The sequence below is a fragment of the Rasamsonia emersonii genome, assembly GCF_000968595.1.
Source record: "Rasamsonia emersonii CBS 393.64 chromosome Unknown ctg1118621762332, whole genome shotgun sequence".
Lineage (NCBI taxonomy): Eukaryota > Fungi > Ascomycota > Eurotiomycetes > Eurotiales > Trichocomaceae > Rasamsonia > Rasamsonia emersonii.
In genome coordinates this window covers 1-62,577 of record NW_013562580.1, presented here as the reverse complement: position 1 = coordinate 62,577, position 62,577 = coordinate 1, and the positions used below count along the sequence as shown (strand labels likewise).

Here is a 62,577-nt window from a genome sequence, read left to right as displayed (position 1 = left end):
TCAAGCGGTGGAGCAGGGAGAAGAATGTGATGGCATATAAAGAGGAATAATATTCTTCTCTGTGCAGAATTTATCAAATCCTGCAGTAGCATGGCTGCTATGCCCATCTAGAATCAATAGGCGATATCTCCCAACTGTGTATGAAGCTGTATAGGTCTCGAAGGTCTTCTGAAGCCATTCAAGGCCTATCTCATCATTTGTCCAGCCATTCTTGCTGACACTGATTCGGTAGTCCTTTGGGATAGCTTGATACCATTGAGATTGGTAATTCTCTGCCGCAAGAATAATATGTGGAGGTAAGGCCCATCCAGCTGCATTTACTGCAACAATTGCAGTAACCCATTCACGATTCCCAGGCCGTATAGCTTTTGCATGACTCTCTTGTGTTTCTGATCCACAGATAACTTTGGCAGTTGAAATCACACCCATTTGGAAGCCAGTCTCGTCCATGTTGTAGATATCTTGCTCAAGGATCCCATACTTTTGAATAGTGTCATGAAACCGCTTGAACCACCCCTTAATGAGCTCTGGATCTTCACATTTTGCTCGTTGATAATCATACTTTCGGGTATATTTAGAGCAAAGCTCATTATGGCGCTTAATGAATCGGTCCACCCATTTCTCACCAATGGTGGCAGTAGCATCTGAGGATAATCAGAGCAATAGCTGTGCCAGATAGCGTATGGTTGAAATTCGCGGAGGTAGGCCACGTCGGTCCATATCAAGAATCCATTTTGAAAGTGTAGTTTCTTCAGTATCTGTCAATTTTCGACAATTTGCCATTGAATCTTTGCGAGAAGTGGTCCCATTAAGGCGTGTCCCAAGGGTCCTTCGAGGCACGTCAAACGCATCTGCAGCTGCCTTTTTTGATGAGAAAAGACCTTTCTTATAGGCCTCAATTGCCAATTGCTACGCCCTTCCTTTTATATATCAGCCATGGCATGGTGCGTTGAAAACAAATCGCATCGAATTTGATTAGGGGGTGGTGGTGGATGACATGGCAGCTCGGTGTCCGTGGCAGCTCGGTGTCCGATTACGTTAACTAGTCAGTTAACAGGTAGTTAGTTACACATACGGAGTACATACAAGCCGAGTCGACTCCCCTCTCCTTATCTTCCTCTTTATTGATCCTTCCATGGTCCGTCAAGATGGTCAATACTACAATGCGTCCATTTGCTGCAAACTATAATGCAGCAGGAGCATTCAATGCCCACTGACTAGCTGACTAACTACAACAGCAGTCGGAGTCTAAGCAGATGAATATTTTGTTTATGGACCTCCATTTTTTTTATCTATCCAAGAAGCTTGCTCGGGAGATGGCGACTGGACTGGTCAAAGGGGTCATCCGACAGCCTCTCGAAACTGTACTGTATGTACATGTTGCTGCATCAAACAATCAAAATATTCATCATCGTCGTGACGAGCGTCGAGATCTATCCGTCCGTGTTGGGCCCCATCAGGAACAGACATCATTAGGTCTGTTTCTTCCTTTACCTTATTAGTTAGTCTCTTCACCCTGTATTTGAGGACTATGTCATGGTCATCCTCCAAACCGGAAATGAAACGCGTTTGGACGATGTGCATTTCTGTAAGGACAAGTCTCTTTCCTTGGTGATTAAATGTTGAAACCCTTCTCTGCATCATTGACTCTGCGAGCACTGCTCCATTCTGCTCTTCTCTGGCTCGACGAATGTTGACAAAAACTATGTGATTATTTAGCTTTCTATCGTCATCGACATGCGGTCCAGGGACGCCATTTAGAGAATAGTCTGCTGGTCCTTTCTCCGGGCCACTTTTGAGCAGGGTTTGCATCAATAAGGGCAGAGTACCAGCGGAGGGTGAAGAGCATGAAGAGAAAAATTTCCCCAGGCAAGAGGCCTTTGAAGCTACCTTCGAATTTCTGACAATCGAAAAGGAAAAAGGAAGACCGAAAGAACAAAAACAAAGCTGGGCCACTTCTGCTCCCCTGGCACTACTCATTAATTGTTTCCCCGCCACTTTCAAGGGGCTCGAGTAGCCTGGTTGGGATGTAAATCGACGACTGAATGGGCTGGATCAGCCTTGGTATGTAGCTAAGGCGCATTTGCAGGCATTCTAGTCGTCATTCGAGCTGAGCCTGCGACTTGGGTGATACAGAATCAACAATGTGAGTGTCGTCTCTTTATAGACAGATACAAATTCATGGTGGACAGTTCGAAGTAGTACATTTCCACAAACACATGACAGATACTAGGAACGCCAAATAATATGAATAACAGACTTTTGCGGCGTGGAGTGTCGAGCGATGTCTGAGCACGAAGAGTTTTCTGATAATTTTTTCAGACTTGAAGGCGGGTTTATGGCAATAGCGAGTTCAAATACGCTGTGCAGTTTGGATTCCTGCTGTCTTGAATCTATTATGATCCCAAAAGCAACACACGCAACCTAGCTACCTAGTCAGGTAGGTAGGTAGGTACCTGGATACCTAAGGTTGCTATGTTTGATCAAAACCAGCTATTCGTAATTAGAAAACTAGATGCTAATTTTTGAAAAGACTGCAGAGACGAGCAAACTCATCCATTTTGCAACGAGTCAGGATATAATTACTATTTATGTTAGGTAGATATAGAATAGGGTGTCGGCGTAGGTAGGTTCTAGGTACCTAGGCACGTTGTAGATGCCTAAGGCAGGCACATTGCTCTATACATCACGCGACTGACCAACACGTGCTCTCACACGTGCCAATTCAAGTGGCCATGTGGCCCAAGCAACAACACTAAACCGGATGGATGTCAAAGGCGTTCAATTTGGGGGAAGAGTACATGTATGGCTGGTAGGTAGGTAGGTAGATATGCATGGATGTCCATATATAGGTGTATCATCGTCGATTTTCCTGTCAAGTACAATAATTGTGCTGTGCTCAGGCCGCCTCTCTAAAGCTAAAACTAAAATGCACAAGGTGCATTCGTCCCGGCCTCTAACAGTTGGGGGCTCTAGCGGAGAGGGGCCGGCGAGGGGAAGTGGACGGGGAGAGGGGAGTGTCGGCAGGGCTTGCCATATTATTGCCAACAGCTGAGCATTGGGACATTAATGCATGATTCGTGATTTAGTAGTCCTCCACCAGGAACTCCCTAACAATACCTAAAATTCAGAAAAAAAAATCGAAAATTAATATTCCTTCAAGATCCCAGCCAGTCAGATCATGAGATGGGGTCATCCATGTCTTTTTTTTTGTCTCCTGCATGATAATGGGTAGAGTTTTCAATTCCTGCATATATATATATATATATTGTTGCAAGCCATATAGACGAATAGATATCTCCCCATGTATTTGCACTCAAGGTAGCAAAAAAAAGGCATGCCTTCTCATCTATAGATACCGAACAAAAATCTTCAAATTTCGAGCGGTATCAAGAAGACTTCCTGTCTTTCTAACGAAACAACGCTCCTTTCTGATATACACAAACTTGAACCATGTGGTTCCAATGTCCAAACTCAAGTCTCGCTTCCAGAGCTAGCTAGCTAGCTCTCATAGTCATATATTCGTCGGTCGCTGTGTGTCAAGACAACAGCAAGGGGGTATCAAAAATGAGTGCGTGAAATGAATAATAAATGCGAAGCTCTTTATCGTGTATCGTCGTCAGAGGGCAAAAAGAGAGGTCGTAAATAGAATGTGTATATCCAGATCCATCATCAACATCATCAATATCATCATCATCCTGAGTAATCGTCCATCCATCAGTCCACCAGGGCACTCTTGTCTCAGTCTAATTCCTGCGTCGTAAGATCCAAGCAATCAGGCTCAAATTTCGTGAGTCGCGGACTCTGGTTCTGTTCGGTAGGTCTTGTTTTGCAGCAACAGCAATAGTTTCTTTCTTGTATTCATCGTCCAGGGAACGTGAATATACGCAACCTCCTTAGTCGGAGAGACGCCGGTGAAGTTTGTTGAGCTTGATCATCACGATCAGAACGTTCCTTATCCAAACTGCTCTTGCTGGAGGATTGTGTCGACGAGCGCGATCGGTTGACGGTGGCTTCGTGGTCGGCCAGCACGTCCTCGAGCTTGACGTCCGAGTCGGAGATTTTGGGATAGGCCCCGTCGGCGTCGGCGTCGAGGATCTCAATGAACTTGGACGACGCCATGGTGAGAGGGCGTCAAGTCCAGTTAACAGGAGGTGGGGATAGACGCAGATATTATTTTTAAGCGTGCTTCGTTCTTTTGTGGAATCGAGCGCCACGAGTTTGGCGTTGGCGTAGTCATAGAAGTAGGTAGGTAGGTAGGTAGTACGGAGTTGTACTGTAGTGAGGACTAGTCGTAGAAAGACAGGATAAAGAGGCCACGACCACGACCACGACAAAGATCGCTAGCGACAGTAAGGTAGTTTGAAGGTGTTATAGCGAGAGGCCTCGCAAGGCAGTTGGAAAAGAGAGGCTAGGGTCACGGAACCCGCATTTCCAGATCGCGGCTTGATGGATGAGGATGAAAATGGAGATGAACACGAGGAGAACTTTTTTGCCTGCTATACGGAGTACGAGGCAGCTGGCCAGCTAGTTAAACTACATTTAGTCGCCGAGCCACCCTGGGAGAAAAAGGCTGAGTTCTGAGTGGTAAGATAACTTACTTAGTAAGTACTACCTGCTTCTCTCTTCGCGCGTCGCCTCGGGCGTATAGTTCATAACTTCACTGGTTGGACGCGATCATCCCCCACATTTGGATTATCAAAGTTTGCCTGCGAGCATCACGGGCCCGTTGGAAAAAAGCGCTCGGATACGGCTACATCCTACCGGTCATGCTGCAAACCAGTCAGGATCGGGACACGGCGGCGATCCTCGGGTATCTCAGGAGCCAGCCAGCCAGCCAGAGAGGCAAAACCGGCTTGCGTAGACGAGCCCCTCCAGGTGACTCGGAGTGAGACCTTTGTGGCTTTTGGGGCGATGGAGATTGGACAACGGAGGGCGTTTTTTCTTCGAGGCATGCAATGCAGCAAAGCATCCAAGGGGGCCGATCAATGGAGACAGCCTGTTCCTGGGCCAATCGCATCCCGGCGCAACCTGGCTCCACAGGCTGCCTCCAGGATCGAGATTCGAGATCAAAGAGCTGTGCTGCCCACCAGGATGGGTCTTGAGACTCGTGCTAGTCGTTGATTTCTCTGTCCTCTATGCGGATTGCTCCGTATGGTCTTTTTGATTTTGCCATCGTGGATTCGACTGGTGAGCAGATCATGTGCGAGATGACATCAGGGATATGCCTCTGTGTGGGGGGCGCTCAGCAGGCGGACAGAGTATACGAACTGGTAAGTCAAAAAAAAAAACCTCGTAAAGCGAAGGGAATAGCAGTCAAAAACTGTACTGTACTCCATGCAGTACGGAAGATGGCTACTTACTCTGTCAACTCCGTACCGATGGCCTACCCACCTAGGTAGGCAGATAAGGCGGGACAATGTGGGTATGCTTGGCTCGCTATTCTTAGAAGCGGTCCGTCAACCGGCCAGGACTTAACCTAGGTTCGTCCTCCAGCGCACGGTTCAGTTGCCGGCCTTTGTATCGGTACGCCGATATACGGAATACGGAGTACAAGCTCTAGATATCACAGGGAATCAGACACTTTCAGCCTACTTTTGACCTGGAGAAAAACAAGTAAAGAAGAAAGGAAAGAAAGGAAGCAAAAAAAAAAAATTAATGCAACGTGTTCAACGCATGGAAGATAACTCGTGGAACGTATTGCTTCACATTTAATTTGAGGATTCTGTCCTTTTCTTACGACTATTGCGTTGCGAATCACAAACAAACGTGATCAAAAATAAATGTATGGAGGTCCAGGCTGCAGGAAATAATCAGTACATCGGCATATCCATAAGTAGTCATCGGTAGGATGCGTATTAGCGACTATGTAACCAGCTAGTATTATTCTTGCATTTTAGCTATTATTACCTAGCTAACATCACACGTGCGGGTATGCAACCAGCCAAGTCGCTCAACAGGAACCTTCTTCTATCGAGGACCATATCCACACCACCTATCTACTTCCCATTGATGGTTCCAGCATGCTTTTTTCGCGAATTTGCAGCGGAATCTCTCGATATTCCTTCGAGGTCACTGCGAGGCAGAAAAAAAGAGGACGTATGTGTATTCCGCTGCTGCATCCATTTTTAACTCGAAGTCATCAATCGTAAAACACCGGTGGCCTGAAAGTGACTCTTGGGATTCGCGTTTCCCATTCCTTTTCTTTCTCTTTTTTTTTTTTCGCGGTATAAATCATGCCTTTGTGTGAAGAATTCAGCGGGTATATGTGCCCACAGCACGTCATTTCCATCAACCAGGAAAAAAAAAAGAATTTCTTTCTGAAAAAAATGGCTCTATTTCAACCCTAGGTCGGTCATCTCCACGCCATCGGCACTAGCCATCCAGAGAATATTGTTGCATCTACATACTCATAAGTCAGCATCCATTCCTGGATCATCTCATATTTGCAGCCTTGCCGTAAGATTCAGAGGCAAGCTATACTCAAAAGCATGTTGTTCAGGCTGGCAGCAGCCCACACAGAACGCACCTTATCAGAACCAAACCCAGGGTTCCCGTGTTCTTCCCGTCAATGAACTCCTCCGTATCCCTCAGGAGCACGTTCATGTAGGAATCGATACTTTCGAGCTTGCCTCGGTATTCCGTCTGGCCCCATTTGAGCCGGATGATCATCTCCGTGCCGACTCTGCAAAAATCGCATTAGCATCAACACCAATTCGGGTTGTACACATGTAGCTGGGCAGGAAGAAGAATAGGATGGTATCCTCGAATTCTTCAACTGCTGGAAGGCAAAGAGAGGGAAGGATAGCAACGGCATACCTGGCCTGGAGAAAAGGCCGTGGGTTCACGGGTTGGAACTGTAGTCACAAATGAACGAGTCAGCACACAACATCAGCAACAAGAATATCCCATCTTGACTAAGAGAAGGAGGTCATGGCCAGAAAAGAAAAGGAGAAAACGAACACTCATCGTTGCGCAAGACTTTGGTCACTGCCAAATAATAAAATCCTCTCTTCGATCGAAGGGCAAGCTATGATGTAGGCAGCTAGGTTCCACGGGAGCGCCCTTTGGAGAAGAAAGAAAAAGGAGAAAGAGATAATCCCCAGTTCAAAAAGAAGGATAAATCTCTTCTCACAGCCTCAAATCCCCGGGTACGCTGGCTGGAAAAGGAACTCTTCTCGTCTTGTACCGTCGCGCGTGGACTGGGATCGAAGCGAATACCTTTGCGCGCAGGATGAGTTCCGCTGAGGAGTTGTCCAATCAGAAGTGAGATTCCCTCACCGCCCGGAGGTCATACAAAATGGCAAGGATATTATTGCAGGCACAACGTCGTCGTTTAATAACAGTGAGAATCATCTGTCATATTGCACTTGATCTGCTTTTTTCTGCAATTTATTTGATTCATGATATGAGTTTCACAAACAGTTCCTGGTAAAACAAATCCGCAGCTCGAATTCAACGCCTCAAATGCCTGGAGTTTTTCCCCTTCCGAATCCTCGCCCCATCATCATAATACTTCCATTTACCCACTAAAGTACAGGAACACCAGCATCTTCCTCACAAAGTCGTTAATAGCACCAATGAATTCCGATGACTGGGAGTTTTAATGGATAGGCCGCGTAGGCATTGAGAGATGCCCTTAAGCCCTCTTGATCTCCCAGGTCACGTCCTTGATGCTCACCTCCTCGCCTGCCTTCTCGTCGTAATCGTACCACTCGCCCTCGGAGAGATCGATGCTGGAGAATGTTGTAGTAGTCTCCAGTCCTTTGGCTTCCCACTCGCCCTATATTCACGGATGTCACTACGGTCAGAGTCTGTAACACGCAAATCTTGGACTTCTTTTCGTTTTTCAGGAACACTTCGAGACTGCACTCACATCAGGCTTGAACTCGATAAACTCGAGACCGCGACAGTCAAATTCGATGATCTTCTGTCCCTTGGATTTGTTGTCCTCCGATTGTTGAAGCGCGTTGGGTCCTGCCGTTATGACGGCAGAGTGTGTTTGCTATTCCCATCATGTATGGTCAGCACTAGTTTAAATGCATTGAGTCACAAAGTTTGTAGATCTCAACGAGATTAGCAGCGAGCTTCCAAAGCTATGGGATTCAATCGTGGCAGTTTGCCTGGCCACTCAATCGCCATTTTGTTTTTGGAAAATAGCAAGGAGAAGGAAAGGAAAGATCGTCAGAAACCATGCAGACATACCTGGCAGAGCCTGCATTTCCACACAAAGTTGGCCTCTCCACGACTTCCTGGAATCTCATGCTGCTCCTGTTTTCTCGCGCCATCAAATTAGTCGATCCTGAAACCCATCAATTGACGTTTCTTCCTTCCCCCTCCCCTTGCTAGCTGCTTGTATCAGGGACATCAAGGACAGAAGGGAAAAGAGAAAAGAAACGACTTGTCTATTTCCGAAGGAAGAGTGAACAGTCTCTCTGGGAAATGGGAAAGACACTCACATAGCGAGTGAAGCTCACCCAGTTGGGGTGGGTTTCATGACAAGAGTTGCATTGGACCTTGAAGGTGTAGTAGTACGGGTCTTCAGCGGTATCTTTAGGACGGAGGTTGGTGACTCTGTATTATTTATTCCCCCAGTAGTTGTTCAAAGTCAGCCAAAAGAATGTAAGGATGATGATAATAAAAAAACGTATCAAATGGATTTTATTTCTGCCTGCATCGCGACAGAGTATCATGAATGGATGTGATAGGATGCAGGAATCTGAAATCCAATCCATCTTGGTACGGTACATATTAATCAGGTGCAATCTCCAGAAAATCGGTACTCACCCGTTAAGCTCTGCAGAGAGCACAAGCGCGAACATTCTTGGCAGCTAGGTGCAATGCAGTACAGCTGATTCTGTATGGATGTCGTATTTCGTGTTGGCGATCACTGCTGGGACGCGTGGTTCTTTGTTGCGGGGTTGCTTGGCTGGAATCGTCTGGACTTTTGGGCCTGGCGATGTCACTGCCGCGGGGTTGAAAAACTCATAGAACGATACTGCCCATTCTCAGCACCAAATGTTTCCCACACCAGCCACCACACAAATACCTCCATAAGTGCCTACATTGAAGTCAGAAAAGAAAAATAATATTACAAGCTAACTTAGTAACAACTTATTACTAATGATATTACGGAAAAGAAACAGTCATCAGCTCTACATATTCATTACAAACACACTCATAAAAAAATCTAAAGATGACTCGACTGTGAGCTTTGTCCAAGCGGCTTCGTTGAAAACGAGCCGAAATATTCGTTCAGCGCGTCGACCGTGCCATTTCCTTCCACCAGCTGGATCGTGCAGGCGACATGGCTGTCTGGCCGGGTCACCACAACGCCACCCTTCTCAGGATCGAAACCCAGCTTCTCATGCGCAGCGTATTTGGCTTGCGGTACCCGAATATCAGGGATATCATCTGCGTAAATATGGTGATGGTAGTCTCTGATGATCCTCGGTAGGGTCTGCAAGTCGACGGCATTCTTCTCAGAAGCATATATCACGCAGATCGTGAACAGCTTTGAATGAGGGTTATGGCGTTCAAAATACGAGACGTTCGCAATGTCTGGTCTTCGGTACACGGAGAGGAAGGATCGTTCCTTCTCAAGGTTGGCGGCAAAGTCCTCGATCGCTTTCTTGGTCTTCGATGGAGAGCCAGCAAAGACAAAGATCCGGAAAGCACCGTTAGCTGGGACCTCTTGTTCGAGATGGACGATATTGGCGTCGGAAAGTCGAGTCACTGAAGTCGGAGTGAACGCCCGTCCAGGGGTCAATTTGACCCCAGGAATGTTAAATAACGGTGATTTGGCCGGGTGATCGGGACTCCAGTTGAAGATATTCGGCTCGTACGCGACTCCATATCCACTGGTGAATTCGCAGGCAGACTTGAAGGTCTCCACGAATTCATTTTGCACAGAACTGGCATTGTATGAGCTCGCAGAATCCACCTCGTCTGCCGATGGAGGACGTTTCGAGAAGAGGGTAGCATATTTGTTGTCAAAATCCAACAGGTTCTCCGCAATCTTCTTGCGTTCGCTCTCGTACGAGGCCAGGATGGATCGCTGAGCAAAGCCGGACTCCACGGCATGGATTTTCCATGCAAGATTAAGGGCGTCGTGGAAAGCAGTGTTCATACCCTGGCCTGCCTTGGGCTTCAATTCAGTTAGCACCGACCGTGAATCGCTCGAGAGGATATACTTACGCTGTGAGTGTGACAGGCATCGCCTCCCATGAATATCCGGTGATCCAACGTGTATTTCTCAGCAATTCCCTGCCCGATCGGGTACACCGAGTACCATTCGACGCGATCCCATTCGATGCTGTACGGCCGGAGGATCTTCTTCGCCGCCGCTTGGACTTCCTCGACTGTAGCGGTTTTTCTCGGGTTCCAGTCCGGATCGGTCGAGGAAGCGATTTGAACATAGAGTCGGACCATGTTTTCCTCACGCGGTATGACCATGATCGAGCCGCTATCCGAGTGAATCGTGCATTTGGTCTGATCTTCTTGTTAGCAGACTTTGGCGACCTGTGGTGACCATAGATCTCACCTTAATGTCCGGGAAATCCGTCCGCACGACTCCATCCATGACACCCCACACGAACGCGATAGGATCTTTGTAGTGGATTTTGATCCCCAGCTGCTCCCTCACGAAGCTCCTTGCGCCCTCACCGCTGAACAAGTATTTGGCTCGGACAGTCTCAATGACGTTCGTGTCGAGGCATTTCAAATTCACCTCCACCGGGTAGGTTTCATCCTTGCCATCATTTTTGAACCCTACGATCGTCCAAGGACGCTGTACTGTGGTGCCGGCCTTTGCTATTTCATCTAGAAAGACCCTTTCAATCTTTCCCTGGTGCACGAGAGTGGTGAAAGGGTATCTGGTGTCAATAAACCGAGGGCAACTGGGCCAGTTTCCAGTCCGATGAATACCCTTGCCGCCTGGCAGGGGGTCCCAGAACGCTACGTCGAAGACTTTCGCAGGCTCGTATGCCATCAATGCGCGCTTCAGCCCCAGGTTACGGAGGATCTCCATAGAACGCGGCTGGATGCCATCGGCGCGACCCGTCGCAGTGGGCACTGGTCTGTTATCAATGTGCTTGACCTTATAACCCCACCGGGACAGACAGAGGGACAGAAGAAGTCCCACGGGGCCTGCGCCCACAATAACTATGTCGTACTTGTCGGAGCTTGCCATCGAGGAGGTACGTGTAGCAGGAGGAATGGGCAGAGGGTCCGGTGAATCGGACACAGAGAAATTAGACAATCCCAGTAGACGCAGAACAAGAAAATGAAGGACAAGGAGGACGCTCGAGGAAGGTAGCCAAAGGGTTTCACAACCCATTTAATAGGGACGTGTCCCCGGAGCCGGTGAGTTCAGCCATGAAGAAGGCTGAGAAAACGGAGAGAAACAACGGCAATCGTATCATGAGAAAACGACAAACTGAATGCTCCAATTGGCGGGAGTGACACGGGCGAGCCACGTTGGGAGGCCATGGCGAGAGGCTGCGTGTGCAGTGCTATTGCTCAAACTGGGGTACGTGCGGGGATTGTGAATGCCGTAACTCATCCCGAGACCTTATTAGATTCCGGGGACGGCGTTGCGAAATGAAGCTCCTCCACTGCGGTTAGAAACTCGGCAAGTGGAGAGCCCCAAACCACGCTCGGGCTGACTCAGCCCGAATGCGTCTTCTCATTGCTTCGATCGAATAGCCTCATTAACCATATAGAACTCCACGAGATGCACTGGACGAGCAGGAGATTCCTCAACCAGTGGGTTTGGCTGGATTTATACAACCAAATCTTGTGCTCCAGTTTATCGATCCCTCTGTCACCGGCCCTTCTACAGTGCCCAAGGGATTCTTTGATTCTCTGCCTCGACAGTGCTATCACAGCGAGATCTAGTCTCATACTGCATGTATGTACACAAATACGGAGTAGAATGGGCTTTAGCAGACTGCAGGAATCCCGTTAATCAGATAGGTTATACGTATGGACCTACTTCCAGGCCTAGAACAAGCTGCATGCGCGAGGACCGTCCAGTTGGAGCGCACTTGACGGGTTTCGGAGTAGATGACGGCAGATGCAGATTTCGAACGGCAATCTTTGCAGTTAGGCAGTATTAGGTATAGCAGGAGTGACTAGCCACAGGATTTTTGATCCTCTATTACTGGATTTGGACATATACCTTCTTGAGAGAGCTTTGTCTATTTTGGAATCCTCTCTATAAGCTGTAAGGCTAAGGATATATAGTTATCTATTGCCACTATTTTCTCTGTAATATATAGCAATTATCATTGTGTTTATTTGCTGCTTCCTATTGTCGGTACCTATAAGGATTTGTCTGATATTAGGCTTGTGGCGGCATCTCTCTGCCACAGTCGACGATTCACTGCTTCGATTCTTCCATGATACGCTGCTTATAAAGGCGATTGTTCTCACGAATGTGGCCAATGGTTTATTCGGTGGCTGGGGAAAAGCAGGGAAGCAGTGAATGAAATAAAACATGGCAAGACAGCACGATACCATATTGTATTATAAAAACAATGCCAAGCTATTGATCGCAATGGCATGCTGGCTCTCCAAGGACGAGCTGCAGTGAATAATGACTGGATCCTTGTATCACTATCGTATTGTTAGTATGCGTATTGAAGCCCTGCCACCAATATTTGCACACAGAGACGCTAGTTCGACCTTTCTTTTTTTTCATCTTATATCGATATCTTGCACAACCTCACCTCAGACGATTCCTACAAAGATCATCCATCACGACTCTACTCAAACCAGGACGAATGCTTCCTGCTTCCATGGGAGAGCGTTGATATCCTCGAGGAGCAACACACAACCAAGTCAGCTCGTGAAGCTCCATCTCCCTAGCGACGCGCCAGAAACAAAAACACTGGCCAAATCTCACCATCTGCAATTTTCTTTACTGTGCTTTCCACTTTGATCTTCATCCATATCAATTTGACAGAATGACGGTTCTATCGACTCCTTTGAAAACTTACCATCACTGTCAGTACAAAAGGCCGGTTCCCGACGTCAACCGTGAGCTGCCTCCTCTGCCAGCCTACGCCAGATACGACGTGCAAGCTTCGAACAGCATCGCAATGTCTTCGATGTGGCCAGAAAACCATCCGCAGACTCGGCCGTTCTATCCTCATCTCCTGCAAAGAGTCAATCGTCTTCATCGTCCGATTCGAAGGATAGTTTCCGCCTTATTGCTCGACAGCTGCTTGATTCGCTGCAACCCGAACCTCTCAACGTCCCACTCCGTTCTACGGAGAACAGAAACCCGGATTTTGTTGATCCATCCGACATTATCAGCAATGCCTCTCAGGAAGTTCCTATCATGCTAAGCGATGAGTAAGTATTCAGGCTTGTTAACATCGTTCGCTCTTGTACTGACGTGAGATGATAGACCGTCCCCCTACGAGAACACTCTCCATGGGAACCAGTATCACCACGAGCAACAGGCTCTCTTGGACACGTCTCTTTCTACAGGCATGGGGAGCAGCTCGTCATACGATTCTTCCCCGAGATTCTTCCCCCGTTCGGAGAGTGAACCACGTTTCGTTCGAAAGCACATTCCACACTCCAAATCAGAATCTCACATCAAGAATGAAGAAGCTTATGAAGTCTGTGCTTACCAGCGTGAACATCGTCATGTTCACTTCGATTTCTCAGAGCAGAAAAACACGGTTGATTCTCAGCCTTCAACTCCTGTTCGAGGACGTCCTCTGGTGAGACCTTCAGTCTCCAGAAATCACCTGAATTACGATGACGACGATGACATCGATATCTTCCACGGAAGCCCTAAAAAGGGGTCCAGATCTCCCCATAAGAAGCTCTTTGGAGAAAACGGATGGCTTGGTCGCACTACGAGCATGAAGGAGCAACCCGATGAGAGGTACCGGAAAACGGCGCTCCAGAAAGTGGGCGAGAAGATCAAGCAGCAGGTGGAAGATTGGGTGGTAAGTACTCCCTGCAAACGTTCCGTGCAAAACGATCTTCTGACATATATATTCCAGACGGGTGATATGGCCAAAGCCTTTCCGAAAGACTCTCGTCAGGACAACTCACCACCCAGGATCGTTTCGAGACCGACACTCCCCATCTCTTTGGATCCCCCGACGCAGGCAAAGATGTACAGCGAGATCGAAGTCATGATCTGCATGACTGCCAACAAATTCCTCCTTGACCAGTTCCATAAACGCCGCATGTCCGCGGAATCTATCAAGAAGATAACCAACTTCTGGATGTCCAAGAACAGGGCTCAAGTTAGCGAATTCCAGTTCGATCAGGCTACCCAGCGAGAACTCATTCTGTACAACCTTCGTACGTTCGAATTCCACGGCGAGTATGCTATCAACCCCGTTGCTCTGAAGTCGGCTCTGGACAACTGGAAGGCGGTTGCAAAGGAGATGAGCGTGAGAACCTTTTGTTACCCCGACAGCGTTATTCGCAAGCATATGCACGACACCCACAAGATTCTCGAGATGCTTGGTGCATCTGACGCGACTCTGCGCGACTTTGAGTTCCTTCAGATGAAGGTTATCGTGAAGATGTCAGAACATCGCCGGAAGAACTCCGAAGGAAGCGATGGGAAAGGCAGCCCTCGCGCACACACCGGCCGTGCCCGTTGAACGGCAGAATCGCAGCCTTGGAAGAAGATAAGTGTCGAGTTTGCCGTGTCTTCTCGACCCTTTCAGCATATCAGTTGACGTTATGTCTCTACTAATCTGCCACTCTTATTTATGTTCTGGAGCATGCCATGATCAAGATGAAATGATTGTCACGATCTGGGCCTCGAGCCCCCTAATGATAATGATATACCCATTCCTACAGTCATGAACATGCCTCACGATTACGATTTTCTTGCATTGTCGGCTTTCATGAATGATGACGAGTTTTGGCAATTTTAAACAAAAAAATGTTCCTTTCCCTTCCTTTGCCAGCATCCCTCTTTGGCTGTACTGTATTAATATTTTGCTCGTCAAATGTGAAATAGCTGAGAAGCTTATCAAATAGAAGGCAGATGGTTTAGATGGTTTATGAGTATCTTTCGTTGCAACAAGTATGCAGGTGTTGATATTCTCACCTTAGTTTCGGGAATGAGTAATTAGAGCCAGTGGTCCCGGCACGTGGTGCGACGTCATCGCTTCTCCTGCGCGCTTCATAGCAACGGAACTCCTTGTTTGCCCGGAGCTGGAGAGCTGGTATGCGGCAATCCATGCTATCCTGCTAGGTATCAATTTTATGTCGCCTCTTGAGGCGGATAGACGTCTTTGGAAGTGGGTTTCCACTTGCAGCTTGGTGACTCGAGGCTTTCTGCCTTCGCCGTATACAGCTAGCTGCTTGTCTGTCTCCGACGGCTGCCTTACTAGCTAACAGTACACCAGCGCCCTTTGAGATCATGAACACCTCCATGCGGTCCGTATATCGGGCACTTACTGCAGAACTGATGTGATCACAGTTGCTTGACCATTCTGAACCCAAAATGGCGGGCCCCGTCCACACCTACGGCTCGACCTGCCTTCTTGCCCCCCGGAAGGAAGACCTGGCCGCCCTGCGATCATCGCCCACACCGCCGAAAGTCAACGCGCAATTCTTCTACACGTCCTCTCTTCCTATTGATGATCCTTTGACTCCGCTCCCAGCTCTCTCCACAAGCTCGTCCTCCGCGCAGACCAAATCTTCGCCGCAACCTTTCTCTGCTAGGGATAATATTGCTCTGGAGGAAGCATGGAGCGCTCTGCGAGAAGCCCGGAAAGCAAAGCTTGCGCAGAGCACAAACAAACGGGCTGAGGCGTCGGAGGCATCAGGAAAGGCCACCGGAATACCTCTCCGTGAACGCGCATCCTCCGGCCGCGTACGGTCATCCGGAACGCGGTCTAGTCTCCAAAGCCACGAAGAAGCCAGCAGCTCTGCGGATGTCTCTACCAAGGACCATGAGCATGGGCCAACAGGGTCTAAGAGAAGAGAAGGTTCACCTCTTGGACGACTGTTCAAGTCTGCGAAGCGGAAGAGTAGCTCATCTCCAGGCGCAGGGGAAGCATTTTCGGAAGAAGTGGAAGCCCCAAGCTCTCAAGGAGAATCGTTTGCAACTGCTCCCACCGGTAGCTCTCCATTTGTTCGCGCTCCCGTACGGAGATCATGGACCCCCTCTGAACCTCGGTCTGAGGAAGATACAATAAGAAATAGTGGTCAATTTCGTGAATGGGAAGCCAGCCAAGAAGCTGATGTCGAGACGCAAAATCCCGATCTCAGTCAGGCTGCTGCAGAAACTTCAAGGAAGGCTGAAGCTAGTCAATCTTCAGAAACGCTAGATGTCAGGTCACAAGAATCCGATGGAGAGTCTGAACAGTACAAAGTCCCTGTTGGTGTCTCGCGTCTTCATTTGGTAGAACTACCAAATCTCAAGGTAAAACTTCATATTTTTCTCTTATTTTTAGCCCATGACAAGAAATCTGATAGAAGTATAGATGAAACCCATATATTGGAGCCCGCTTCATGACATATCAGATGTGCTTAGGGCCACGTGGTTTTACAAAAATACAATGTTACCTGTTGAGCCAGTTCTTGCTAATAAACTTGAGGAAGGGTATCTGTACATGCGCCCGTGGACCGAGGCCTGGCAGGATGAACTAAATAGCTGCGTTGAAAATGGCGCCGAGGCGGAGATGAAGATTGTCTACAAGCTGTGGGAGGAGGATCGGAAGCCTGTGAGCAGACCTGGGACGGCGCACGATCTGAAGACGAAACCCCATGAAGCAGATGACAGGGCAAAGGAAGACAAGAAGGACTTGACCTTTGAAGACAATCTCGCAGCTAGCGGCTCTGATGAGAAGACAGAAACAAAGCCCTTTAGAAACTCCAGCGTCATCTATGTGGACGCGACAGACGCACAGATACTCCGTCCAAGTCTTCTTCCGTCTGTCTCCAGGGGACGTCGACCTCTCAGCTCCATTCGGAAAGGGAGGCAGATTGGCATCCCCGTCGTCCGTGGCTTTAACCGGCAGGTTTGGGATAAACTCCATCCATCCAAGCAGACCAAGTTTGACATGAGACATTACTTGATGCGACCTCAAACAAGGAATGCAAATCTCGCCCGTGGAGAGCAGATATGCTATGCTTGTGCTATTGAGGAGTCGCGTCCCAGTCCATCGGATTTGGTGCTGGTTATCCATGGCATTGGTCAGAAACTTTCAGAACGGGTAGAAAGCTTCCATTTCACTCATGCTATCAATGGGTTTCGGAGGTCCGTCAATATGGAACTGAACAACGAGGAAATATGGCCCCATATCCGGCCTGATCATGGAGGCATCATGGTCCTTCCAGTCAATTGGCGATCCACTCTCTCCCTTGCCGACGCAGAAATAGATTCGCGGGATTCCGATGACCCGATGGCGAACCACTTTACTCTCAAAGATATCACCCCTGATACTATTCCGGCTATACGGACGCTCATCAGCGATGTCATGTTGGATATCCCATATTATCTCTCGCATCACAAGCCCAAAATGATCCAGGCAGTTGTTAAGGAGGCGAACAGAATATATCGGCTATGGTGCAAGAACAACCCTGGGTTCCACGAGAATGGCAGGGTCCATCTTGTCGCCCACTCTCTTGGGAGTGCGATGGCGTTGGATATCCTCAGCCATCAGCCAACGAAATTGCCTCATATTGACTTTTCCAGCGATAAATTGCACGACGATATCTTCGAATTCGACCCCAAGAATGTGTTCTTTTGCGGAAGTCCAGCTGGGTTCTTCTTGCTGTTGAACAAAGGTCTGACTTTGCTATCACCTATGTATCTTCCGTTTCAGGAGCATCGGAGCTGATTCTCATACAGCAAATCTACTTCCGCGACGAGGAAGGGACAAGCCAGGTCGAGAGGGCGAAGATCGACAACCAGGCGTCGCTGGAGAGGCTGACACGTACGGTTGTTTAGCTCTTGACAACCTCTACAATATCATGCACACTACAGACCGTGAGATACTTCCCTTTGTCTTGTTTGAAGCTCCAGTCAGAATTCTAACAGTGGTTTCCGCATATAGCAATTGCCTACCGAATGAATGCAGCAGTCGACAGCGACCTAGCTGAATCCCTCAAGCCAGCCGCTATCCCGACGTCGACTACATCTTTTTTCCAGTCATTCAGTAGCGTCTTCCGATGGAGTTCCTCGCACAAGTCAGTGTCGACCGCGCCGGCCGCCATCTCCAAGCTTCCATCCAATGTGGAGATGGAAACCCATGACTTCACACGCGAAGAGATCGCCGAAAAGCGCATGCTGCTCCTCAACGACAATGGCCAGATAGACTACTACCTTTCCGGTGGCGGTGGGCCCCTGAACATCCAATATCTCAACATGCTCAGCGCTCATAGCAGCTACTGGGTCCTCCCGGAATTTGTGCGCTTCGTAGTCTTGGAGATCGCGCGACGGCCAGGTAGGGATGGAACGCTATTAGCGCTGCGGGCAGAGAAGAAAAAGGGCTGGAAGGCCGAAAGGTGAAGAGTATCCGACTCGCCATTCTGACTGAGCTTGCCTATCTTAACGCAATTTTGGGCTTTTTTTTAAAGAAAAAGTTCTTATATACCTGTTGTCTTCTACATAACGGCATATTGGGTGCATCATTTTTTTTCTCCCTTGCATTCGGGCTTTGGAGTGATTGATGGATGAAAGGAGTACAGAGTCGCGTACGGAGTACAATACAGATGGCATGGTCGATATATCTACTGCAAATTTCAGGTTCACATTGCGATAACCTGGCGGGCATGGCGTTTTTTTGTCTAAGGCTTTTTTGTCTGATATACATCATGTATTTATGTCCTCCAGTCTGGGATCAATTATATTAGATTCCATGTGTAATCTACTACTCCCCAGACACAACTGGCGCCATTAACAACGCTTCTACCAACTGGCCCTTTTCGATTTTCCCCTCTCCAGGTGGCAGCACCAGCAGGGCATTGGCCTTTGCCAGACTGCCTACTCTGGAACTGCGCTGTCCCGAGCTGGCACCAGGGTCACCGCTCAGTCCCGTGCTCGTTGCGGAGAGTCGTCCATCGGAGCGGGACGCCGTTACGATTGCGCGGTGGTATTCGGTCCGTTTCGGGTCGAGTGGGATTGCATGCGTCAAGACGGCAGAGACGAGTGGGAGGCCTAGATTGTTGGCACGGGCATGGGCATTTGCTGCGCTATGGCTACGGCTGCTGCCCAGGCCCATTAACTTGTGCAGAGATGGGAGCACGAAGAGATGCAGAGTGACCAGTGCCGAGGCGGGGTTCCCTGGGAGAGCGAAGATGAGCCTCTTCTCGCGTTCTTGCTGCGCAGAGTCGTCCGAGGAGGGCTTGAAAGGCACCGTGGCAAACGTGGTCGGTTTGCCTGGTTTCATCGACACCCGCCCGAAGTGGATTGTCCCGCCAAGGGAGCGCTCGATCGTGGGCTTCAGCAGGTCCAGCTCGCCCATGGAAACGCCCCCGGTGGTGATTATCACGTCCACGCCACCGATGTTTCCGCCAGCACCAGCAGCAGTGCTGATACCGCGCAGTGCGCCTCGGAGAGCTTGCTCCAGTTCGCTTGCCGGGGTGTCACGGGCGATTCCGAGATCGACCGTCTCGAAACCCCAGGATCTCAGGCACGAGATTAGAGATGGGCGGTTAGAGTCTCGTATTTGTCCTCCGGTGAGAGTCCTTGGATCGTCATGCGGAACAAGCTCGTCGCCAGTGCTCAAGACACCGACACGGGGCTTATTAAAGATCTTGACGGTCTTTGTCCCGGTTGATGCCAGAAGACCTATCTCACCACCGACGGCGGAGATGAGGTCCCCTTTCTGGAGGATCTTGGAGCCCAATGCGACATCGCTTCCTGGCTCCCGTACATTCTCGCCGGGCTTGATATCTCCGGTTAGGATCTCCACTGTCGCTTCCTCAGTCCCATCCGGTGTGGTCGAAACCAGGACAGTATCTTCGACCATGACCACGGCATTGGCGTTAGGAGGGAGAGGTGCTCCTGTAGTAATCCTGGCGATTGTGCCCGGTTCGAGAGGTGGTGGCATGGACGAGGCTTGTGCGTGGGAGACAGAAGCCACCGGAAATATGCCCTTTGTGCTTGCTCCGGACGATGGGGACTCGGGAGCAATAACAGCATATCCATCAACGATGCTGGCCCGATAGGCGGGAACAGCCTCGCCAGCGTAGACATCTTCTGCGATCACTGATCCAACGAGATCGGTGGTGACCGGGACTTCGATGATAGATGGATTTGGTGTCTCCTCGACTATGATCTTTAGCGCTTCGTCCACTGACAACATCGGATAGGGAGACGAGCGATGTCGTCTTGTAGGTCCGGCATTCGGGTCATTGGACCGTGGTCTGTCTTCTGGGGAAGTATGTGGTTTGGGGATAGCGTGTCCGTGGGCATGATTATGGGCATGGCTGTGATGATGATGGTGGTGGTGATGATGGTTTGCATTTGAGGGCTGTACAGGAGATACTCCTGCTTCCGCTTCAAGCTTCTTTACCCCGCCAGCATGAATTGCTCGGGAGTTCGCTCCTGCAGCTTGAATACAAGCATGCGGTATGAGATTGATAATCGATTCGAGGTTTTCTTTAGCACCTTTAGGTGACCCTGGCAGAGTAACAATCAACGATTTGTTTCGAACTCCTGCGACGGGGCGGGACATCATCGCAACTGAAAACGTTAGTGAGACTTTCCTAAACAGAAAATGAAGCCAGAATAGCTTTCTCCATACATGGAGTAATATTCAGGGAGGCAGCAAGCATGCCATGTCTGTTGATTAATCAGCTCGTGTTCGTAGCTGAGAAAGCCAAGGATGTCTTACACAAGACCTGGTGCATGGCGATGAATGAGAGGCGACACTGCCTGATAAAAGAATTGTGTTGTCAGACGAGGATATAGAACACTGAGAAAGCATAAACACAAAAAAAAGAAAGATAGAGAATCGAATAAAATGTGTTGAGAGCAGGTTATCGCGCGGATGGTGGACAGGGCCTCAACGAACCTCAGGCGTGTTGTCTTTGATTGCAAATCCTGTTCCACCGCTAGTAATGATCAGGTTGAAATACTCTTCGCCATCTGCCCATTGACAGATCGCGCGCTGGATGTCCAGCACATTGTCTGGCACGACCTTGACAACCGGGGCTTCCCATGTGTTTGATCGCTCCTCTGCAGTAAAGACGGCAGTCAGAGCGGGGCCAGCCTTATCAGATGCGGCATCGCGGGATGCCGTATCGGAAACGATCAGAACTGCAGCCCTGAGCTTGGACCCTGACATTGTGTATCATTAATGGGCCTGAAGGTTATCGTTTGTTGGGAACGAGGTACTTGACCGGCAGGGACCTGTGACGCTGCCCGGGTTCGTCATGTCTTAATAGACTCGGAATGACCGTCGTTGGTCCCGCCTTGGACACTTCCGCAGAAGCCAAGCCGAACTACGATCTCGACATCGTTTCTGCTTAATACTAGAATACGGATAGGCTCTCTATCTGTAACCCAAAAAGTGCATTCTAATATTTAGTTGGAACCTCCCCTTCCCAGAGTCATACTGTACATCCGCTGCGTCATCCGTCGACGCAAAATCATTTCATCGTTCGTGCTAATCCCGCGGATTCTAACCATCACATAAAAGACCATGCGCCTCGTGCTATATATGCTCATAGGAAAGGGGTTCGATGAACACCGCAGTCGGTACATCACGCTCACTAGGAGCTTCTCTCGATAACCCAGATCGACATTTACTCGAATTCGGCCGCCTTTCCAGCCACCAGAAGTCCGACAATCAGACCGAACAGGCCAAGGACAGAGCTGAAGATCTCGATAACCAGAATCCTGACGAATCTATTGTGCCTCTGTCAGCGAGGAGCCTGGAAAAGGGCATAGTGTGGGAAACATACAGGCTAGGGTCTGCAGCGTCAGCTAACGCAGCACCACTTCCGTTGATGCCGACTGAGATTCCGCAGATCAAGTTGCAAAATCCCACCGTGACGCCTCCCCAAAAGAGAGCATAGCCGGTGTAGTAGTTGCTGCCCGAATAGATGGTGTCGCCCTCCACAAGGTTGAGTTTCGACGAGAACACGATGGCCATAATCACACCGTAGATAGCGACAACTTCACAGAAAATGATCGAGATCAGGTTCTTCGTTCGTATCCTGGGGGCCTTGACACCTCCACCGACGATGGATGAACCGGTCAGGAAGATACCCCTACGAACATCAGGACAGGGAATGTTAGCCGCTGCAGCCATGTATTCTGGTGGAAATCGGTCCCGTTCATCGCGTACCAAGCCGCTCCAACGACAGAAAGCCCTATGCACAGAGCAATACCAATGTTCGCCCAAGTATATGGAGAAACGGCCTCAAGAAATTCTCCGACCTAGAATCTACTCTTAGAAAGACGTTCGCAACCATACGGAACCGGGATCCATACATTGAACGCTTCTCCATCGCCATGGAAGAGCATGTCTAGCAGAACAAGTCAGTGGCCTAGCTCATGTGGCCGGGAAGGAGGCTGTTCTTACAAGCACCCACGACAGAGAGCGCCACGGTCGCAGCGCCGGCGGGATACGCGAGCCCCATGGCTACGTCAGATCCCGCATCAATGGGATTCAGCAGACAGACGATGGATGTGCAGGCCCTCCAGAACCAGGGAGCGCAGGGAGCAGGCGGGAGCTCTGGCAGGACAACAGAGCAGTGCTGGCTTCGGCACGGAACAACGAGAGGCCAGGCACATGCCGGGCGGTGAGGGGCGGCGAAAACCGACCAGTGACAAGGACCCGCTCCCCGTGCAGCCGCTAAACCCCGGCGGGATCCATGGATGTGTTAGCAGCTGCTTGCCCATCTTGACCCCAAACACCCCCCAGCATCGCCCGTCCTCGGGGTCCCGGCGCGCTTCTGCATTCACGACGGATACGACTCTTCCTTGCATGACCTCTGGCTCGTTGCCTTCTCTTATAGTTTTCCTGTCTGCGGATTTCTGTTTGGCGCTCATTTCTTTCCCCCCTGAGTCTTTACCGTACCAGCATTCGTGGCCATGGCTTCCCAGTCCGCTGTGGGGTCGTATTCGAACCCTTTGAAGAAGTTCAAGTACGATCCAGACTGCTCATTTCCTTCTGGTCCGTCTGGGAGACAAATGGCACTAACGCGCGCGCAGATTGGTCTTCCTTGGAGAACAGAGTGGTATGTATCGTCGTCGCCTGTTACCTTCACCAGACACAACCACGTCGACCGTTCTGACCTCGCCACAGTTGGAAAGACGTCCCTAATTACGCGTTTTATGTATGACTCGTTCGACAACACGTATCAGGCGACAATTGGAATCGACTTTCTGTCAAAAGTATGCGAACAATGCATTCCCTTTGCGCCGGGGAATCTTCCCCTCATTCTTCCTCTCCGTCGCAAACGACCAGAGTGAACACGTTATTCTAACCGCTTCTGTCATGATTGCAGACCATGTACCTTGAAGATAGAACGGTCCGGCTGCAGTTGTGGGACACCGCTGGTCAGGAACGATTCCGATCGCTTATCCCTTCATACATCCGTGACTCCAGTGTAGCCGTCGTTGTCTACGACATCTCGAACGCGAAATCATTCCAGAACACGCGTAAATGGGTGGACGATGTTCGAGGGGAACGGGGCAACGATGTGATAATCGTCCTCGTGGGCAATAAGACGGATTTGAACGACAAGCGAGAGGTCACAACGGCACAGGGTGAGGAGGAGGCCAAGAGAAATGGCCTGATGTTCATTGAAACCAGTGCGAAAGTTGGGCACAATGTGAAACAGCTGTTTAGGCGGATAGCGCAAGCACTCCCAGGCATGGAGGGTGAGGCCAACAAAGGGGAGAGTCAAAGTACGTTTTCCTTTTGTATATATTTTTCTTGTTTTTGGGTGGGTGCAGGTCAACTAACTTCCGATTCTCATCTGAATAGTGATCGATGTCAATATCACTCCTAGAGAGACGACCAGCAATGACGGATGTGCCTGCTGAACGCACACGATTATACCAGACGCTTGTCTTCATATTTTCTGCTGTCTATAATCTACGCTGTCTTTCATTCTGGACATGTACATGATTTTTTAACGCCTTTTTCGTCTTGTTTTTTTTTGAATCCGGTATACCTAGAAAGTTGCCTTTTGAACCCTAATGTTGTCTGTATCCGGGTTCTCAGTTCGATTCTTCATGCTTTCCTGCTCAATATCGACGACAATCGTATTGCCACTCCGAGAAAAAGGGCACTGGGGCGTTCGTATGCTTTGTGTTGTCGTTTTCTTATAGCAACGTTGGATATGTTTTGTCGAGGCGTCACCAAACTTCTTCCATGATCCCGTTCGACAAGCAGACCGTTTGTGACTGAATATCAAGTCAGCAGGCTTCACGTGGCAGAGAAGCATGGTTTGTTGATGTTGTTGTTTCCCTAGCGTATTCTTGCCCTGCGTGATGGGTTGCTAAGATGTCTGCTTGCGCCACTTGAGAGAATTGACCAACGTCAAGCTATTGTTTGGCAAATATCCACCTTAGGATTCAAGCAAGCTTAGAGGGCCCCTTTTCGTGGGTGGTTCTTTTATAGAGTGCGTAGTTAATATTTGATTCAATTCTGCAGTCGCTTGAGCAGAGCGATATGTCACACCCAAAGCACTCCGTACGGAGTAAGCGTTGGGGAAATTCAACAAACCAATTTCGGACAACCAATAATATCACGGAGACAGGGGGTAGATCAACTTGCGAAGCGATAATCCCTACCTAACAGGGGGTTTTTGTTAGAATTGCAGCTAGTTTATTGTGCTTCTTTGAGTATTCGCCAGATTCATTTAGTGCTATTCTCTAAAAAAGTCCCCCCTAGGTTTGATTTCAGGCAAAAACATAAGAATAATATCAGCTGGGAAGCGTTAAGATCACGGGATCCTCGTATCTGATGTGGCTGAAATAATGCAGATTATCTTAGGCTTAGTGTCAAAGTTATCCTTGATGCATAAAGTTTAAACTAGATGCCTTAAATCCTCGCAACACAGAGTACGGGTCGCACTGCCAAACCCGATTCTACCAAAATTGACAATGTCGTAGTACCTGGGACAATACAGCACTCGCATTCTTTATAATTGGGCTATAGTATCATCTTGGCCAGAGTTCGCGTGGAACGTGAGATGCTGCCAATTCGGTTGGTGCACGACGTCATCCGAGCCCCTAGTGGCCGGCAGCCCCGGCTAGGGATAGGCAGAAGGGTTTTAGGGCGCCTCAAAAGTTAACATAAGCGCCCGCCTCTTCGACTCTGGTCAGTCGTCTGCCGAACCACGACCACCCATTTCCTTTTTCGCTGACCTTTTCCTCTTCACGCCAACACCTGGATGCCCAGATCTTTCGCTTCTTCGCTCCCTGTATTTTCTCAGCACCTCATATTTCCGTCCCCCGCGGCAACAAGATGGGTTGCCGCTTTTTCCGCATCCCGCGGCCACAGGTGCGTTGAGTCCAGCTCGTCCTTCACCGCGAAGGATTCGCCTGCTTTCGCTCTATTCATCTGCTGACAAGAATCATGATGGCACAGAGTTTTCTCTGTGTGATGAGTCTGCAGACAGGGGCCTCTCTCATAACGCTGTCGTTGCTCCTCAACAAGATTAGCGGACTGTACGGTTTGCTTGCTTTGTTGACTGGCTACCATCTGTCCCCGGTTCAGCTGTCTATGTACATCTACTCGCTTGCTGCCCTCGGCCTCACGGTGTTTCTCTTTCCACATATCCGAAAGCAGTCGCCATTGCAGTGTTTGGGTCTCGCTTGGTTCTATCTCCTAGATACGGTCATCAATGCCGCCTACACCGCTGCGTTTGGGGTATCATGGTTCCTTGTCGTCTCACAGCACTATCACAATGCGCCTACCTCTGGATTCGGCACCGATACCATCGGCGAGACTGCAGGATTCACCAGTCCGAAGTACAATGTATCTTCTGTGCAGTTCTCTGGAAACGTCCTCTCTGATGGGGAAGACACCGTCGTTGCTGCTTACCCGGCCAGTGCCCCCGCCGGAAGCTCTGGCGGAAGGGCTGATGGAACACCCACCTTAGGCAATGGTGTGATGCAACCAGAGAGCTTTGAGAGCATTGTCATGATTGCGGCTCTGTGGCTTGTGCGGGTATATTTCGTTCTCGTCATGTTTGCATTTGCCAGGCAGGCTCTACGCCAGCAATTGTTGAATGCTTCACAACCGCGTTATAATAAACTGCCCACCCACAGCCGAAACACATCCATTGCTAGTGCTGCTGATATCGACCGTGACCCATTCCTCCCCCACACCCCTGAGGGCCAGGGCTGGCAGGGGGTGCTTGGTCGAGCCATGACCAGCGTCTTCCGTGATTACTGGCTTGGTCCAGATTCAGCGGAGGAGGAAGATTTCAGTTGGATGAACGGATTCGGTCGGAGATTCCGCAAGCGCAGCAATCTATCCCTCTCTGGGCCAGCTGAGAGGGAAAGACGACGCCGGTCCGGCACCGGTCCTCCACAGCCTTCCCAGGCGGCTCTTCAAGCCGCTTCATTGCAGCAACCAGCCTACAGTCAAGAGCCCGGGATGAATGTGAAACTCCAGGACTTGAGTGAGAGCAGATAATTCGGCTGCGGCTAGCCGGCCAAGTCCCAGTCACCGCCGCGTTTTTTTTATGCCGTTACCTGACAATACTCCCTGAACCATCTTCTCCCCCGACCAAAGTGCGCTATCTATCTCTCCCACGTTTCCTTGCTAGTCGAGGATTCGGGAGCATGTGCGTTGAACGCATGATACATAGCTATTTCCGGATGGGCTGTGTGGTCATAGATCATTCTACTCCAGCTATGTTCTTTCTGTCTCTTTCTCTCTCTTTCTTTCCAGCGTGATTCTTTATAGGGCTTGTATCGTTGCTGGCCTGGGTGTTGTGAAACGGATCGGTTACAGGCGCTTATATGCTATCTCATCTCTTTCTTATGATTAAACAGCCACTTAATGCCGCATTAAGCTCTTGGGATGACTCTTGCTGGTCGTCTTTCAGGGCAGTAACTCGACCAATTGAGGTCGCGAACAGCGTGTGCCGTATTTATAGCGCGCTGGGCTCTTGCCGAAACTGGTTGGCGTCACAGGTGATCGTTATTGGATAGGTATTCTGTGATATATCTATATCGGAAATAAATACTATGCCATTGGATAGGCAAATATCATCAGCGGATAAGCGATAGTATCTTGGTATTATTTTTCTTCGCAGGGGTTGTCTTATTTCAGTAAGAGTTGCAATGCTAGCCTCTAAGGTCTTGACATTATTCAATTGCCGTTGGGGGAAATTCTTACCCCCGCATGCTGCCTGACAGATCCGGCCCTACTAGTGGCGCGATTATTCATTTCTCGACCGAGAGTAGGGCATTAATGGCCAACGCCAGTAGTAGCCCTCTACAGCCCAATGGTTTTCTCGACCGAGGGGCACTCTCTCGTGCGGAGAAAACAATCACGTAGTTATTGGGTGTGGATGATGCAAAACACTTGTCAGAAATCATCTATATCATCTATGCCTCTGGCGCGTTTTGCAAACATAGTCATACAGGCATTTCCAATTGAATTACTTCTTTCAATTTGGACAATCTTACTCTTCTAGCGACGAGATCACCAGCAAAAGAACAAGTAAGAAAAAAAAATAGCCCGGTGATGGACAGCAACGCCGGTCGCCCTCCGATCTCGTCGTCACGGGACCCCGCATGGTATCCCGGAAGGGCATGTTTGCATGCCCCGGGATTTGCTGTTTGCATCGATGTCGTGATCAACAGCCAATCAAAATCGAGATGATCTAACCCGGGGACAGGCCGGAAGAGCGCGCTGACTGCATCGCAAGGATATTTTTTCGCTGTCCCCTCAACCCCGTGATGGACTGGCTAATTAAGCGTCGCTGAGAGGAGTATTATTTCTGTCAAAAAGTTCTTTTCTTTCCTTTTCCCTTTGCTCACCGTCGGTGTTGTGTCGCTGCCCTTCCTTGTCACAACGCATTCGATTTGAATACATGCCGTCACCGCGGCCCTTGATTCGCTAGATATAGTTCCACCCCTTCTACGCTGCAGTTTGAGAAGCGCTGCCTGCGTCCGTCAGTATGGGGTCCATTAAAACTGCGGGCCAAGCTGGTAAGTCTTGCGTCTCTTTTAAATGTCCTTTTTTTTTTGTTGATAATCAATTATTTGTTTGTGTTCGACTATGCGCGTTGGTCGCATGGGTTAGGGCCCTGGCGGTTCATGTGGGCTGACAGCTGCGATCAAAATGAATAGTGGCGAGAATCGCATATCTTGCCAGCGATGTTGTTCTTTCTGTTCAGCCGTCTCTGCAGACGGACTCTCAGTTCTCCAAGACTCTTAGGGATCTGAAGGAGCGCAATGCCAGCAGCATTGTGTCGAAGGGCTCGCCAGAGGTAAGGATCCCCTTGAATTCTGTTCGGCTCTACTTCAGTCGCTAATAACCACACCAGGTGCGAGCAGTTCGATACAATGAAGATCCTCTTCTGTCTGCTTTTCATCCTCTGCAGTCGGGCAAGACCGTGTCGATTACGACCACTTCTTCCGTGCTCCTCAATGCCATTACACACCTTTACCGTCTGGCAAACTACCCCATCGTGATCCACGTCGCCATTGAGTCGTCGCCCTTCCCAGACTTCTCCGTTATCAGCTCGATACGCCAGTGTGGCTTTGCGTTCCTTCACTCCGAGACGCTGCAAGAAGCGCAAGATATTGCCCTGACCGCCCATGCTCTGGCGCTCAAATCGGGAAAGGGTGTCATTCACTTCTTCGACCCGGCGAATTCGGCGGATGATGATGCGATTTCCGTGGAGGATGTCGAGGTCGTCAAGAAGGTGCTCGATCTGGACGGTGCCAGAGCTTCTCATACTTCTGGTGCCGAGGAGCCGACTCTCTATGCTGATTCTGGGCGGGTTGCGGTGGTCCCTGAAGTCGGGCTAGAGAAGTCTCCAGCTGTGGAGGCTGCTGCCTCTGCTGCCGCGATTTCTTCCCCGTCCAAGACGCCTTCGGCCACCAGCCAGGATAACTCGTCTGTTGGCTCCTCCAGGAGGGACAGCAGTACTGACAGCCATGCTGTCAGCTCTTCGGCCACAAGTGTTGACGGTTCTGGTGTCCGTCCTGTCAACGCGGCGGACATATTCAACTTGACCTCACAGATCTGGACCGTCCTCTTCGAAACCGTTGGAAGGCATTACCGGACCATTGAGTATACTGGACCTGAGAATGCGAAGTTCGCGATCTTCATCTTCGGCTCCACTGGAGTTTTTGTTGATGCCCTCGAGCAAGACAAAGCTAAGACCGATATTGGGAACGTGGGTATTATCACCGCACGTCTGTACCGTCCGTGGGTCGGAAGCCAGATCTCGAACCTAATCCCGAGATCTATTGAGAGAATTGCGGTGTTGGAGCAAGCTCGCAAGACTACGAAGTGGGGTCCCTCCTTTTTGGATCTCCTGTCGAGTTTGACGACGTCGCCTAGTCAAACTAAGCCGCCGCGTCTTGTTGCATACCGACTTGGATACGTTGAGCCATCTACGGCTGTTCAAGCGTTGCGGGGCATTCTCTACAACCTCGAGTCTGAGTCTCCCATCCAGAACCTGGAGATTGGCAAGCACAAGGAGTCTGCTCCTCAGCCAAGCATCGAGCAGCCCCACCTCGAAAACGCCTACATTAAGATTCTCGAGCAGCTGTTCGGCAACCGATTGTACGTGGCCAATCAACTTGGTTCGAACAATGCTGGTATTTCTGCGACGGTTGCTGCCAGCCCTGAGTACGGGTTTGGTTCATTGATTGCCCGAATGGAGCACCGTGAACGGTTCATCACCGAAGTTGAGGAGGCGGCCAAATCTAACAGCTTTGCCACCGATACACCAAAGAAATGGTTGTCTCGGTGGGCTTTGAGCGCTCGAGACCCGGCCAAAGCCAACAGCCTTGCTCCTGATGTCATTGCTCGTCTGACCACTGATGGATCGAAAGTGGCCAAACAACTCCTGGAATCGAAGCAGCTCTTCTACAAGGAATCACAGTGGCTCATCGGCTCTGATGCATGGGCCTACGACCTTGGCAACTCTGGTGTTCATCACGTCCTCGCGTCGGGAGCGAATGTCAACATGCTCATCATTGATTCGCAGCCCTACTCAGAGCACGCCGCTGCCGATGCTTCGCGGAGGAAGAAGGACATTGGCCTGTACGCCATGAACTTTGGTAACGCCTATGTGGCTTCCGTGGCTGTTTATGGTTCCTACTCGCAGGTCCTGCAGGCTATGGCTGAGGCTGATCAATTCGAGGGTCCCTCAGTTATTGTGGCCTACCTGCCCTACTACAAGGAGAACGACTCCCCGTTGACCGTCCTTCAGGAGACGAAGAAGGCTGTGGATCTCGGCTACTGGCCATTGTACCGATGGAACCCAGGCAAAGACGAGAACAGCGAGCCGAAATTCTCTCTTGATTCGGAACGCATCAGACGGGAGCTTGAGGAGTTCCTCCGCAGAGACAACCAGCTGACGCAGCTCATGAAGCGTCATCCGAAATTCGCTTCTAACCTTTCAGGGTCCTATGGCACTGAAGTCCGAGCTCTTCAGAAGCGCAAAGCCAAGGACTCATATGAGAAGCTGCTGGAAGGGCTTTATGGGGCTCCTCTGACCATTCTCTTTGCGTCTGACAACGGCAACGCCCAGAGCCTCGCCAAGCGTTTGGGCAACCGCGGTCGTGCGAGAGGTCTGAAGACCATGGTCATGGCCATGGATGACTACCCAATTGAAGATCTCCCCACGGAGGAAAATGTGGTTTTCATTACTAGCACTGCGGGTCAGGGAGAATTCCCTCAGAATGGCCGTGCATTCTGGGAGGTCGTGAGAACCTCCGGTGATCTCGACCTGTCCACCATTAAGTACTCCGTTTTCGGTCTGGGTGACAGCCACTACTGGCCTCGCAAGGAGGATAAGATCTACTACAACAAGCCGGCCAAAGATCTTGACGCCAGGATTTCATTCCTCGGTGGTCGGAAGCTCACGGACCTTGGCCTTGGCGATGACCAGGACCCAGATGGTTACCAGACTGGTTACAACGAATGGGAGCCCCGCCTCTGGCAGGCTCTCGGCGTTGATAAAGTCGAAGGCGTGCCGGAGGAACCTCCGCCATTGACAAATGAAGACATCAAGCTTCAGTCCAACTATCTCCGAGGAACTATCGCGGAAGGTCTCCGGGATGAGAGCACTGGCGCCATCTCTCCTAACGACCAACAGCTGACCAAGTTCCATGGAACCTACATGCAAGATGACCGTGACGTCCGAGAGGAGCGCAAGGCTCAGGGTCTGGAGCCGAAATATATTTTTATGATCCGTTGCCGTCTCCCTGGAGGTGTTGCGACGCCGTCTCAATGGCTGCAGATGGATGCCATCAGCAGCGCGTACGGTAATGAAACCATGAAGCTCACAACGAGACAGACATTCCAGTTCCATGGAGTGGTCAAGGGCAAACTTCGTGCAGCCATGCGCGCCATCAACAAGGCCATGTTGACCACTCTCGCAGCTTGCGGTGACGTCAACCGTAATGTTATGTGCAGTTCTCTTCCCGAGCTGTCCGGGTTTCATCGTGAGTGTCATGCTGTCGCGAAGAGGATCAGCGATCACCTCCTGCCATCCACCACGGCCTATCACGAGATATGGCTGAAAGACGACGATGACAACAAGGTCCAAGTTGCGGGTAATGCAGTTCAGGATCATGAACCTCTTTATGGGCCAACGTATCTTCCCAGGAAGTTCAAGATCACGATCGCCATACCTCCTCACAACGATACGGACGTCTACGCTCACGACATTGGTCTCATTGCCATCAAGGGAGCTGATGGGCACCTGGAAGGTTTCAATGTTCTCGTGGGTGGTGGTATGGGTGTGACTCACAACAACAAGAAGACCTATCCTCGAACTGGGTCTATGCTCGGCTTTGTACCCGCCGACCAGACTCACATTGTGTGTGAGAAGATCATGATTGTGCAGCGTGACCACGGTGACCGGAAGAACCGTAAGCACGCCCGTCTAAAGTACACCATCGACGACATGGGCCTGGATGTGTTCAAAGCCAAGGTGGAGGCCTTACTTCCGGAAGGATTGGGCTTCGCGGAGCCTCGTCCCTTCAAGTTCGTGTCCAATATCGACACGTTCGGTTGGCAGAAAGATGAGAAGGGCTTGAACCACTTCACGTTCTTCATCGAGAACGGACGTGTTGAAGATACCGCCGATTTCCCCATGCGGACTGGTCTGCGCGAGCTCGCCAAGCTTAACAAGGGCGAGTTCCGTCTGACGGGCAACCAGCATTTGATCCTCTCGAATATCGAGGACGCTGATCTTCCTACTGTCAAGTCTATCATGGCCAAGTACAAGCTCGACAACACTTCCTTCAGCGGACTCCGTCTGTCCTCGTCGGCATGTGTGGCTTTCCCTACTTGCGGTCTTGCCATGGCCGAGTCTGAACGGTACCTGCCGATTCTCATCACGAAACTCGAAGCAACACTTGAGGAGAATGGTCTGTCCAGGGATAGCATCGTCATGCGGATGACCGGTTGCCCGAACGGATGTGCACGACCATGGCTTGCCGAAGTCGCGTTTGTCGGCAAGGCATACGGCGCTTACAACATGTACCTGGGTGGCGGTTATCACGGTCAGCGTCTCAACAAACTCTACAGGTCGTCGATCAAGGAGGATGAGATCCTCGACATCATGAAGGGTCTCCTCAAGCGATATGCGCTTGAGCGCAAGACCGATGGCGAGACGCCCGAGAGGTTTGGTGACTGGTGCATTCGCGCCGGTATTATCAAGGAGACGACGGAAGGGAAGAACTTCCACGAAGGGGTAAGTTTGGCCATTCGTATCTCTTGCTTTTTTTTTCTGTTTCATATGGCTAATAATTCTTTTAGGTCGCTGAAGAAGAGGAGTAAATTATGGCATTGCGCAGCATCTATTACAAAACAAAACTAAGAAAAAAAAAGCATAGTCACCCTTGGTTAGTTCGATTGATGTTTTCGTCGTATTTAGACTGTTGAATGTTCATGTTGTTTTTTTTTAAATTGTTTCACTTGTATGAAATGTATGAAACCTGGTTCCTTGTACTTAGATAGAGCTTAGCTCTTGCGTCGAATGTATGTATGTATGTACTGTACATGAGTTTCACATGAGATGCAGAGCCCAGATTATGAATGCTTCTGCATGATTGCTTTGTTCGAATTCTTGTTTGTATGTATTGTACTGTACTCCGTACATACATTCTCTTTCACGAGTGAGATCGCTACCACTTAGGACTTCCAGGCGCTGACAGTAAGGATTCGTACAGTATGTACTGTTCATATTGCGTTGTATTTTGTTCAATCTGTAGTAATTTCCACCTTTTGCGAATGCAGTGGATTTAAAGCTTGTGTATTCTACCTTGAAATGGCATTCCAATCATGCAGTGAAACTGTAGTAGTAAACGCAGCGGATTATGCAACTTCGATATTATGAACACTTTTATTGGCGGAAACGAAACGATTCTTGATGCAAACCAATGCCGGGCTGTGCCTTCAATGCGGTAGTTTTAATGTGTGGCGAGTGGACGCGGGCTTATCGATAAGCTCTCCGAAAAAAAGGCACCTGGGCACCTAAGCTCATTCATCTGTCATCCCCGCACCAACCAGTGCATGCAGCAGTCAGTCCCAATTCATTGGGATTAATTATATGGACGGGCAACGTCCGATAAAATAGGCTGTTGCATTTTTCTCCGTCATCTGCTTGCCAGGTATCTACTTGACTAGCATGCAGTCAGGTTGACGTTTGAAGTTTCCTGTTCGGAGTGCGACAACGCTTCGAGTTTTCCGTCGAACTCGGATTTCCCACTCCCGCTCGTCCTGGCAACTTGCCTGTCGATAACCAACCATTCAATCAGTCAATTGACAAAAAAATGGCTTCCTCCGATCCTATCGTGGCCTCCTACGATGTCTACCTCACCGACTCACAGATCTCGCGCTATGTGTTACAATACGTCGACCGCCCGACAGGCCATGCTTACGATGAACGGAACGGGCAAAAGCCCACGGTATTCCGGCTCAAGCCAAAGACGGGGCTTGTCGAGGTTGACGTTCCCATCAACACCCAGGTGAACTACGATGTGAGCAAAGGTCTCAAGTACGGAGAGGCCTTGAAGCGTAGTCGCGCCACAAACCAAGGCGGGGCGTACGGACTGGCCGGAGGCTTCAATTCGTCTAGCGGTGCGGCGAGGGTGAAGGTCGAAGACGAGGATGTGGACATGGTGGATGACGAGAAGACGGGAAAGCCCCAAGCAAAGTCGCTATTGAAGGTGCAGACTTTGGGGGGGATGATAAAGAATCCTCAAGACGGTGATCCGCTTTACATGCTAGGGGCCTTCCGTGGAAGTATGTCTCTCTTTTACTCGCTCGTTTAGTTCACGGCTAATTCGACTTTGCTTTTCAGAAAATCTCTATCTTTCGCCTGTTTCTGCTGTCGTCCAATTGCGACCCCAACTTCATCATCTCGATGCTGCTGAAGATCTTACCAAGGCAAGAGCCGGCCAGAGCCAAAAGAGACGGGGATGAGGAGGCTGCGCCAAGAGATGCCGAAGCACGGGTGATTGATGTGAAGGTCAAGTCGGCAGAAGGCGGAGAAGCCATCGTGGCAGGCAATATCGAACTCTTGAAGAAAATGCAGGATGAGAAGTGGGAGTCCTATGAATGGGTGGACGCTGAGGTAAGAGATAAAAAGATCCCCACAGCGGTGAGAACAGATCGATGCTAATGTGGTTTTGAACAGACGGAGGAAGCGTGGTTCACGTACGAGAACTACATGATCCATAATAACCCCGAGGAACTACCACAACTCCAATCGGCGATCGACGGCGAAGATTATCTTGATGAGATGAGCGCACCACGAGTCGATCCGGCTCACCCGGAGCTGACGGGATGGGCAATGAAGCAGAATCGGAAGAAGCAAAAGCGCGCCACAGCTGAGGCTGGAGAAGGGTGATTGACGAAGCCTAGGACTGTCGCAGGAGATCTCTCCCATTCTTCTTTTCCTTCGCCTTCTGCAAGAACGGCGATAAGACGATAGACACGATACCCGCTTCTTCAGACACGATAATGTCTAAGCACTTATCAACGAGGGATGCAATAGACCGATTATGTTTGAAGGCTACTTCTAATGATATTTATCAGAGAGGCTTTCCATTCTCTTGACTGTGTATTATGCTGTAGAAGCTAAATAGAACCGAGTTCGGAAAGAACCTTTTCTTCTGCCCACATTATCGTGTGCATTTACTCTTTATCCTGTCATCGAATGCATATACAGAGTACTGCGCTTGCTCTATTCAAAGGCTTGTCACACTAATGAATTAGGTGATAAGCATGCTCTCACCGTGACCTGTATTGCTCAATCTATTATTGCCGTTCTTTCAGAATTTTGTTTATCAGGAAACCATGGGTGGAGGTCAACCAGGTGGCGGCGGAGAGGATTGAGTCTGTACCGTACCCATGCATACTATGGTCCGTACCGTATTAATATTAATTGCTCACTCAGCAGTAGCAACGGCAAAGAGGATTGTTGGTATATTGACGACTCTCAAACAGCGGAGTACTCCGTCGAACGAGGATCAATCACAACTCACAAATTCACCGCTCATTATTGGTGGCTGGTGCTGCGGTGGAGCAGCGAATGCCATCGAAGGGCAAAAAAAGGGGAAGTGGATAACCTGTGATGTCACGTGACTTTATCGGGCCCCGGGGGGTGTCGCGCGACAGGCTATCTTTTTTTCGCGGGTAGATTTTGCTCCCGCAGCTCTGGCAGTTTGGTTATGTTTCCTTTTTTCCTAGCCGGAATCTCTCAACCCCCAGAACCAACACTGCCTGTCTTCCTTCTTTCAACTCCTCCTCTCTTTCCACTGTAGAAGGAGGTTTCTTTTTTTTTCCTTGGAAGTTCAGGTCATTGATTGAGAGAGAGCCCTGGACTCTCCCTTACTCCCGGTCGTGAGAGAGGTTGTCGGTTGCTGGAGGATCGATCGTCTCTCGATTCTCTTCCCTCTCCCCTTCTGGCAGTCATTCTCTTTTTTGTTCTGCATCTTTTTCTGTTCTTGTTCCTTCTGAATGTGTATAATTAAGTTGTCCTCTGTATAATTGTTATCTAATTACTTCGCGCATTGCATCCTCAATACCCGTCCTCTCCCTCTCCCGGTCGACGTCCGAACAACCTTCCGTTCTACAGCCATGCTACCTCGAGCAGCTCGTCGCCGAAATGTGTTTCATCATTTACGCCAATCAGCCGAGCAGCTATCCCTGCCCTGGCTGTGTCCAGCGGCATCGAGACTCCATTTCCAATCAAGTCGGCCGGAGTCGATGAGCGGTCCGGCTCCCTCGACTTCCAACGAGCCTGGCCGCCGCCGACCATCTTTACTCTCTACTCGGAGCTTGGCCACTGCTACAGACAATTCCATCATCGAGCCTGGTCGCCAGAATCTGTTCGAGGATATTCATTACCCAACCGCTTCCAACAATGACTCTTCTTCTGTACGATGGGTCCCCTCTGAATTTTCTTCGCATCTCAACTCCAGGGATCCTTCCATCGTCATAGTGGAGACCTCCTTACAGACGAAACCGAAAGTTTTCCGGAAAATCAATGGCATTGGAGGTGATGCGTCGGAGATGCTTGCCAATTTTGACGTTTCACTCAAAGTTGGCAAATTCGAACGTGCCGGCAGTCTATTGACTCGTCTGTTGCAATTCTACCCTCCGGGCTCGCCCGAGTACTTGGATCTCCACAATCGATATTTGGAGGCGATGGTTTCACATATGATCGTGAACAGGCAGACTGAACTGACCTGGCCGCTGCAAAAGTGGTTCGAGGTGAGGATGCCGCAGGCTTCTGTCAAGCCAAATGCGACGACGTACGCAATCATGATCCGGATGGCGTTGCGCATGCTACACGGCTCTAGGCGTGATCGGACGGTCCGGAGGTATTGGGAAATGGCTAAGAATGATGGAGTCGAGGAGGATGTCCTCGGGCTTCCGGTTTTATCTGAGCTCGAGCTGGGCGAGTTGTCAGAGGTAGGTGAAGCGCTTCTTTTTTTTTCTTGAAGTGGTCTTGCAATTGACTTCTTGTGACAGATCTGCGCTGCAGACTTGCAGCGAGTAGCAATGGGCAACATGGAAGAAGATTCACTGCAGGTACTGCCTGGGAATAACGAGACCGAACCTACCCCTGTCCGCCCGGTGGAGCAAAAGGGCCAGGGGTTGAAGTCTTTAAAGAAAACGCTTTCGGTGTTGTCTGGTACCGTTGATCCTCTACGTGCGCCGGATGTTGACACTTCGGACCCGGAAAAAATCAAATCATATCAAAAAATGCGACAGCAGCGGCTGGAGGCGACAGCAATTCAGTCGGCTGTCGATCGCTGGCGTTACGAGATGGAACAAATGAGAAAGTCTGGTCTCGATACGTCTGGCGGAGGCAAGAAATTGGGTCCGATGATAAACCAATGGCATTCCGATCTCGTTTCCAAGATCCACGAGGAGTTAAAACTCGTGGCTGAGGCCGAGCAGGAAGGCTCGTCGCCCTCGATTGCGCACAGGGAGCGTCGCGAGTATGGTGTCTACCTGCGATCTATGGACCCTGAGAAACTCGCTGCTATTACTATCCTCCACCTCGTCCACATTTTCAGCCAGGGCGGTGTCGAGAAAGGGTTGAAGCTTTCGTCGATCGTGACGACTCTCGGCAGAGAAATCCAGGATGAATTGATTGCGGAAGAGGTGCTACGGAAGGCCAAGCAAGATGATACCCGGCGGCAGAACATGATTGCCAAGATGCTCGAGACTCGGAAACAGAGAGCAGGGCGTGGGAAATGGCAGTCCCTAGTGCAGCAGGTGAAGGAATCAAAGCCTTCTATCCTGTGGCCAGTCAGGGTCCACGCGAAAGTGGGAGGCATTTTGATGGCTCTCCTCTTCGATGTTGCCAAAGTCCCTGTGACCACGGAACATCCCGAGACTAAGAAGCGGACCACGACCTTGCAACCCGCTTTTCAACACTCGTACGAAGTGCTCAGAGGGAGGCGGGTTGGCTTGATCCATCTGCATCCCGAAGTGAGCGGGAAGCTCTTTCGCGAACCGCCGACGCATTTGATCGCCCGCCATATGCCTATGCTGGCCGAACCCAGGCCGTGGACTGGATTCCGAGAAGGAGGATACCTGGCCCACCAAAGTCAAATCATGCGTTGTACGCCGGGTGATCACATTCAGGAGCTTTACGTAAAGAAGGCTCTCGCAAACGGCGGGCTTGAGCAGATCCGTGCTGGTCTGGATGTTCTTGGGAAGACGGCATGGGTCATTAACCAGGACGTGTTCGACGTCATGCTCGAAGCGTGGAACTCGGGCGAAGCCATCGCCAAGATCCCGCCTCTGGAGCCTGATCTTCCTTATCCCCCCGAGCCTGCGAAAGACGACCATGAAGCGCGGATCCAGTGGAGCCGTGCTGTTCGCCAAATCGAGAACAAAAGGGCGGGTCTTCATTCGTCGAGGTGTTTCATGAACTTCCAGATGGAGATCGCTCGCACGTTTCGAAATGAGACCTTCTACTTGCCTCACAACCTGGACTTCCGGGGTCGAGCTTATCCACTTCCATCTTACCTGAATCAAATGGGCGCGGATAATGCTCGGGCTCTGCTGCTCTTCAAAGAGGGCAAGCCGCTCGGTGAGTCGGGGTTGAGATGGCTGAAGATCCACCTCGCGAACGTCTATGGATTTGACAAGGCCAGCCTTCAAGAACGAGAAGCTTTCACCATGGAGCACCTGGACGACATCCTCGACTCGGCCAACAACGGGTTGCATGGTAGGCGATGGTTCCTTGGAGCCGAGGACCCATGGCAATGCCTCGCAGCATGCTGCGAGCTGAGGAACGCCCTCCGGCACCCGGATCCGACACAGTATCCATCTCGACTACCGATCCACCAGGATGGGTCATGCAACGGGCTTCAGCACTACGCTGCGCTCGGTGGAGATGTCCAGGGCGCCCAACAGGTCAACCTGGAACCTTCCGATCGCCCATCCGACGTGTACACAGGCGTGGCAGAGTGGGTCAAGGAGAAAGTCGCGCGTGACGCCGCGGAGGGCAATGAGATTGCCAAGATTCTCGAGGGCAAAATCAAGCGCAAGATTGTCAAGCAGACCGTGATGACCAATGTCTACGGCGTCACCTTCATCGGCGCCATGAGGCAGGTCAAGAGACAGCTGGTCGAACACTACCCGGATCTTCAACCGGTCAACGAATGTGCGAAGTATATCGCTCGATGTATTTTCAGTGCCCTCGGTTCTATCTTCAGCGGAGCCCACAGTATCCAGTACTGGTTGGGCGACTGTGCCAGTCGAATCAGCACGTCACTCTCCCCGGCCCAGATCGAAGAGCTCGCAAAGGAGGTTCTGGAAGGTGATCCTGATGTGACATCTAACAAGAAAACTCAGGCGAGGGAGTACAACCCGTTGAAGATGTTTCGCTCTACCATTATCTGGACCACACCCCTCGGCTTGCCTGTCGTCCAGCCGTATCGCTCCGTTAAGACTCGCCGTATCCACACCAGTCTGCAGGACCTCAGTATCCAGGATCCAACGGCCGACGGGGTTGTTTCCAAGCGCAAGCAGCTGCAGGCCTTCCCACCGAACTTCATTCACTCGCTCGATGCTACTCACATGATGCTTTCCGCAATCGAATGTGATCGGCGAGGCTTGACCTTCTCGGCCGTCCATGACTCGTTCTGGACGCATGCGTGCGACGTTGACGTGATGAACGCTGTCCTTCGGGACTGTTTCATCCGCATGCATTCCGACGACATCATCAAGCGGTTGGCGTCGGAATTCCGGGTGCGCTATGCGGGCCACTTGTTCCTGGCGAAGGTGCCGCTGCAGTCGCGGATTGGAAAAGCGATTACCAAGATCCGAAAGAAGGGAATCGCTCAGCAGCTGCACGAGCTGTTGGAAGAACATCGGCGGCAGACTCTGCTCCGGTCCGAGGATCCGGAACTGCAGGAACGAGGCCGTGCGATGGTGACGCCGGCCAGCATCTTTGAGGCGATGGGGGGGAAGGATGAGGATCTGGCGGTGTCCGCCTCGCTGGGTGAGACTGCCGTCGGCTCGATCCCCACTGACATGGAGAGCGCCCAGAGGGCAGCCTTCGGTAGCGACGATGCCGACCAGGAGGACACCGGGGTGTCGAGTCCGTTCCCCGAGTTCGATCAGCTCAGTGATGCCGAGGCCAATGCCTCCGCGGGGCCGGGTCGCCGGGACATGGAGGCCGAAGACCTCGAGGCCGAGGAGGATGAGTCGGAGACTCCCAAGAAGAAACAGGCGCAGAGGAAGAAGATGGTCTGGCTGTGGCTTCCGCTGAAATTCCGAGAGGTTCCCATGAAGGGAGACTTTGATGTCAAGCGACTGAAGGAGAGTAAATATTTCTTCTCTTGACCGCGTGCATGCACGGGTGATCTGTTCTCGGGTGGGACCTTTCATCACCAGCGAATGGGGTTCTTTTCGATGCGATGTATTATTTCTCACGTCCCATTTTTGATTCCTGTCTTATTATGATGGCATTACGATGCCGCCGGTATATTCCCTTGTGTTCTGACATCAATCTTGGGATTCGTGGCATGTAACGACAACCTCCTCGAGCGCCTCTTCTCATCATTGTATATATATATATATATATATTTGCCTACTGTTGCCGTTTGCGGGACATGATTCCGGGTGATGGGCGTTCTTTGGAGGCGTGTACTGTATGTATATGTGGGAACATTCCGTTTTGAAGAGTCATGCATGTATCATTAGGACCAGCCCATGTCATTGAAGATCTAGAAAGAAAATACGGCCAATTAATAAAAATCAATCAATACGCTTATCTTTTGGCCACGTGGTAAATGAACGTAACGTAATCGTAGTTTGTGTGTATTTCCTGAGCTGTCGTACACTCAGCAATATAGAGTAATATTACTGCCATCCCATCTTGGGAGTATATTATGTCAGCTTACCGGGCGCTACGAATACCTGATTGGCAGCCGCGTAGATGATTAATTAATCGATTAATTATTAATTTAGGTAGGGAACCAACCAACAACCTGCTAACCAGAGAGAGAGCTGTTCATTGCTGATCCCGTCTGTCTAGGTAGGTAGCCTTGTGGTGGTGCCGTGTCCCCCCGCGTCATCGTCTTGTTCGGATCCTCCCGTCCGACCGAAAAGAAGCCACCTAGCACGCTGCACGCTGCACGCCGTCAAGGGGGATAGTAGAGTCACAGAATATAGTAACAATTTTCGATTAGGACATGCTGTCGATCGGCTGAGCCAAGTCTAGACGGCTAGTTTCAAAAACAGGATCGATGGGGTGTGGTTACGTACGGAGTTAGAGACTTAGAGTAGGGGCCAAATAATATTGCAGGAGAGGAGGACGATCAGGTTGGCTCGCGGGGATTGTCGTCAATAATAATAATTAATCCAGAGTCATCTCCTGATCGCTCGTGACGAGTGCTCGACTGAGTACTTGTGTGTGTACTTGTTGGTGTGATGCGACCTGTTCCGGTTGCAGTCTTTCAGCGGTGAGATCCTCCTGTCTCTTGAATTAAAGGCAAGAACGAGGAATACGGAGTACGCTGGCAGATTGGCAAGAGCGCCACTGATGAAGAGGCTCTCCTCGGCTGCTTCCTTCCCTGTGCACAAATACAATCGCTCAACGTCTGCATGGACGCTCCTTCCGTGCTGGGGCAAGCTCAGGGCCGCAGCGGCCAGGGTCTTCCCCGCGGCCGAAGGAAGGCGCGAACGCCCACCGACTGCAAGGGTGAATTCAGGCCGGGGAAGGCGCGAACCAGCCAGCGCACGCCCTCCATGCCGATCCGGCAGCCTACGCGGTCGCTGCTGGCAGCTGGCCTCGTGGGAATCGCAACGGTCACTTGATCTCAAGACTCAATCGGGTTGCTGGTGCTCCCAGGAACCGATGGCTCCGTCCGTCACGGCCTAGTTTGATGGACGACCGTCGGCATCGCTCCCCAGTTGGTTCCCCGCGTGCGTGGCGTTGCCACCGCCTCTCCACAGCGCCCCGCGTTCGCCTTCCCATTGGGGACGCCCTCGAAAAAACAAAAAAATAAGACCCGATCCCTCCGCTGGACCATGCGCGTGCTCGGCCCCCTCCCCCGGAGATACCTGGAGCAGCCCGTACGGAGAGTGCTGGGGAACTGCACACTAAGAGTACTCCGTAAGCGCCTGCTGACCGGGGGGCCTGTCCTGAGAAAATCAGGAAATTGGCGACCCCGTTGGCCTGTCCTGGCCTGTCAGCCTGTCCGGTCCTGTCCGGCCTGCCCACCGGTGGCTTACCCACAGTCAAGGCGTCGGTACGTCGGTACGGGATGAAGCTTTGCCCTGGACTGAACTGAACTGAACTGAAACTCATCCTTCTCTCGTTGACGTGCAATCGCGGTCTCGGCTTCAGAACTGCTACCGGTCTTTCTCTCTCTCTTCTCTCTCTTTTTCACCCCCACCACACGCTTCTTTGGACTCTCGACGTCCCTCTTTCATTCTCTCTCACCCCCCAATATTAGATTCTCGCACGTTTTGGCTTCTGTCGGCGGTTATCTCCATTGCGCGTTAGGCTGTTACCGTGTAATCTCCCGACGAACCTGCCCGGATCCTCCGTCCTTGACCTTGGCCTGGCGGGGAGACGTCCGTCGCCTCCCCTCCCCGCTGGGAGGAATCTGCTCCATTTCTCTGTCCTTGCTGTGTTGAGAGTGCCGCTGGTGGTTGGATTAAAAAAAAAAGAACAGAAAAGAAGAAAAGAAAAAATTACTGGGCAATGTGCCCGTGAGTTTTACTGCTGGTATCTGCCTATGTCGACCTCGATCTTCCTGATCGACCAAAGACCATGTCTGCCGCGCTACAGCAGTTCACGAATCCATACACCGCGTTCCCCACCGGCTCTGACACGGCGGCGTCCTCTACGCAGATTTCCCAGTCGCAGACTTCCGGCCTGGACACCCTGGCGGAGGGTTCCCAGTATGCTCTCGAGCAGTTGCAACTCACGCGACAGGCCGAAGTTAACGCCGGTTCTTCTTCCCACGATGAGGTGCTGAAGTTCAAGGACCATTCCTCCGCATCGGAATCCGCTGGTTTCAAGGTCCCTGTACGCCGGACTTCCGTCACCGAGGCACGTTCTTCCGGCGTCCGCAAGAATTCAGCTTCAGCTCCCGTCCGCCGGCGGATCAGTCGCGCCTGCGATCAATGTAATCAGTTGCGGACTAAATGCGATGGGCAGCAGCCGTGCGCACATTGCATAGGTATGATGTTCCACTCATACTTCGGTTCATGCTGCGTCGGAGGACTCTCCCGCAATTGCTGACGGCGGTCGCAGAATTCGGTCTGACCTGCGAATATGCTCGAGAACGGAAGAAGCGTGGGAAAGCGTCGAAAAAGGACCTGGCGGCAGCAGCAGCCAAAGCCGCTGCCGCTGCTACTGCGGGGAATAATAGTACTACGGCGACTAGTACGACTAATGCTCATTCCAATGAGAGAGATGCCTCTGCCCCCACGAATGGTCAAGAGTCTCCGGATAAATCATCCCCGCCAGAAGCCCAGGGTAGATACGACTCGGCGTTCGATCCGACACGGAGCGTTGCCAACCTGCCAAGCAATTCACGACCACAGCAAACACCGTCGTCGCAACCACAACCGCAGATGGCAGCAGGCATGGAAAATCTGCCCATGAACGACTACGGGCAATTGCATGACGTGAACCGTTCCTCCATGCAGATGCCCGATCTGCGATCGTTGCAGGCCTTGCCCTCGTCTGCTTCGAATCAGCGCACCCCACCACCTCCTTTACTTCCTCAGACTTTCAATAGCGGTTTTCATAACAGTACATATGGCTTGATGAATCCGCAGGACCAGAATCATGCGAATATCAACGGATACCGGCTAGGCGAAGATGCTTCAGCACCATTCATTGGACTCACCCCGCCCGCTCAGTCGCCGGGATGGCTTTCCTTACCGCCCCCCTCACCTGCAAACTTTCCATCATTTAATATGCCCACTGGTGTTCCTAGCACCTTGAAATATCCCGTTCTGCAGCCGGTTCTCCCGCATATAAGGCACATCATTCCCGAATCGCTTGCCTGTGACCTTCTGGAGCTCTACTTTGCCAGCACGTCCTCGTCGCATATGTTCCCGCGATCGCCGTACGTCGTCGGATACGTCTTTCGAAAGCAATCATTCCTGCATCCTACTAGACCCCGGGTGTGTAGTCCGGCTCTTCTGGCCAGCATGCTCTGGATCGCCGCTCAGACGAGCGATGCAGCGTTATTGACGTCTCCTCCGTCCAAACGCGGACTCATCTGCCAGAAACTGTTGGAGGTAACCGTGGGTTTGCTCCGTCCGTTAATTCACGGACCAGCTCCTGGGGAGACCTCCCCGAATTATGCAGCGAATATGGTGATCAACGGTGTCGCGCTGGGCGGATTTGGTGTCTCCATGGATCAGCTGGGTGCTCAGAGCACTGCGGCCGGAGCGATCGATGATGTGGCCACCTACATCCACCTGGCCACGGTCATATCGGCGAGTGAGTACAAAGCTGCCAGTGTTCGCTGGTGGGCCGCAGCCTGGTCACTGGCACGGGAGTTGAAACTGGGTCGAGAGCTGCCGCCCACCGCGTCTCAACCCCGACAAGACGAGCGAGACGGTGACGTCGATCAACATGCTACGCAATCGGCGATCCCGCTGGCGGGCAGTACGGCCAGCACAACCGGGCAAGTGACCGAGGAAGAGCGCGAGGAACGCAGACGCATATGGTGGCTGCTCTATGTGATGGATCGTCACCTCGCACTCTGCTACAATCGACCGCTGACTCTGCTAGATAAAGAGTGCGAGAGCCTCTTGCAGCCGATGAATGACGATGTCTTCCAGGCGGGTGATTTCGCCAACGCCGGGTATCGGCGCGCCGGGCCGCCCATCGAATGTACGGGGCATAGCATGTTTGGATACTTCCTGCCGCTGATGACCATTCTGGGCGAAATCGTCGATCTGAATCATGCGCGCAACCATCCTCGGTTTGGCGTGCATTTCCGAAACAGCAGTGAATGGGAGAGACAGATGGCGGAAATAACCCGCCAACTCGACGTGTACGGGCAAAGTTTGCGCGAGTTCGAAGCTCGTCATACCAGCAGTCTTGGTCTCGGCAACGAAGCTGAAGCGGGTTTTGACGGCCCGTCTGTCGACCATGTCAGTCCGTCTGGACGCTCGACCAGTACGGCGGGATCGCGAGTGAACGAGTCGCTCATGCAGACGAAGATGGTTGTTGCATACGGAACGCACATTATGCATGTTTTGCATATTCTGCTGACCGGCAAATGGGACCCGATCTCTCTGTTCGACGACAACGACCTGTGGATTTCCTCGGAATCGTTTGTCACCGCCATGGGCCATGCTGTGCAGGCGGCCGAGGCAGCGGCCGACATCCTGGAATATGATCCCGACCTGAGTTTTATGCCGTTTTTCTTTGGCATCTACCTCTTGCAGGGGAGCTTTTTGCTGCTGCTGACAGCGGACAAGCTGCAAGGGGATGCCAGTCCGAGCGTGGTCAAGGCGTGCGAGACGATTGTCCGTGCTCACGAAGCTTGTGTCGTAACCCTGAATACAGAGTACCAGGTATGCATTTTTTGAGGGGGACAAAACTATCAAAGGAATTGATAACGTGCTGACTTCTGACCTCGTCGCAGCGAAATTTCCGCAAGGTCATGCGATCGGCTCTCGCGCAGGTCCGCGGACGGATCTCGGAAGATTTTGGCGAGCAGCAACAACGCCGACGAGAAGTGCTTGCTCTCTACCGCTGGACCGGTGATGGGACCGGCCTTGCGTTATGATGACAGATGACTTTTTTGAGCGTGTATCGTCTCTGTTCAAACGATCGATATGACTCTGATGGTTAGTGATGATGGTATATACCTATGCAATTGGATTGGTGGCCCGGGTTTGGAGTTTCAAAAAGATGCAAATGGACAACTCTCCCTTTCTTCTCCTCCCCTTTCTTTAACTAACTCACATTTTTTTTCCCGCCATCTTGAATTATAATGTTGGTATGGCTTTTTTTTCTTTTGTTGGATAAGGCGGTTTCTGGCGTCGAGACAAGGACAAATTAATGTCGGAATCTGTCGAGTTGGGTTAACTTGGTGGTGGGCCCTTTTTTTTTCGCTGCAACTGGCTTTTTGTCTTTTTTTATTTTTTGTTTATTACGGAAATACCCCTGTATAGTAAGCACAGTACATATTCTATGGGATGTTTTCTTTTCCTTTTTATATATAACTGGAGGATACTTGTAGATAATCAACAGCCCATTTTTCTTGAACTTTTCATTTCCTGAAAAGCCCTTTGTAGTAGTAGGGTCTCGTAATTTAGAAATCTCCAAATAATATCAATATAATAAATTGGAATTTACCTCGATTGCAGGTGTGTACTTCCGCCCATAGTCGATTTGGGTCTGCAGGTAATCATTGTCGTTGTCATTGAATCTGTCTGTTCATGGCTATTGTGGCCTCACGTGGTATGACGTATTCGGCGTACTGTACCTGCTTATGTAAGATTTATATCGTACTTAACTAGTTAACTAGTTATTCATGCTGGACCCACTCTTCTCCGTCCGTCCAGATGAGGCGAACTTAATTAACCATTTATTGATTACGGAGTACTATCAAAGCAGAAGAGTTGGTCGGAAGGAATTATTAACTATGTTGTCTGCTTGTTTGTTAAGGAGTGCTCAATGATCCTGATATGATATTTCAACACTGGTCATAAAACCATGGCCCTTCTCTCCCGAGCATTTCGGCTTTCTTCTCCCTCGGCTACTGCTACTGCTATCGTCCAGCGAGTCTGCAAACGACACCTCGGAATCCCACCGCAATTCCTCCTCGACGACTACATCCCTCGGTACCAACTACTGAGCGAGGTCGATGTCGCCAAGAAGCGGTCTCTCGCCTACGCGCACCTGCGCAACTGCAACCTCTGCCCGCGGCTCTGCGGCGTCAATCGGTACGAGCAGACGGGCGTGTGTCTGATCGGCGCCGAGACGGCCAAGGTCAATGTCATTGCGCCGCATCGGGGCGAGGAGCCGTGTATCCAGGGGTATAATGGGAGTGGGTCGGTGTTTTTTTCGGGGTGTAATTTGCGGTGTGTGTTTTGTCAGAATCATGTAGGGATCTCTCTCTCTGCATTTGAAATTCCTTTGGTGCTAATTGATTACGATAGGATATCGCCCACCAACGAAATGGATTCGACCTGACTCCCGAGGAGCTGGCCGAGTGGTATATCAAGCTGCAGCAGGTCGGGAACGTGCACAACATCAACCTCATCACTCCCGAGCATGTCGTGCCGCAGGTCGCGCTCTCCATCCTCGCCGCGCGAGACATGGGTCTCAAACTCCCCATCATCTACAACACTTCGGCCTTCGATTCGCTGGCGTCGCTGGAACTGATGGACGGCCTGGTGGACATCTACCTGCCGGACTTCAAGGTCTGGAAGAGCAGCACCTCGAAGCGGCTGCTCAAGGCCGACAACTACGCCGAGACAGCCAGGGAGAGCATCAAGGAGATGCATCGGCAGGTGGGCGACCTGTGTTTCACCTCCGATGGGATCGCCAAGAAGGGCGTTCTCCTCCGTCATCTCGTCATGCCGGGCAAGGAGGATGAAGGACGGGAGATCATGAGGTGGTTGGCTGAGAATGTCTCCAAGGATTTGTATGTTCATATCATGGAGCAGTATCATCCAGATGCGCATGTCGGCAAGAAGAAACGAGGGCGCAGCAGCAGCAGTAACGATGCAGCAGCAGCAGACGACTCGTCCGCCGATTCTGGTGGTGGTGGTGTTCGCTATGCGGATATCAACCGCGCTGTCACGGATGAGGAGCTTGGTAGTGTGAGGAAAGCTGCCGAGGAGGCCGGCCTGTGGAGATTCTGCGACGTCTCTGAGCATGGTGGGTTCCATCTGTGAAGAGGGGGAAATAAATACTGGTTTGATTGGCTGAGAAAAAGCTTGGTCATACCGCTGTGACCATATTTGCGTCTCGACGGGAATCAGCCGGGAAGGATAAGCTGGGTTGACCTGTCCTTATTACCCTGCTGTTGATATCTGAGACGCGATCACCAGCAATACGACCAGCATGACACGTTCTGTCGACCAGACATGATGGAGAAATATAAAAAAAAGCTCACACCCTCACTGATTTCTCAGTGAGGATGCTACGAAAACCCCGCCTTGCTTGCGGCGGGCAGGGTTTTACTACAACCAAGGCCAGATCCCGTGGTGATGTTGGAAAGTATTGGTAATGACCGCACCCCCTCAACCATCACTGCCGTGGTTCGAACCCGGGGCGTGCAACCTAGCCTGCAGAGGGTATCTGGCTTAACGACTAGGCCACACCCCAGGTTCTTGTGCTAGAATGAAGGAAACTCATGAATCATCTCGTCCCTGGGAGCAGGTGGGCACTCGAGGTCAGGCGAGACAGTTGGCCAGTTGCAACAGAGGTCGGGACAGCAGAGTTCGATGTATCTGGCATCTGCCACGTCTCTTTCAGCTCAAACGAGACGTGATCTCATAGCTACGCGAGCGAGGCAGCCAGATGATGTGTATACAGTATGGCCGGTACATCAATACGCTACCACAGACTCGTATTTGGCAGCTCTGGTCCTTTCATCTCGCCACGTTTCATGATCCTCGCCATGAGGTATTGCTCTTGGTGATATCAGTGCTGAATTTTTAAAGATACCCTTCAGATCCAGTTTGACTGATGTTCTTTGCTTGGATGCTGTAGTACAGTATATAACATAATGTGAACAGTACATACATGCACGTACTTATACAATTAAAAATAAAACGGAAATTACTCCTCTTTATATAGTCAATATCGAAATTCTATTGATGTCATGGTAAACGTATACACCTTACCATTAGAAGTGTTTTAATATTGGCAGCTGGAAACAAGCTTATTACCCGAAATGGACAAGCTAAGGCTGCTCCACCCGGCAATAATGAATGACGCGGTAGCTTAGCTTCCAGGCACAGGAGAACTCCGCTTATCTCTTTTCTTGTCTTTCCGCCTTCTTATCTCCTTTTCCTTAACATAATTTTCAAAGGGCCTTTTAGAAGGGAAGCCACAAATTATAGTTTTTTCTCCGGGCGCATACAAAGGCTGAAGGCTGAAATGAAGCCCCTCATCGCCGTGCCGGCGGTCACCGCGCTCGTCTACCGCGCCTGGTCCCGCAAGTCCCTCACTCCCGCGGGCCTCGTTGCGGCCGTCCTCACGGCCATTGTCCACGTCGTCCATCCGTGGTCGGCGCCTTTCTTCCTGCTGGCAGTGTTTTATCTCGGCGGGACGAGTGCGACAAAGGTACAGTATACTTAACTATCTAGTTTTTCTTCCTGCCACTTGCGGTGATATGACCTAGCTCTAACCGGAAGGATTGCAGGTCAAACACGACGTCAAGGCCCAATTGACTCTGTCCGCCTCGGGCGCGCCCGGCGGTGAAGGCGCGCGGACGCATATCCAGGTGCTGGCCAACTCGATTGTCGCGTCGGTGCTGATATTGCTGCATACACGGTTGTTATGGTTGCAGCTGTCCTCTCCGTCCTGCTTCTCGTGCGGTGCTGATGTGGGTGATTTGTTGGTTGTGGGGATTGTAGCGTGAGTAGTGTCTTTTTTGTTATGTTATAGAGAGAGTGAAATAACTAATCGACTGTCCTCTGTTTTAGAAACTACGCCGCCGTCGCAGCGGATACCTTCTCCTCTGAATTGGGGATTCTTTCCAAGTCCAAACCGCGCCTTATCACCTCCCCCACTTTACGTGTCGTTCCGCCTGGCACCAACGGCGGCGTCACTCCGACGGGTCTGCTGGCGGGGCTTTTTGGCGCCTTTACCATTGCGGTGACGTCCCTCTTGCTCCTTCCTTTCTGCAGTGATGGACTATATGGATGGGGACTCAAGGAGCGTGCCCTCTGGGTGGTTGCGGTGACGCTGTGGGGCGGGCTGGGCAGTGTTGTGGACAGTTTTCTTGGAGGGCTGCTCCAGGCCAGTGTGGTGGATAAGCGGACTGGCAAGATTGTCGAGGGCAGCGGTGGCCGAAAGGTGTGTACAGAAACAATTCATACTATGATTGTCAGAGAAACTGAACGGTTTTTATAGGTCCTTATCCACCCCTCCTCGACAAAATCTTCTACCACCGTCAACAGCGGTCTGGACCGAGACAGCAGCAGCATTCGAGCCACCGAGTCGGCCTTCAACACGGCCACGCTGCAAGGGTCTAGAGCGACTGGTTCGTCGGCAGGATCACGACCGGGCCACGGCGGCCCTTCTGGCACCGAGGGCCATGAGCGCGAGAGCCGTCGCGTCGAGAGCGGATATGACTTGCTGGATAACAATGGCGTCAATGTCTTGATGGCGGCGATAATGAGTGTGGGAGGTATGGCTGTCGCCAGCTACGTTTGGGATATTCCTTTGAGTGATGTTCTGGCCTATATAATCTAGAGTCTACAGTAATGTCTTGGGAATTTAGTCATGAATACTAAAAATCAAACGTTTCTCCTTCCGTAATCGTGGTATTTGAAGAAGAATGACATTACGACGAATCAGAGACAAGGAGAGTGCAGCTTGCAATTAAATCGATACACGGATCGTCTCTGCAGCAGCGGGTGTAATTTCTAGCCAGGCACGTGATGCTTGTCCAAACTCATATGACTACCAGCTATCTTCTGCAGGTCTGCCATTACTACCAAGTACATGTACCTATATTTACTGTACAGTACATACACATGAGACTTGATGTTCAGCAGTCAGCAAGCCACGCCTCAACTTCACGACGACAGATCATGTGCCCTCCGTATTTTTCAGCCGAGAAAGCCGCCGTCAAAAACATCAGATTGAATGCAGAGGTTTTATTCGCGAACACCGCAGACACCGTGAGCCGTGAGCTGGGATGTCATTGGAACGTCACAAGCATCTACTTAGTAATTCTCCTGCGCAGGCAAACAAACAAGGCAAACAAGGCAAACTGCCTGTTTTGTGCAGCTCCCCGCAGCTAAGCTCCTCCATCGCCTCGATGTTTCTCCTGTGGTTGGATGTCGTCAGAGGCCCCTGCTGGCCCTGCCTAGGTGACTAGGTCCATGGCCTGTGCAACACTGCAAATAGCAGTATGGTTACCTTACCTTTAGGTACCTTAATTCTGGAACTCCCGCTGCCTCGTGCAGGCGATAGGACGAAAACACAATGGTGATTGATGCCGGTACAACACGGCTGTCCGCGGGATCCCGGGAGTTTTGCATTACATACCTTACGACATCTGCCGACTGGATCTCCTCACGATCGTATCCTAGCTGGGTATGTTTGTCTTCTCCACTCGAGGCATAGGTAGTAAGCTAAGGTAAAGGGGCCCATGGGCCATAGGCCATGACAAAAGGCGCCCCGCAGGAGCCTGGAGCCCTGGGGCATTAGGTAGGCAGCCGACGTCAACAACTCGCATCAAAGTTATCCGCCCATCATGCTGCCAAGGGTTGAAAGGACCAACCATGGTCCCGCGTGCTTGTTCGAGACAAACTCGACTGTGTTCCACGGCTGTGGGGGTTGATCACTTGTCGACGCGATGATTCCATATTCCTTTTCCTAGTTTTCTTGCCGTGGCAGAAGTCTAAAACTAAAATTTCCGATCTGGAGTTCAGTGCTCAAACAGAATAAATCAGCGGCCGTTTTGAATCGATTAAGTACTTATACTGCGTACTTATACACTCTATTGTTCGTTCGAGCTTGCGTCTGGCTTTGTAACTCAGTAGAATTCTTTCAGTTTTGTCTACAATCACTGCGTCTACCGCCTATCCGTATTTCTTTCTCAGCATGTCTCCTGCACTCCTCGCCGAGAACACTGTCAACATCATTGACATCCGCCCGAAGGCCTCGGGCCTGTCGCTAGCCAATGCAATCTACGACAGTCTCAACCCTCCCGATGGCAAGGCACGGGTCTCTTCCCACCGTCCTGCTGTACGACACCCGGGGACTTCGGCTGTTCGAGGAGATCACGTACCTGGACGAGTACTACCTGACGAATGCCGAGATTGAGGTCTTGACGGCTCATGCGAGGACGATCGCCGAGAGAATGCCGGATAATGCGCAGCTGATTGAGCTGGGTAGTGGGTGTGTTTTTCCTGGCTCCGGAGACCACTGGCCAAATTGATGTTCCGACCGGGCGATATTTTTTTTATTCTCAGGACAGATTGTTTTTTAACACAGCTCTAGGAACCTGCGTAAGATCGAGATCCTGCTCAAGGAATTTGAGAGGATCCGGAAAGAGGTGGACTACTATGCCCTCGACCTCTCGCTGGAGGAACTGAACCGCACGTTTGCAGCCATCTCCCCCCAGACGTACCAGCACGTCCGTTTCCATGGCCTCCATGGCACGTACGACGATGCTCTGAGCTGGCTGCAGAACCCGGACAATAGAAAACAGCCCACGTGTGTCCTGTCGATGGGTTCTTCGCTTGGGAACTTCCGCCGTCCCGAGGCGGCGGAATTCCTGGGCCGATTTGCTAGACTCCTAGGCTCATCGGACTCGGTCATCGTCGGTCTGGATGCGTGTAAAGACAGAGACAAAGTCTACCGCGCTTACAACGATTCAAAGGGTGTTACGTCCCGGTTCTACCTGAACGGGCTGTCCCACGCCAATGCCGTCCTGGGCTACGAGGCCTTCAAGCCGGGGCAGTGGGAAGTCGTTTGCTCCTTCGACGAGGCCAATGGCTGCCACCAAGCATTTTATGTCCCCACCCAGGACGTCACTATCAATGGCATCAGCCTGCGTAAGGGCGAGAAGATCCTCTTTGAAGAAGCGTTTAAGTATGATCTGCATGAGCGCGAGAGATTGTGGCGTGATGCGGGGCTGGTCCCTGCCGCTTCGTTCGGGAACAGTTCTAACGATTATCGTGAGTATCCTTTCCTTATCTTGGAGCTATGATAAGATAGATCTTCCCCACAGTGTGATCGACTGATCGATCGTCCTTGAACACGCACGGGCCAAACCTACTAATACACACTCCGTAGATATCCATATGCTTTCGCCGGCCTCCTTTTCCTTGCCCACTGACCCTCGAGAGTATGTCGCTCATAGTGTTCCGACTCTGCAGGAGTGGAGATCCCTGTGGACGGCTTGGGACATAGTGACCAAGTCTATGACCCCGCAGGAAGAGCTGCTATCGAAGCCTATCAAGCTCCGGAATGCGTTGATTTTCTACCTGGGACATATACCCACTTTTCTCGGTGAGTGTACATTTTTTTTGGTCCCTTGATACCGCTGACGATGACAGATATCCACCTGACCCGGGGAACGCGTGGGAAACCGACCGAACCTAAAAGTTACCAGCTCATCTTTGAGCGAGGGATCGATCCAGATGTCGACAATCCCGAGCAGTGCCACGCCCACAGTGAAATACCCGACGAATGGCCGCCACTGGGCGAGATCCTGGACTACCAGGAGAGAGTGCGAAGCCGAGTGCAGTCCATCATGAAGACGGAGACGGACGGGCTGCAAAAGAATAATCGACTTCTTGGGGAAGCCCTTTGGGTCGGCTTCGAGCACGAGGCCATGCATCTAGAGACCTTCCTCTACATGCTGCTGCAGAGCGACAGGACCCTTCCTCCTCCTGGAGTCAGCACGCCAGACTTTGAAGGGATGGCACGCGAGGCTCGGAAAAATGCAAAGCCCAATAAATGGTTCTCGATCCCCCAGCAGACGTTCACGATCGGATTGCACGACGTGGACCACAGTAAGGTACCAGAGCAGTCGTTTGGCTGGGATAATGAGAAGCCGCAGAGAGTGGTCACCGTGCCGGCTTTCGAGGCCCAGGGCCGGCCGATCACGAACGGCGAGTATGCAAAGTACCTAGAGGTCAACCAGATCCGTGACATCCCAGCATCGTGGATGGTTAGTGCGCCTGACGGCCACGGCGCTGCCAATGGAAATCATCATCATCATCATGTAAACGGGGAATCGCATGCCAGTGACGATTTCATCTCCAAGTTCTCCGTGCGTACTGTATTCGGCCCCGTGCCTCTGGTGTGGGCTCTTGACTGGCCCGTGATAGCGTCGTACGACGAACTGGCGGGGTACGCGAGATGGATGAATTGCCGACTGCCCACGTTCGAGGAGGTGAAGAGCATCTATAAATACTCGCAATCCATGAAGGCAGCCAGCAAAGAGAATGGCGTGCTTCACGTGACAAATGGCGGTATGAAAAGGTGTGTAACTTGGCGTCTGTGTCTATTATTTGCAAAATCTGAGCTAATGCTTGCAAATATGATTGATCAGCAACGGAACAAATGGTCATACTCATACAGACGACGTGGGCGAGTCCTACCATGAACGAAACCCGCCTAAGTCCCGAGCCCCAGACCACCAGCCTGTGCAGCCCTCCTCCTCCTCCACGGATAGGATGCCGGTGTTTATAGATCTCGACGGCTGCAATGTCGGATTCAAACACTGGCACCCTATCCCCGTCACCCCGGAGGGCGACAAGCTCGCCGGGCAGGGCGAACTGGGAGGCGTGTGGGAATGGACCAGCTCGCCGCTGACGCCGCATGAGGGGTTTGAGGCAATGGAGATTTATCCGGGGTATACTGGTAGGCCAAACCTTTTTTTTCTCTATCATTTTTTTTGGTCATACATGCTGAATACGTGGTCTGATGCAGCGGACTTTTTCGATGGAAAGCACTACATCGTCCTTGGCGGTTCGTGGGCTACTCACCCTCGAATCGCTGGCCGCACGACATTGTAAGTATGAAAAGGGCCCTGGTTGGTTAAGGGATCTATTGCTTGCTAATTACTTGCGCTTGCTGCAGTGTCAACTGGTACCAGCACAACTATCCCTATGCTTGGGCAGGAGCGCGTCTGGTGCGGGATGTCTGATCTGATGAACCAGTCAGTCAGTCAACTAGCCAAAGGCGATTGTCGAATTGAGTTGGTTGACGGATTTGCTAACGGTTTTTTACATCGTTTTTGTTTTTTTTCCCCCCTGCTAATGCGCATCAGATAAGGACATCTACTGTGCTCACGCGATACGCCGTCTAGACGGACGGACAGAGATTTCAAATAATATAATACTTGAGTTTTGTTTCCTGTTGCTTATTCCGTACTTCAAGGACCTGCCTGCTCTATCAACTCGTAGTCATGGTCATGGATCCAAAGACATTCATTTTAATTTCAGACATGAGGCACATCTACTTCGTCCAAACAATGGTACGCTGTACGTTCTATAGGTAGTTATTACTGTCTTTCTTTTCGATCACCCTCAGTCAGATTTGGTCTAGACGTAATCTTCCAATTACTGAATTGAATTGAATGGAATATCGATCGTATCTGGTATCGCGGATGTACATACCTAGTCCCCTTACTCGACTCAATAGCGTAGGAATCTACCTATTCGAGGTACTGTAATTAGTTTTGATGGGATGTGGATACCGATACTGGCGTGTGCTTGCTTACCAAACGCATATGCTGATGTAGCAGTACCAACTAGCCCTGTTCACACGCTTTGTTCCCTGATGGACAATGGGGAACGCTTGCTTTGTCAGGTAGATAGATGGAACATCACAACAATCACCTACCTACCTACGCACCTACCTACCTACCTACCTACCCAGGTATACACACATACATACATACATACATGTGCAAGTAAGTACCTAAGGTAAGTAGGTATGAATGGCTCTCTCCGCCCCTTGTCTGCATTCCCCCACAACTACAACAACAGTGTGATCCTGACAACAACAACAACAGCAGCAGCAGCAGCAGCAGCGGTACTTCCCGTCCTGTGAAGAGCGGAGAATACAGTATATCAAAACAAGACGGCTTGTCCCATAGAGATGAAAATAGCGTGTCGGTTTCTTACAGCAACGGATATGTTTACTTTCTTGCCTTCCTATATAATGGAGGTTTTTGTTTCTCATCCTCATCCTCATCCTCTTCCTCATCCTCTTCCGCATCCTCTTCTTCATCTTTTCTTTACTACCTGCCTCGCGTAGAGGCACATCTTTCTACCTACTTCCTATCTATTCTCTTTACTATACTCTCGTTCACAGTCAGTCAACCCTTTGAACAGTCTGCTTGAGAAGAAGACCATCTATCTCAACAAGCAGAGCGGAGCAGTCACAGATTTACATGAACTGGACTGTACCTGACTGGATCATCTATCCATGCAACGAGCCTGCCTTGCAAGGTCTTTCTTTCTTTATCCAACCAAGCAGCACAAGAACTATTACTATCAACACGTGATCCGCTGTGACTCAGAAGAAGTGGACTGTTGCTTTGCTTGGCTGATATTGCTTGAAGGGCAAGATTAAGATGGCACCGGCCAAGTACTCGAATTCTGCTTCTGAGTACAGATTCGAGGATAGTCCGGCGTTGAGTACGTATACCCTTATCCCCTGTCGCTTACCTATGGATCGGACCGGGTCTTCGCTAACAAAGAAACCAAAATTGGTATAGGACACGGCTGTGCGGTGTGCAAGACGTGTCTCAACAATCCTCGAGCTAAGCTTACTTGCTTTGGGAAACATGCTGAACCGTGTGTTCGGTTCCATCAGACTATGTTCCGGCTGGGTTGTTCGCATAAGTGTGAACCGTGAGTTCTCTCTCTCTTTTTTTTTTCGGGCGTTGCAGGCTTTGGGTGACTGGACTATGCTGACTGCGTTTGTATATAGTTGTCGAAATTCACTCGAACAACATGACAAGAGACACCGCGAGATTGGGACATTGGTCAGAGAGATCCAGGAGATGGACAATGACAACGGTTCCTCGTCTGCTGGCCTTGACGAAGGCGAGGAAGACTGGGTGGATATCGACGCAAGAACAGAGGCGAGCATAGACGACTTGTTGCAGTTGCAGTCGAATGACGAGTCTCAGCCATCATCATCATCATCATTATCCTCCTCGCTGCCCTCGTCACCGTCGCCGCTGCTTCGCAAGTCGACAAGAAACCAACGAAGCGCCGCTAAGCATGCGAAACAACTCGCCAGGGTGCTGAAGCGCAAGCAAAAGCTACGACCAGTCTCCCCGGGATTGACGGCAGAGTTTATCGAGAAGATTCAGCTTGCGATACACGAGTATTCAGCAGCTAGCTTCAGCACGGCCGACCGCGAGAGGGTCAACCAAGCCCTGCTGAAAGACATACAGATAGAGCGTCGCATCCAACAGCAGGAAGATCATCATCTGGTGAAGAGCTCGAAGACTGCTGCTACTGCGGCATTGGAGATCGGTCACATCAGAAACGTAATGAGCAGTCTCGGCATTGAGCCTCCTACGCCTACGTCCGTCGCCAGAGAGTCCAAGGAGCGCAGGACTCTTTTGGAAAAGCTGGGCAACGCCATCAAGGTGGACATCGAAACCGTCGCCAACGAGGCCCGGGAGACGATGACGAGACAGGCGAGCTACTATCGGTATGCGGACCGGAGGACATACAACGCCATGGTGCGCAACAAACAGCTGTTTGACTGGCAGACGGGCAAGGAGCTGGCCGAACTGGCGTTGAATGCGAATGACGAGCAGGGAGACGAAACCGAAACCGTCTTGCAGGCAGAGGAGGAAGAGGGACCGAATGAGCAGAACGGCGACGCGGACGTTGACTCTCGTGCGGCGACGACTGCTGAAGAAAGCCGGAAGGAAGACAGAACAACCAATGCTAATGCGTACGAGAACGACCTCGTCTTGTGCAGGTCCCCTGGCACACTCATCTTCTCCTTGAAGCCTGCAGAAAAAAGCCCGGAGGAGGCCAACCACCAGGCAGCCGATTCAGACTCGCAGCAGCCAGCTGAACCTGAAGGTCCTGAACATCGGAGTCGCTCACCAGGACGGGAGAAGGAGACCCAGGAGACGCAGGAGACAGTACGAATCGAACCGATCATCACGCACATGAAACGGCAACCAGGAAGCAAGAAGAAGAAGGCGCAGAAGCGGAAACCTCTTTTGGAAAAGAAGCAGAATTCATTAAATGCGAAGAAGAAGAATAAGCCTGAATCATTGCCAGTTCGGAAATCTTCCTCTTCTTCTTCTAAGGAGAATAGGGATGACGGCCATGAAGAAGAAGAACAAGAGGAGTCCGCTGGAGTTTCGATGCAAGAGGACCAGAAGGTATCGCAATTACAACCGGGTCAGTCAGAGTCGGAGACTGCGCAGCATACCACTACTACTACTGCATCGGTGGAAGCTACAATCCTGGAAGACGATACCAAGGAATCTGAATCATCCGATACAAAGTCTGAGAAGTCTGAGACAGAGGATTCTCCCGTCCAGCAACCTAGTGACATCACCCAGGACGAGGAGGAGGAAGAAGTCATTAAAATACATGTGACGATCAATACCCTGCGTCGACGGCGGTTCCAGAGGATGGTCCTGAGGCCTCGTCCCCGGGTGAACTGGGAGGCCATGTTTGTGAAGTGGGCGAGCATGAAGATCCCAGATCCGCGACGCGTGGTGGTGGAGGATTAAATCGACAAAGATATTATAGGAGTGACAGACGGGAGTCCAAATGAGTAGGTGATTGAGATTGAGACGACGGAAGGAATGGATTACAGAGGTGTTGTTACTGGCATTGATTGACTCGTCTTTGGTTAATGTTGCTTCGAGATGGCGTTACAAGATTGTGTGGCGTTGGTGGAACAGGCATGTATCTCATCTTGGAGTCAGATTGTTGTAGTAGAATGTAGCAGTTCCATCGCAAAGTGGCTTTCATATGTTGAATCATATCGAAGTGCATGTAGTAGTATAGTATACTGCGTACCGATTACTGTAATCAGGTGGAGCCGCTCTGGTACCGCGGGGCAGCTAACGTGGAGGGGCTTTGTTATCTAACTCCACATAGACTCTGTACGACTCTACTTTCTCGATCAATTGCAATCTCTGCAGCGCTGCTTGCTGCATCTTCGACTACTCATCACCATGTCTGCGGAAATTCTGACGACCATCTCCCCCACCACCAATGCCCCCGTCCTGACTCGCCCGGCCATCTCACCGGCAGACCTCGCCGTCCTGCCCGAGACAGCCCAGGCGGCCTTCCGCTCGTTCTCGCAGTCGACCACCCTCGAACAGCGCCAGCAGATCGTCGCGCGCGCCCTGGAGATCCTGGAGAAGAAGAAGGATGTCCTGGCGCGCGAGCTGACCGAGCAGATGGGCCGGCCGATCGCTTACACGCCCACTGAGATCGCCACCGCCGTCAAGCGAGGGACCTTCCTGAACCGCGTGAGCGGCTCGATTCTCGGTGAAGAGGGGATTGTGCATGGCGAGGCAGAGGCAGGCTTCAAGAGGTACATCAAGCGGCAGCCTGTCGGGGTGGTGTTGATCATCTTTGCATGGAATGTACGTCTCTCGCGTTGAGAATTGCTGTTCCTGTCTACTGCTTTGCGTGCTACTGCCTTGCTTGCTAACACTGCAAAAGTACCCCTACCTTATTCTGGTCAACAGCTTGATCCCTGCCATCCTCGCCGGAAATGCCGTCATCTTGAAGCCCTCTCCTCAGACGCCAACGGTCGTCGAGCAGGTGGCATCGGCCTTCTACGAAGCTGGCCTCCCCAAGAACGTCATTCAGTACCTGCATTGTGGATCCCCTGCGCAGATCGAGACCCTCGTCCGGTCACCTCTTGTCAACCACATCTGCTTCACCGGCTCCGTGGCAGGAGGATTGGCCGTGCAGAAGGCTGCCGCGGACCGCATCGTCAACGTCGGCCTGGAGCTCGGCGGCAAGGATCCCGCATACGTGAGAAGCGACGTCGACGTGGCCTGGGCTGCCGAACAGATCGTCGACGGAGCGATCTTCAACAGCGGGCAGAGCTGCTGCGCGATCGAGCGGGTCTACGTGCACGAGAGCATCTACGACGAGTTTGTGCACGAGGTCAAGAACGTGCTGAGCAAGTACCGCGTCGGAGGCCCTTTCGACCCGAAGACCCAGATCGGCCCGGTGATCTCGAAGCGCGCCAAGGAGACCGTGTTGGCGCACATCGCCGATGCGCTGCAGAAGGGCGCCAAGGACGAAACGCCGGACAACGAGACGTTCAAAAACTTGCCCCCGGAGGGCAACTACGTGCGGCCGACGCTGCTGACCGACGTCACGCACGACATGGTCGTCATGACGGAAGAAACGTTTGGGCCGGTCATTCCGGTGATGAAGGTCACGGACGATGAAGAAGCCGTCCGGCTGATGAACGATAGCGAGTTTGGGCTCACGGCGAGCGTGTGGACCAAGGACGTGGCTGCTGCCGAGAAGCTGATCGAGAAGATCGAGGCAGGGACGGTCTTTATCAACAGGGCCGACTATCCAAGCCCGGTAAGCACGTCATTACTCGCCGCTTCAAACAGGTTTCGCTGACAGATACTCCTGATAGGACCTCGCCTGGACCGGCTGGAAGAACTCGGGACGCGGGGTGACGTTGAGCAGGTTTGGATTCGACCAGTTTGTGAAGCTGAAGAGCTACCATGTGAAGGATTATCCGAAATGAGGGCCGTCAAGTTAGTTGCGTGCCATTGCTTTAGTCCCCAGACGAGAACATTCGAGGCATGTGACGTGAAGTGCCATTGTTCATGTACTGTACAGTACGATGTATCTAGTGCTGGCTCCATCTTGCACAACTAGTGTCACAGATCCATCGATGGGTTTGATCAGAGGGTGGATGGACATGTCTGTCATCGACTGACAGCCAGCCAAGCAGGCAGATAGATGATAGCCAGCTAGGCTATCATCACGTATATATATAATATGATATACATACGTAATCATCTTGGAACAACTGGAGTTTGTCATATTGCCTATGACGTACTGTACGTACTGTATGTACATACTGTACATATATAGGAAATTTGTCTCAGCCCTGTCGATAGCCTCGAATCAACAGACCTTCTCGTGGATCTATCTATCCTTTAATTGAAACTGCATGGTATGTCACTGTAATCAGTCAAATAGACATTTTAATTTTTGGAGCATGACCTCTTTCTGGTAATAATGCGTCTGTCTGTCTGTCTGTCCCTTGCGTCCTGTTTCTGCCAGGTCTGCAGCATCCAGCCAGCCAGCTAGCCAAACTTGCTCTTTTCCTAACTTGTATATACTCAAAAAAACTCGCTAATTAAATGAATTTACAACTATGTCATACACACATATATATTCTAATTCTATACTGGAAGCTAGCTGGCTAACTAACTGATGTGATGTGGATCCAAAGAAGGATTTATTTTAGTAATAGTAATGATATGAACTCAAACTCAGTCGCAAAAATTGATCTACTCCGTAGAGATACTACATCTTGGCATTGCAAGCTAGCAAGCGAGCAAGCAAGTTAAAAGCTGATAAAATGGTACCTAGGGAAGCTTGAATAGTAGAGGAATTCCGACCAATAGTGAGGAGGAATATAGCTGTTCTGAACCAATCATAATATTTAACATAGCCAGCCAGCAAAAGTGGGGTGTACTCCGTATGTATATCCGTATATCCTGTATAGGAGTGATGCGATGCTGAGGCTGACCTAGCTAGCTAGCTGTAGTACGAAGTAGTTACTGTGGAGACGAATACGATAGCGTATTCGACAGACACCTCAGTGATCAGCAGATCAGCAGATCAGCAGTAGATCATCAATCTACCTAATCTCGATAAGATCTATCCACTCAGCTACTCAATCATTATCATCACCGCTGCAAACTTGCTTCACGAAGAGGGCAATCCGCCAATAAGAATAATCCATTAATATATTAAAAAATGCATATTAATTTTTATTTGTTTAGGTTGAATCCTCCCGGCTGGACTTGCCGTGTCCAGCTTAGTCAGTCTATATCTCTAACGTAATCAATCACCGAGCGAAACAGATCACCGAGCGAAACACCCACCAACGCCATTATTATTAGATATCTAATTATCTCACCACACCACCCCTAAATTGAAGCTATTTACATGTAAAATAATTGCCTATTTACTAGGGCAGCTGACCCTAGTATGACCTTGAATATTGCAGTTGCTGCACCGCGGTGGTGCACGTCTTCTAGGCTGCATATCAGCTTGGTCAGCTACCTCTGCCTGCAATTCTGCAGCTTGCTGAGCAAGCTGCTGGCCTTCTTCAGCAGTTAAAATCCCCCCGGTAGCAATATAGGATCTAGCTGTCTCTTGCTTGCGTTTTTGACGTTGATTGGCCACACGTAGCTGCTTGATTTCATGCTCTAAAAGCACTGCATTATTCATCGCGATTTGGCAGCCCTTGACCACTTGATCAACTGCTTGACTAATTGGACTGGGAGGACTCCGCGTATGCTGCCGCCAAAGACGCTTGATTAGCTCTGACTGCTTCTCTAGCTCCCTAGCATTCTTTGGTGTCTCAGCAGTCCAGCTAGATGACTGATTGCTATAGGATGTGCCTGGTGGTGTAGGTGTTTTCAATTGAATATGAAGCTGGTCAAGCACCTGCTCTGGCTTATATGGAACCAGGCCTGATGCAGCAAATCCACTGCATATATTAGATGCAGTCAGAGCTCGT

General features: G+C 50.9%; 19 protein-coding genes across 19 annotated transcripts; 13 read left to right on the top strand and 6 right to left on the bottom strand.

Annotated features, from left to right (window-relative positions):
- T310_10018 (uncharacterized protein) lies at positions 1 to 1,980 on the bottom strand (the record flags this gene model as incomplete). The annotated part of the gene is made up of 3 exons (XM_013467569.1): positions 1 to 644; positions 1,087 to 1,183; positions 1,378 to 1,980. The coding sequence occupies 3 exons, from the start codon at positions 1,978 to 1,980 to the stop codon at positions 1 to 3; spliced, it is 1,344 nt and encodes a 447-aa protein (XP_013323023.1).
- A 5,659-nt stretch (positions 1,981 to 7,639) lies between these two features.
- On the bottom strand, positions 7,640 to 8,822 carry T310_10017 (DUF866 domain protein; the record flags this gene model as incomplete). Its single annotated transcript, XM_013467568.1, has 5 exons — positions 7,640 to 7,783; positions 7,877 to 8,005; positions 8,206 to 8,265; positions 8,460 to 8,574; positions 8,788 to 8,822. The coding sequence occupies 5 exons, from the start codon at positions 8,820 to 8,822 to the stop codon at positions 7,640 to 7,642; spliced, it is 483 nt and encodes a 160-aa protein (XP_013323022.1).
- Positions 8,823 to 9,190: 368 nt separating this feature from the next.
- On the bottom strand, positions 9,191 to 11,338 carry T310_10016 (Phenol 2-monooxygenase; the record flags this gene model as incomplete). The annotated part of the gene is made up of 3 exons (XM_013467567.1): positions 9,191 to 10,147; positions 10,198 to 10,491; positions 10,544 to 11,338. The coding sequence occupies 3 exons, from the start codon at positions 11,336 to 11,338 to the stop codon at positions 9,191 to 9,193; spliced, it is 2,046 nt and encodes a 681-aa protein (XP_013323021.1).
- A 1,630-nt stretch (positions 11,339 to 12,968) lies between these two features.
- On the top strand, positions 12,969 to 14,639 carry T310_10015 (uncharacterized protein; the record flags this gene model as incomplete). Its single annotated transcript, XM_013467566.1, has 4 exons — positions 12,969 to 13,041; positions 13,137 to 13,359; positions 13,415 to 13,967; positions 14,025 to 14,639. The coding sequence occupies 4 exons, from the start codon at positions 12,969 to 12,971 to the stop codon at positions 14,637 to 14,639; spliced, it is 1,464 nt and encodes a 487-aa protein (XP_013323020.1).
- An 854-nt stretch (positions 14,640 to 15,493) lies between these two features.
- Positions 15,494 to 18,508, top strand: T310_10014 (Phospholipase A(1); the record flags this gene model as incomplete). The annotated part of the gene is made up of 4 exons (XM_013467565.1): positions 15,494 to 16,417; positions 16,479 to 17,784; positions 17,849 to 17,986; positions 18,078 to 18,508. 4 exons carry the CDS (start codon positions 15,494 to 15,496, stop codon positions 18,506 to 18,508), a joined length of 2,799 nt encoding a protein of 932 aa, XP_013323019.1.
- Positions 18,509 to 18,869: 361 nt separating this feature from the next.
- Positions 18,870 to 21,290, bottom strand: T310_10013 (uncharacterized protein; the record flags this gene model as incomplete). Its single annotated transcript, XM_013467564.1, has 4 exons — positions 18,870 to 20,686; positions 20,748 to 20,785; positions 20,838 to 20,878; positions 21,018 to 21,290. 4 exons carry the CDS (start codon positions 21,288 to 21,290, stop codon positions 18,870 to 18,872), a joined length of 2,169 nt encoding a protein of 722 aa, XP_013323018.1.
- Positions 21,291 to 21,750: 460 nt separating this feature from the next.
- T310_10012 (H(+)-transporting two-sector ATPase) lies at positions 21,751 to 22,590 on the bottom strand (the record flags this gene model as incomplete). Its single annotated transcript, XM_013467563.1, has 5 exons — positions 21,751 to 21,820; positions 21,910 to 22,218; positions 22,296 to 22,387; positions 22,442 to 22,476; positions 22,533 to 22,590. 5 exons carry the CDS (start codon positions 22,588 to 22,590, stop codon positions 21,751 to 21,753), a joined length of 564 nt encoding a protein of 187 aa, XP_013323017.1.
- An 873-nt stretch (positions 22,591 to 23,463) lies between these two features.
- T310_10011 (RAS small monomeric GTPase Rab6) lies at positions 23,464 to 23,967 on the top strand (the record flags this gene model as incomplete). The annotated part of the gene is made up of 2 exons (XM_013467562.1): positions 23,464 to 23,863; positions 23,912 to 23,967. 2 exons carry the CDS (start codon positions 23,464 to 23,466, stop codon positions 23,965 to 23,967), a joined length of 456 nt encoding a protein of 151 aa, XP_013323016.1.
- Positions 23,968 to 25,541: 1,574 nt separating this feature from the next.
- Positions 25,542 to 26,606, top strand: T310_10010 (uncharacterized protein; the record flags this gene model as incomplete). The annotated part of the gene is made up of 1 exon (XM_013467561.1): positions 25,542 to 26,606. One exon carries the CDS (start codon positions 25,542 to 25,544, stop codon positions 26,604 to 26,606), a length of 1,065 nt encoding a protein of 354 aa, XP_013323015.1.
- A 1,495-nt stretch (positions 26,607 to 28,101) lies between these two features.
- T310_10009 (Sulfite reductase (NADPH)) lies at positions 28,102 to 32,951 on the top strand (the record flags this gene model as incomplete). The annotated part of the gene is made up of 4 exons (XM_013467560.1): positions 28,102 to 28,132; positions 28,274 to 28,413; positions 28,471 to 32,865; positions 32,931 to 32,951. 4 exons carry the CDS (start codon positions 28,102 to 28,104, stop codon positions 32,949 to 32,951), a joined length of 4,587 nt encoding a protein of 1,528 aa, XP_013323014.1.
- A 995-nt stretch (positions 32,952 to 33,946) lies between these two features.
- On the top strand, positions 33,947 to 35,025 carry T310_10008 (uncharacterized protein; the record flags this gene model as incomplete). The annotated part of the gene is made up of 3 exons (XM_013467559.1): positions 33,947 to 34,418; positions 34,568 to 34,749; positions 34,813 to 35,025. The coding sequence occupies 3 exons, from the start codon at positions 33,947 to 33,949 to the stop codon at positions 35,023 to 35,025; spliced, it is 867 nt and encodes a 288-aa protein (XP_013323013.1).
- A 1,232-nt stretch (positions 35,026 to 36,257) lies between these two features.
- On the top strand, positions 36,258 to 40,490 carry T310_10007 (DNA-directed RNA polymerase; the record flags this gene model as incomplete). The annotated part of the gene is made up of 2 exons (XM_013467558.1): positions 36,258 to 37,094; positions 37,155 to 40,490. 2 exons carry the CDS (start codon positions 36,258 to 36,260, stop codon positions 40,488 to 40,490), a joined length of 4,173 nt encoding a protein of 1,390 aa, XP_013323012.1.
- Positions 40,491 to 42,927: 2,437 nt separating this feature from the next.
- On the top strand, positions 42,928 to 45,916 carry T310_10006 (XlnR/XyrI; the record flags this gene model as incomplete). Its single annotated transcript, XM_013467557.1, has 3 exons — positions 42,928 to 43,339; positions 43,414 to 45,701; positions 45,773 to 45,916. The coding sequence occupies 3 exons, from the start codon at positions 42,928 to 42,930 to the stop codon at positions 45,914 to 45,916; spliced, it is 2,844 nt and encodes a 947-aa protein (XP_013323011.1).
- A 932-nt stretch (positions 45,917 to 46,848) lies between these two features.
- On the top strand, positions 46,849 to 48,035 carry T310_10005 (Pyruvate formate lyase activating enzyme; the record flags this gene model as incomplete). The annotated part of the gene is made up of 2 exons (XM_013467556.1): positions 46,849 to 47,190; positions 47,295 to 48,035. The coding sequence occupies 2 exons, from the start codon at positions 46,849 to 46,851 to the stop codon at positions 48,033 to 48,035; spliced, it is 1,083 nt and encodes a 360-aa protein (XP_013323010.1).
- A 1,210-nt stretch (positions 48,036 to 49,245) lies between these two features.
- On the top strand, positions 49,246 to 50,565 carry T310_10004 (uncharacterized protein; the record flags this gene model as incomplete). The annotated part of the gene is made up of 4 exons (XM_013467555.1): positions 49,246 to 49,431; positions 49,511 to 49,725; positions 49,794 to 50,166; positions 50,224 to 50,565. The coding sequence occupies 4 exons, from the start codon at positions 49,246 to 49,248 to the stop codon at positions 50,563 to 50,565; spliced, it is 1,116 nt and encodes a 371-aa protein (XP_013323009.1).
- A 1,468-nt stretch (positions 50,566 to 52,033) lies between these two features.
- On the top strand, positions 52,034 to 55,144 carry T310_10003 (N-methyltransferase; the record flags this gene model as incomplete). The annotated part of the gene is made up of 8 exons (XM_013467554.1): positions 52,034 to 52,221; positions 52,324 to 53,003; positions 53,122 to 53,337; positions 53,385 to 54,315; positions 54,386 to 54,696; positions 54,766 to 54,847; positions 54,932 to 54,998; positions 55,106 to 55,144. 8 exons carry the CDS (start codon positions 52,034 to 52,036, stop codon positions 55,142 to 55,144), a joined length of 2,514 nt encoding a protein of 837 aa, XP_013323008.1.
- A 1,272-nt stretch (positions 55,145 to 56,416) lies between these two features.
- On the top strand, positions 56,417 to 58,558 carry T310_10002 (uncharacterized protein; the record flags this gene model as incomplete). Its single annotated transcript, XM_013467553.1, has 3 exons — positions 56,417 to 56,480; positions 56,561 to 56,696; positions 56,776 to 58,558. The coding sequence occupies 3 exons, from the start codon at positions 56,417 to 56,419 to the stop codon at positions 58,556 to 58,558; spliced, it is 1,983 nt and encodes a 660-aa protein (XP_013323007.1).
- A 450-nt stretch (positions 58,559 to 59,008) lies between these two features.
- T310_10001 (Aldehyde dehydrogenase (NAD(+))) lies at positions 59,009 to 60,561 on the top strand (the record flags this gene model as incomplete). Its single annotated transcript, XM_013467552.1, has 3 exons — positions 59,009 to 59,425; positions 59,505 to 60,389; positions 60,448 to 60,561. 3 exons carry the CDS (start codon positions 59,009 to 59,011, stop codon positions 60,559 to 60,561), a joined length of 1,416 nt encoding a protein of 471 aa, XP_013323006.1.
- A 1,401-nt stretch (positions 60,562 to 61,962) lies between these two features.
- T310_10000 (uncharacterized protein) lies at positions 61,963 to 62,546 on the bottom strand (the record flags this gene model as incomplete). The annotated part of the gene is made up of 2 exons (XM_013467551.1): positions 61,963 to 61,992; positions 62,037 to 62,546. Coding segments are annotated over 2 exons (540 nt in total), but the record flags the coding sequence as incomplete, so codon positions are not given.
- Positions 62,547 to 62,577: the final 31 nt, after the last annotated feature.